Source organism: Coptis chinensis, chromosome 7, assembly GCF_015680905.1.
Source record: "Coptis chinensis isolate HL-2020 chromosome 7, ASM1568090v1, whole genome shotgun sequence".
NCBI lineage: Eukaryota > Viridiplantae > Streptophyta > Magnoliopsida > Ranunculales > Ranunculaceae > Coptis > Coptis chinensis.
The window spans coordinates 36,807,684-36,879,772 of record NC_141462.1 but is presented as its reverse complement, the minus strand read 5'-3'; the positions used below and the strand labels follow the sequence as shown (position 1 = coordinate 36,879,772).

Below are 72,089 nucleotides of genomic sequence, written 5' to 3'. Positions count from 1 at the left end.
CTTTTTAAATATTTGAAATTTCAAATATGATTTTATAACAACATATAACCATCCTAAATATGTACAAATAAGTTAGTTAATGTTTTTGAGCATTAGAAAGTAGTTCATATTAAAAGTATGACCACATTCAAAGTAAATATAGATGATTTTGTGGATATTTTATGCGATATTTGTTGATATTGTATCACAATATATTGTGATATATCCATGATATTTGCAATTAGCAATACCCACACAGAGTCGGGCGATATTTTATGATATTTGTCGATATATCTCAATATATTCACGATATTTGCAGATGCCCCAATGTAATATATCCCCACATAGGGGGATATATCCTTGATACATATCCATAAATCAGAGGTCGATATTTTGCCCTATTATGATATTTTGTACTATGGTTCCGATAACCTCTTCTAATATTTGTTTAAAACTGCAAAAAAACTCTTGCAGTGAAGGCCCAAGTCCTGGCCCAATCCTGTACCTCAGGACATTTTTTATGATTTCCTGCTAATAATGAGTTTCATGTTTCCCCAAGATACCAGGCCAAATAGAAACAAGGACTCGGAGTCTCGGATCACCTCCTAGAAGACATTCAAGAATAAATGAAGAATAAGAAAAAAAACTAATAGCAACCTTGTATAACCAGAGCTCAAGGTAAGCAAATAATTAATCACCTCTCAGAACATAAGGGACCTTTTGCATGATCGAGAGATTCAAAATTTAGACCAAGTGCTGCTTCTGAGCCTTGATGGTTACTTTCATGCCAAACAACAAGAATGAGATTACCATCCTCCAAAAAAAAAAAATCAACTCACCAAAACCACCCAATAAAATATAATTCAAGTTGATTACTAAAGAGGATTTCACGAGATTTGATGGTTCAAATCAATTAAAGAAAAATCATATTAATTACCAATGACATCATATTGACAAGAAACAAAGGAAAAACATGATTAGACCATATAAGACTTCAGAAGATTATGTTCCAAACAATTATGGGAAATCCTGGAGGGTTTTATATGATGTAAAGTTGATAGCTAATAATGATTCAATCTTCCTAAGATCTAGCATAAGAAACTCACATTAACCACCACATTCATGAGCTTAGCCTTAAAGTATTAAAAAGAGTCATCATGTGATTTGAGAGCTAAAGGTTGAAACCAGTAATAGAATACATATGATGCAAGAGGCAGAAAGAGAAGTTGAAATACATGAATGCAAAGATGATGGTTGATTCCGAATCTCAAATAGTAAAAAATCTAAAAATTACATGCATGTTTTATTCTAGATAAAATTTTGACGGAAAAGGTCACAATTTAATTTAAAAACTAAATTACATCAAAGTCTTCAACATAGATTAGAGGATAGCACAGTATGTTTTAAGTCATTTCCTAAAAGAAAAAACTGATAGTGTCATATATAGGACGTGCTTTTCTGTCTTCTCTCCTAAATTGTTAGGTAAGACTAAAGAGGCATTGACTCGGGTGCAGCTGACCTAACCAAGGTTGAGGTAAAACTCTTACGTTCAAACTATTCACCCCCCCAACTCCTATTCTTCCATTTTGGCGTTTAAAAAATGTTTTGAAGATCAGCAAATCTAGACTATCTTTATATTAAACCCAAATTTCGCTCAAGTCTATTGGTATGAATTGGAATGAGAGAATAATTATTTTCCTATTCACATTTCTTCATCCTCTTCCAAATGATACGAAATGAGGGACTTAGGTGTTCCCTTCTCTATTTTTTCTCATGCCCACTTCTTTTTCTTCTATGTCAGCTTTCTCTTCTCCTTTGATGAAATATCTTATAAGAATTAAAAGGAAGAAACCTTGGCAGTACTTAAGTAAAGTAAATATGTTCAAATTTAGAGCTTAAATTAGAATGCGTAATAAAAGTATAAAGTGTGTGAGAATAAGCCCTCCAAGAAACTACGGAACGAATGTCTACTTAAAATATATATCTTAAGGTCCCGTGTATGATCCACGCGGCCAGGCTCACCGCATTATTCTATAGCCTTTTCTCTTTAATAAGGAATCACTATTCTCTTGTCGTAGTTGTCTTTTCTATATAGTACTAATTCAATATTATCTATTCATCAATATTTCAGTATTAGGGTAAGATAGAGTAGGGAATGTCAAGTAGCAAATCTCATTATAGAGCCACTGGAAGTAGAAGAATTTATCAAACTAAAGACGTTCTTGGGAATGACTACGTTCTAAAATCTCAATTTAAGGGAGACTGTTGGAATTACTAAATTGAGATTTAGTACTCGTTGTTAGATCTCAAATTAAGAGAGGATGTTAGAATTACTAATTTGTGATATAGCTAATTTGGTTAAATTAGAGTTGGAGATTAATTAATTAATTAGAAAGTTGTGTAATTAGCAAGTATGAGTTGCTATTAGGAAACCAAGTTGATATTGGCAATACACTTAAGATTAGAATTGGGTTGGTATTAGAAATTTCTAATTAGTAGCTTATGCAGAGTGATATAACAAGTAACACTCAATACTCACAACAATGAATAGAACAATCTTTATTCTAATTAATAATTTCAAATAAAACAAAAGTCTTCTCTAAAACCCTAACTGACTTTATATAGGCTGCCTAAAATACATGCAAGAAAGAAATAAAGGACTCTTGCTTTGTGACGTCCACGAAGCCCAAACAAAATCTACTGAAAAAAAAAACAACTAGTACTTAAGATTATAGGGGCACCTGCCCTTCAATTGCACATGAAGTAGGGGCGCACATAATTAGTTCCCAAATGTGCATTTTATTATCCTTATATTGCTGCATTACATTCCCTCTTACGCTTAACGAAAAGACAACTCATAGTTTTTATTGCCTTTTTCATATTAATGAGTATTTTAGACCACTTATCATAAAAGTTGCGTCTTAGCACCAAAAGGAGCCTTAATCACGCTTATTATGAAGACCAGTAGCTGCTATGGAAAAGTGCTGAAAAAGTCAAAGTCAAAAGTCAAAGCCCTCAAATCAGAAGACCAGAGATGCATGGAGGCCCTTATCTCTAAATATGATGACTTTCTCCCTAAACCTACCTTGGTCAAGAAGAAATTAAACCAAAAAGCAAAAGCAAAAGTGAAGTGTGAGGTGTCTAGTTTGTGATAGAAAAGGGCAAATCTGTAAAAAGCAAAAGTAGGGGTATATAAGCTAAAAGCAAGGGAGAGAGAAATCATCCATTGTCTTAGGATCCAAACCATTTGGTTTGTTTAATTTCTTGTCTTGTTTTTCAATTCATATTTTTACTTTCTTGTTATTTTATTTTATTTCAATCAATCTTGTTTACTTTTTCTTTGTTTCAAGCTTCAATCTATTTTCCTTTGTTCTTATTTTAATGTTTTAATCAATCTTTACTTCATGTTTTCAAGTCATTTCAATACAACAATCAAGCTTTTAAGTTTTTCTTAGCTTAGAACCATTCTAATATATACAAGAGTCTACCTTTCTTCTTCACATCTCCCTCACTCAAACTCTAAACAATTTAGAATGAACCTCACTCTTAAACAAACTTTTTGAAGTATACTCACCACAATCTAAAGCTTCAGCACACCCTCCTTTTGCCCACATCCAGCTTTGACATAACTCAGGTTGCATCATTTCTCCGTCTTGGGAGAAATTCGACCTCGAATTTGACTTGTCGTCATATGAAGAACTATCACAATAAGGAAGAAGGTGTTTCACATTGAAAACATCCTAAGTATGGATGTGACTGGGCAACTGTAACTTGTAAGCATTGGAGTTGATCTTGCCAATCACCTCTAAGGGACCAATTTTGCAAGGACCCAACTTGTTATATTCACTAGCAGGAATCCGATCCTTAGTAAGCTAGACCAACCCAACAAAATCTCCAACCTCAAAGCTCACATGTCATCGATGACGATCAACAAATAACTTGTACTTGGCATTAGAGTCAAGCAAGTTCAGTTTAGTAAGTGCATGAACATCCTGAATATGCTTAATGAAATCCTCGACTTGACCATGAATGCGGTTGAGATCCAGAACACGAGGATTAAACCCGTAAACAATCTGAATTGAAAAGGACTATAACCTTGAGCTTCGATTCACTAACAGTTAAAGGCAAACTCGGCTTGAGGCAACTTCGATTGTGCTCCCACCGCCTAGTGTTCCGACTTGTCAAACCGTGGAAGAAGATTCCCCAAAGAACGATTCACCACCTCAATGCGCCATTTGTATAACATAATTTGAACAAAGAGCTTCACACATTGAAAAGACCGCGAACTTGTTATGCATGTGTGAATGTGGATTCAGTAAGCAATAGGTCACCCTTCTTCCCCCGGCAGTGTTTAGTCAAAATCAGCATTGACAAAGTTCAAAAGTTCTTGAAGCTCCGTCAGTGCTCCAAAGACTAATCGCTTTTTTAGTGTCAACATAAAGTTTTGTTATCATCTACGATCAGTGATTTATGCCTTTATCCATCCTTAAATCTCTATGTAGCGGGCGGCAATCTCAAAGATCATGACACTCCACTTCCATAGGACTTCTAGTAGCTATTGGAATTACTAAATTGAGATTTAGTACTGGTTGCTATATCTCAAATTAAGGGAGGGCTGCTAGAATTACTAACTTGAGATCTAGCTAATTTGGTTAAATTAGAGTTAGAGATTAATTAATTAATTAGAAAGTTGTGTGATTAGCTAGCAAGTATGAGTTGCTATTAGAAAACCAAGTTGATATTGGCAATACAAGTAAGATTAGAATTGAGTTGGTATTAGAAATTTCTAATTAGTAGGAATTAGTAATTAGAGAAATTATATATATGTGTGAGTGTCTAGATATTAGCAAGAAGAAGTGAGAGAATAATAAGAGAGATGCATTGTTGAAAAGAGATCGATGTATCGGTATGAAGTGGTAACTTGTTAGTTTTGTTGTTCATGAAGTTTAATATAAGTGGTTGAATTGAGATAATAAAGTTCATTTAATTCAAATTTGTCTTCTACGCCAGATATTCAATTTTGTGTATTTGAATCAAAGTATTAGATTCTACACCACACTACTAAAAAAAAAAGGTTGTTGTGTCGGTTCGTAAAAACTGGTTGTGTTCGGGTATAAGAAAAACCTACACAATAAACGTTCTTGTGTCGGTTTGTATTAGGAAATGTGTTTCTTGTGTCATTTTACTGAAAACGGACACAACAAAACTTTCAATTCTGTCACTTTTATAGAAACCAACAGTACAAATCAAGTTGTTGTGGTGGGGCTTCGATAAAAATCTGAGTTAGTTTTAAGTAGTGGTTCATTAGACCCGACACATCAAAATTTAAGAGTGAAATGTTTAAATTAAGAACAAAATATTTCAAAGTCTCTCCCTCTCTCTTCTTTCTCACGAGAAAAAGAAAGAAAAACTCTTCAAAATTCAAACCTCTCTCTCTTCGTCTTTGCCACCGACGCTATTGGAATTTACAACTCCCACATCCACCCCACTCAAACTCGTTAAAACCATAGTTCTCCTCAAACCGCCTCCACCTATGTTGTTTTCGAAATCATACTAAGGTAATAACTCGTATTTTCTTCTTCTTAGTATTTTTCAGTTATGATTTCTTCTTCCTATTTTTCTCAGAAAGCCTGATTTCTTTAAAGAAAATGAGATTGGGTTTTATTCATCCCCAACTACACTCTAGATTCTACCATTAACTCAAAGATGTCTTATTTTTTACATAGGGATTCTCGATTAGAAGTTACTGATGTTTCTCTCCGACTTAATCACCCACATAAACGTTTTGGGGATTTATGAAGAAGCTTGGTTAGCAGGTAATTATTTTTATCCATTTTTCCTTTGAATGGTTTTGATGCATTTGGATATTCTTGTGTTTGATTAATTGCCAAAATGGCTTATTTTTGTGAAATATATTGGGATTTCTATGTTTATTTGTTTTTTTTAATATTAATATTATGATAATCTTTAGGCTTTTGTTATGAATCTATTTGTTAAATGTTGTAGTTTTTTCTTTGTGATGGGTAAAGATTTTGGTAGTAAATGTATGGCCTCATTGCTGAGAAACTCCTTGTAAGATAAGTTGAATTGCAAAAATAGCCATAGTGTATATTGTGCATTCGACTTATAGTAGCACCATGTGTCTTGTTGTTCAGTGAACCTCAATCATTGATTCTTATTTGGAAGACCCAATCAAATTTGATAGCATGAAAACTATTGGAAGTTATTTAACTTTTTCATCTTGTTGTTACTACGATTATTACTTACAAAAAATACGTTGTTACTACGATTGCTTAGGAGTGATAATTAACGTACTCTTCTCCTTTGGATATTCTGTGTACTACTTTATATTAAGCAATTGCCCTTTTGTGTTACTATCTTTGTAGCTAAGGATTAGATACTAGACTAAGACTAGCTACTAAGCGTTGGCCCATTTAGTTGCATGCATGAGACCCCATTTAATTGTAAGAATTCTTCAGTAGGTTAGTTATATATTGGAGCTTAAAATTTGAGTTCGATCAAGTTGAATTGTTATGGGTTCTTGAACTATGAACTTTCATTAGATTAGCTTTGGGATCTGGTTTAAATTTACTTGAACCTTAGGATATATTTATTTCTTCTTCTATGAATGTGACTTCTTTGTGTTTGCCGAAGAGATATATATGTGTCTTTTACGTGGAGTCTTGTTGTACTTGGAAAAACAGAAGTTGGTGGTGAGTACCCAAGTAATTATGCTTTAAAGGTATGATCCTTATGTACTTTAGTTTTAAAAGAAATACATTAGTGATTGTTCAACAAAATGTGCATAGCAAAGCTACGTACAATAAGTTATCACTAGCCAAATCAGAAAGTATATGACACTATAAATGGCGTTGGCCTAAAAGCGTCTTTGTTACATGAAAGTCTTGACCCATACACATGCGTCTTTGTTAAGAATTTTATGGTTCATTTATTAACGGTGCACATGAGTAGTAGTTTCAAATCGCGTTTGTAAGTGGATATTGTATTAGATAATGTCATATATTATCATTTAATTGTGTTTGTAGTAGTTTCAAGTTTTCAAACTTAGCTAATAATTTGCCAACAATCTTGTTGTTTAGCTCACACCTATATAGGATGAGACCAAGCACTCAAGCAGGTAGATGTTTCTATTGAATTTGCTTATGCAAGGGTGTCAATGCATATGTCCAGGCCTTATGATATTTGAGGAGGAGCTGGCTATTATTAAGGTGGTCTCATGTTTATCGGTTTTGTTATTCATTCTTCCGAAAAGGTCGTCAAGGTTATGGGAGAGAGAGATACAAGGGGACACCACTTAGCTTCTTCCTTTGTACAAGTGGGTAAATTCAAAGTAAGCTTAAAGGCTTGAATGGTCGGTACTGTTCGAAGATGATATGGTGAGGTAAATTAAACAAAAGACGGTCGTTCACACATGAGATGATAGATGTGAAAGCGGTGATAATTCGGAAGCTTTAGATAATTGCTTTTGTTTGGGTTCACATGAATTATCATTATTTGATCAAGAATAACTAGACTAGAAGCACAATAATAGTTCTAGCCATTTTAATTCAAGGATCCAAGCAGTGTTATCAAAGTCGCATACGATTCTCGACTTGAATCATACGACTTTAAATCGAGTCATAATCAAAAAGATCGAATCGCACCCGATAAATCGTTAATGACAGAATCGTTACAAAATCGGGATTCAAATCGCCAAAAATCGTAGGAATCGGAAATAATAACGATTCCTTCGATTAAAAACAAAGAACAGTACAGATCAAGAACATAAGAAAAAAGAAAATATAAAATATAAAGAAATCAGAGAACTTACAGGTAAGTTTTCATACACTTCTTCTTCTTCTTCTACTTCTACTTCTAATTCTTCTTCTTCTTCTTCTTCTTCTATTATCCTTTCTTTTCTTTTTTTTTCGATCCCGAACTCTCCTCCTCAATCTTTATTTTTTGTTGAGTAAAGCCACTTAAAGGTATTATATTGGCTATATGGACCTGGTTAGGTCCAAGTGTCCAACCCAACCTAATAAGACTTGGGTCAGGTCCATATAACTTTAGCCCATATCTATTCCAAAAATTATACCAATTTCAACGAAATTTCAGTTTTTTTTCAGAAATTTTGACCATTATGCCTTCAATTTCAATGGCATTTCAGTCTTTTTAGAGTATTATAAGTGTGGAAAGGAGATTTGGGGATTTCTCTTAGGGTTTCTACTTTCTTATACTCCAAATCTTTCAACATTTCTCTTAAGGTGAAAAGGTAAAGTTCACAGTTTCTTTTCCTACTATATTTCTTTACTACTTTAGTTTTCTATTTAAACATGGCTAAGGAAAAAAAAAACCCCCAAGATGATGTTACATGGAAACATTGCACTAAGGTGGGTGATGGGAAAAAGGCAAAGCTTAAGTGCAACTATTGTAGGAAATTAAGAGTACTCCGGATGTGTTTTTAGAATTAAACATCATTTAGCTTGTACTCATGAAAATGTTGTTGCATGTGCTAAAGTTGAAAGTAGCGAAAAAGAGTTTTTCTTTAAGTTGTTAGAGGAAAATAAGATGAAAAAACAATTGTTAGGTGATGAGTATGATGGTGGAGATGAAGAAGGGGGTGCGGAACTTGTGAGGAGAAAATGAAACTTGCTTTAGATGTTTTTGCTCAAAGGTTTCAACCATCAAGAAAGAAATCAAGTGGTACTACAACTACCTTGAATTCTATTTGGAAGAAGCAAGATAGAGATGATCTTTGTGTGGATGTAGCTAGGATGTTGTATGCTAATGCTCTTCCATTCCATTTGGTCAATGATAAACGTAAAAATGAAGTTTTACCTACGAATAAATGATGAATTTCAAACGCAAGTAAAACTAAAACTAATCAAAGACAGTGTTTATCAAAGATTTCTACTATCGAATCTATCGAAATAGAGTGGAGTAAAATATTCGTTCCACTCCTAGTTCTTTAGCATTCAAAGTTTTCTATGACTATGAGTCTATCCAAAGTTAATGAGAGTTTTACGAAGGGAATTATACTACGATGTCAATTCAAATACTAAACAAGATACGAATAACGAAAATGACGAAAATGCTAATGTTTGAATCTAGATAAAGAATTAGGGGGGATCGATTCCACCTTAACTCGACTTAATTCACTAACGAAGAATCGTAGTAATCCGAATTGAACTGCTTTCGCATAACAATTGGTTCTTCCTAATCTCTAGTTGTTCATGGTAATCTCTACCAACTAACATCTAGCATGTGAAACAATCAAACCCATTCTCATGATGAACTAATTATTTTCTAGAATGGAATGGAAATTACGACTACTCTACGCTAACACAAATCAAGCTTCATCAAGACTTCTTCAACCCCCTCTAATGGAGGTCTAGCCTAGAATCATTATGCTATCATTTCCAATCGAAATTAAACTAGACATCATATAAAGATTCTAACTTTACTAATTCAACTAATCAATAATTCAATTCTAAATTAACAACTAAGAAATAAAATTGATTCTAATGAATTTAATAATTGAACTAGATTATGATTAACTAATTATGAAATAAAGACAACTAATTTAAGAATTTAACAATACTAAACTTAAAACAAGACTTTAATCAATAACTAAATTAGAATGAAATTGAATACTTTATTATAAACTAATATTTGATTCTAATTTACAAAAGCTTAAAACTCTTTAATAGGTTTCTTGAGTAGGAGAATAGGAGTAACATAACGCTACTCTATCTCCATGATCGAAAGTGCACCGCATTACCCTTTTAGCATTTAAATCTAGAATCAGCAATCTTATCTCCATTTTTCCCTCTCTTTCCTTCCTTTTCGTGAAACTTTGAACTCAACTACCATCTGCAGCTCGAGCTCGAAAGTTATGGATTCATCATCATCTCCTCCTCCACAATTCTTCTCCCCACCTTTCTTATGGAGCTCTTTTCATTCAAGCCAGCTTCTTAGATCGAGTCAACGCTACCATTTATCAGGCGACTTATAAGTTATCAGGGAATCTGAGATTCCGCTTTTAACATTTATCACTTTCGCTTTTACAGTCCTGGTAGACAAACGTTCCATCCATCTCGATTTTGTAACGCAATGACCAAGTATAGTCCCATTCAATTAAGAGGAATGACGATGTCAAGCCTAATTCCTATTTCTTATCTTGTCTTGGAAGGTCATTTTGCTACGGGCAGATGGAAGTTGCCAAGAGTTTCGTCACCATGGCGGAGTGATCCTCTTCCTATTGATCAAAAGCGCCACGTACCGGTTTAGAATTCTATTCTAAGGGCACCCCCCAAAGATCTCGCAAAGTGATTAGGGGCTTTCAAAGAAATAATTGAACTCTTCAAGCAGCTTTTCAAAGTTGGTTTTATTGATGCTTGATGACATACCTTGATTGCTTAAAAGAGTATTCCACAAAGCTTTAAAAGGCTTTGAAAAAGTCCCACCCCTTTAATAAAAGCTTATGGCCTAAGAAATTCTTTTAAATTTTAGATGTTGTAAAATTTCAACTCACACGCATTACAAACTAAAAGAGGTTACCCCGACTAGTTTTTTTCAATCACACATGTCTTATATTGTCTTTCTCTTATGCCTCGTCGACTATTTTCGCTTTTACAAATGTGCTTCTTTTTCGATGTTCATTATCTCCATGGCGGTTTTAAAGTTTTACATGAAGTCGTTACCGCAAAGTTTTCCTAGTCGATTTAGCGATGCTTGAATTAGATCGGGTTTTTGTTAGTGTGGAGGGGGATTTAATAGAGGAGTATAGTTTGCCTAGATACATGCACAACAATAATCTTTTAGATATAGATTATGCACACCGCTTTATTTCTTTTTTTGTTTTTCGTTGGTATTGCAACAATTTGAATTAGTTGAATGTCTTATTTTTGACTCCTATTTATTTTGTAGCAATGCCTCGAACAAAGAATCTGAATGTGAAGAATGCAAAGAAAAAGTGTTTTCACGGGTAAAAAGAAGTAAGATTAGGGGTAGAAGTCTGGTCGCTACGAGGGCCTCGAAAAAGAGAGGAATGAGAACAACCACTTCGCATCAGTTCAGAGGGATCGGAAAGCGGATGATCCCAGAATGTTGTAAGTGGTGGTAGAAGTTAGGAAATCAAAAGAGCCGGAAAGGGGATGAGATGAGTGATGTAGATGTAGATGTAGATGTAGATTTAGATTTAGATTTAGATGTAGATGATGTAGATGACAATGACGTAAAATATGGATCATTAGGAAAAAGTAGTTCTAAGTCATGCCGATAGTGAAGAAGAGGGTGTTGATGATGCGTAAGAGGAGACTCCATTTAGGAGGAAGAGGAGGAGGAGGAGGAGGAGGAGGATGACGAGGGAAGTCCATATAATTGCATCAGTGAATATTGTGAGAAAGTCTAACAATGACTTGGAGTTTCAAGAGAGGTGTTTATAGAGGTGGCCCTTGTGTGTCACATCCATTTGTATGACTATGCAAATTACGGCTCGCGATGTTTGGGAGGGGCAGGTAATATTATCATATAGTGTATATTAGTATTTAAATTTTGTATTACTTAAACTTGTGCATACATTAATACTAAGTTTTTGTTATTTTAGGCGGGCGAGGGGTGTTGAAGTGCCATGGGCACCTAAACAAGTTGGTACAATGGGATATCGAGGAGAGTGTTGTTGATTCTCTAATTTTCATGTGGAGCTTCAAAGGACCGGCTTATGTGCTCCGGTCTTAGGTGTATATAGGCATCGGGATCCCGTGTTGGTCTCTGCGTTTGTGGGAGGTGGCATCCGAGACCAACACGTTTCATATGTCGTGGGGCGAGATGACAATCACGTTGGACGATGTTTCCCAACTCTTGGGAGTTCGATCGAGGCAAAGCAATGGATCGGGGACACCGATTTGACCTTGGAACAGAACAAAAAGACTCCTCCACAAAAATCTTGGCATACCCATGGATAAGATAGATCACGGAGATGAAATCCAATAAGTTCACTTCCAAAGTTAGGATGGATTTCTTGATGAAGCGATTTCTTTGGGAAGGTAAATGATGAAGATTTTCGTGATGAAAATGGGGTTGTTGTGAAAAGGCGCCAACCCAAAAAGAGGTGCGCTTTTCTTTGTGAGAGCTTATCTGTTATTTTTCTTTGGATGTACCGCCTTCACCGACATCGCCTGGAACCAGGCAGGTTCCGCTTGTTGTTCCGAGATTGCTTTTGAAATTTGCCAAGATCGGGGAGACTACGCGTGGGGTGCAGCCTTATTGGTTTTACTTGTATGCAGGGTCTTGGGACCGCCACAAGTGCCAAGGTGAAGGGTGTTTCGGGCTATTTCACTCTCCTACGTGTATTAGTTTTTTTGTTTTTCTTTTCAATGTCAATTTTATCTATCTATTACAATATTAACTTCGTGTCTATATTATTGTAGGCATGGATTTATGAGTACTTCAGTTGTTGGCCATACCCAAATGAGGACTATCATTTGAGCATGTCCCGTGCTAATAGGTATTGATTACTCGGGTCTTTTATGCTAGCACTGTGACTACATTGAAGTATACCCGAGCCACCATTGATAATATGACTTGTACCGATGTAAGCATTTTTGTATGTAAATAGTTTTATTTATTAATTAATATTATTAGTATGTGATTAATGATTAATTTCCTCGATCATATGCTATTTGCCCGAGGTTGAATGGTATCCCTATGTTGAAGTCCCGAGCTACACGGCCGGTGGATGAAATAGCATTTTTCGAGGGATTTATATGCTTTCTTGATAATGTCGAGCGAAAGACAATGTCATGAGGGTTGGCGTCGTCGGTTAGGTCATATGCGGTTTGTACCCTCGGATCCCCCAAAACCAAAGACCTCGACGACGAACTACTTCCGGACGCGGGTATGATGTGAAATTTAATATTGCGTCTTCCTACTGGAGTAATTGGCAAAATCACTTGATTCAACTTGAACAACGAGGACCCATTCCGTCTTATCCATGGGAGTGTGTTAGTAGATACATGAGTTGGTACGAAAACAATAGTCATATTCGAATGATAAACGCTGATCATCTTAGTCACTACTCCCTACAGAGTCTTCCATATCATAATCTGGTGAGTTAATATCTTACAACGTTAATTTTTGTTTTGTTTTGTTTTGGTATTTTATAAATGTAAATGTATATACTAATGTAGTTTTGTGTTTTAATTTTGACAGACCCCTCCGCCGATGAAATTTCTCGCTCTTTCAATCAAGGCACGCGAATTGGGTGGATCTAGCGATTCCAGAGGATGCAATTTAACGAGTTCATGGAGGCATACAATTTGACCCGTGCAAGTTCATTGGCCGGACGATATCGTGAAGGAGCGTAGGATTTAGGTATGTTGAGTTTGGTTAGTTTAGGGTTTAGTGGTTAGTTTGGTTAGTTTACCTCTCCTTTTATCTTGTGTTGGGGACGAAAGTGTTGGAAATGGAAATGGTTTGTTTGTGTTAGTTGAGATGATGCGGGGGAGTGTTTATGGCATTTGAGATGATCTTTGGTTTTGTTTTACTTTTCAGTTTGTGTTAGTTGAGATGATGGGGAGTGTTTATTGGCATTTGAGATGATGTGGGTTTTGCTTTACTTTTCAGCCAGTGTTAGTTGAGATGATGCAGGAGTGTTTATTGGCATTTGTCTTTCTTTGTTCTTTTGAGAGTTGATCATGACTTAAGTTCAAGAGTTTTCCAATCAATGAGGTTTCTAGATTTGGTGTTGAATTTGACATATGTGGTAGTATTTATACTGATTCATGTGTTTTTATTGGGGGGTAATTAGGCAAATGGTGGTGGCGGAAGATGGTGAACATGAGGAAGCAAGTGGAGAGGTTAGTTTTTCTGTCAGACCTTAATAAAGCAGTTTGATTTAACTTTGCTTGACTGATCTGTTTATTCAATTTTTTTGTTTTGCAGGAAGGAGATAAAGTCAGAAAGTTAGATTGGAAATCTCTTTGTAGTCAAAAAATGTTATGTTAGGACTCTTTTGTAAGTGCAAGTTGTTGATATGTAGCAACTTAGCTTTATGTTCAGTAATTCAGACAATGTAATTCAGACATGGTGTCACATTGTTGAAATATGAAATGATAGTGATCTTGCTTTGGACTTGTCATTCTTTTTCATGTTCACCTAAGATCCTAGGGTTTCATGTATTTCATGTCACATGGCCTTTGGTTATGTTTACGCTATTAGCGGGTGCATTGATTTTAATAGACGCGTCTGCCGTGTCGGTAGAGTAAACAGGTTATACTACTTACCGTGGTCTGCTGGCGTATGTGCTTTGCTTGGATCTCGGTTTATATCCATTCAATGGCTCTTCTTGTGCTCTCCGACACCAATTTGGCGATTTTAATTTGTCACATCGAAGTATCTCTATTAATAATCTAATGCAGAACATTGTCCCAATGTTATCTCTAATGTCCCAATGTTATCTCTATTAGTATCTCTAATGCGAACAAAAAAATCCCAATGTTAACAACAAAAATCCCAATGTTATTTACCAAAACACAAAAATCTAATGCGAAGACGCAATGTTTTTGCCAAAACACAAAAGATCTGCTTTTTTGCCTCTTGAGCGGTGTGGTCACACCATTTTGGGACTAAGGCCAAAACGGTGTGGCCATATCGTTTGGATTTGAACTTGCAAAAAAATGGCGGTCTGTTTGGACTTTGTCCCAAAATGGCATGGCGGTGTCTGTTTGGACTTAGTCCCAAACAGCATGGCCACACCGTTTGAGTCTAAGGCCAAACGGTGTGGCCATGCCGTTTGGACTTTGAACTTGCAAAAAAAATGGCTTGTCTGTTTGGACTTTGTCCCAAACGGCATGGCCACACCGTTTGGCCTTAGTACCAAACGGCATGACCACACCGTTGGGACAAAGTCCAAAAAAACATGACCACACCGCTTTGCAAGTTCAAAGTCCAAACGGCATGGCCATTTTTTTTTCAAAGTTCCAAACCGCATGGCCATCGTTTGGACTTTGAACTTACAAAAAATGGTGTCTGTTTGGACTTTGTCCCAAAAAGCGGCATAGAAACCGTTTGGACTTAGTCCCAAACGGCATGGCCACCGTTTGGGACAAAGTCCAAAACAGACACGCCATTTTTGCAAGTTCAAAGTCCAAACGGCATGGCCACACCGTTTGGCCTTAGTTCCAAACGGCATGGCCACACCGTTTGAGACTAAGGCCAAACGGTGTGGCCATGCCCTATGGACTTTGAACTTGCAAAAAAAAATGGCGTGTCTGTTTGAACTTTGTCCCAAGCGGCATGGCCACACCGTTTGGTACTAATCCAAAGCGGTTATGCCGTTTTGGGACTAAGTCCAAACGGTGTGGCCACGCCGTTTGGGACAAAGTCAAAACAGACACCATTTTTTTTTTGCAAGTTCAAAGTCCAAACGCATGGCCACACCGTTTGTTTAGTTCCAAACGGCATGGCCACACCGTTTGAGGCTCAAACGGTGTGGCCATGCCGTTGGACTTTGAACTTGCAAAAAAAAATGGCGTGTCTGTTTGGACTTTGTCCCAAACGGCATGGCCACACCGTTTGGACTAAGTCCCAAACGGCATGGTCCAAACAGACACGCCATTTTTTTTATCCAAATTCAGTAGTATCCAAACGATATGGCCGTACTAAGTCCATATCGTTGATGTTGATGTTTTGGCAATTTATCAGTTTGGTTTGTTTGTGTTGATGTTGATTGATGATCATATGAGTTGAGGTAAATTTGTTGTTGAAAACGCGTTGGCACTATAATCGGGTGGTATAGTATCTGCATCAATACATCATATCAACTTACGGAACAAAATTGCAAGTGGGCACGCCAGGTAACAACAAGTAACATTTATAATAAGCACATCAAAATGCTTTATGCAATCTCAAATATTATTGTTCTCAGATTACAACATTTAAGCACATCGTAATGAATTAGCAACAAGTATAGCACCTGCAAGCACCTAGCTTTGGCTTGTTCAAGCCTTTCACTCCAAGTTTCAAAATTTCTCTTCAACTTCTCCACCTTCTTTCAACACTTCGCTTCTTCTCGCTCTTTTCACGACAATTTCTCCGTTGTAGCTAATAACTCAATTTTGACGACTTTCTTGAATGGTGCATAGTCAAGGTGGCGGTGATCTTGTGGCATCTTGTGGAATCAGAAGCCGGAAACAAACCGCAGAGAATGATGAAAAGATCAAGATCGACCGATGCAAAGTCGAGGGGCGGAAACGAACGGATGAGTAGGCGTGATTTTTACCTAAAGCAAAGCTTTTGCCTCAGATTCTCCATTTCTCCTTGAGCCATACTTATCTTTTCTACAACATCAATGAGATTAGAACTCAGTCTAATTAAACTCCCCAAATATAACCTAAACCGGCAATATTGAACTTTGAAAATAAAAGGGAGAAAGAAGTTATCAAAAAGCACCGGTCTATCATTATGATGTTTCCTATCTAGAGCCTAGCTAGCGTGACAACATTAGATACTATCCAATGGACATAATGATGCAATGGAACACAACCCTCGACATAGTTCAACTTAACAACACTTGATAAAACTCTAACAAGGCTGCCATATCTAAACCACTCTTAACAAGTCCGGACATCAATGAAGTCCATGACGCCAGCAGAGAAAAAATATCATTAGAACTAGTGAACATTTAGAATCAAAGAGTTTTGAATAAAGCTATACTTACACAATCGGCCAGTGACATTATTATTTTTCTCCGGGATAATTTCTCGAGTCATGGTTAGCAATCGTCCCACATCCGTGACACTTTCTTCCGAATTGTTTAGGGCTATCTCTTTGGGGATTTCCATCTATCTCGCTTTCTTCTTCCCCCTCCCTTTTGTTTGAGAAATGTTGGGATTCAAAATCAATAGCTGAAATAAAGACCTAATTAAAATAAATATTTATATCAAATTAAACACCGAATTAAACACTAAATTTATATCAAATTAAACATTCAAATAAAACCACGCGGATGTATTAACCGAAGGTATCGAAGGCTCTACGAATCGAGGCTCTCGAACTTCTTCGTCTCCTTTGTAGGAAGTCTCATTAAACTTTGAAATTTCAATAGCCATTTCACCAATCTTTTCAATAAAATATGAATAACCCTCAAAAGTATCGCGACGATCGTAAGCCACTTGAGAAGCAACCTTGATAGAATGAGCCACTCTCAAAGGTTCATTTGAGACATTCCGACCACAAATCCAATATCAAACTCCGCTCTATAAGTTGTTAGACTTTTGCATCCACCGCGTCAATCTAAAATGGTTTGGAATCTCTTCAATCTCAGAAAGCGATATAAAACCTTTAAGATATGACCACAAAGCAAATCCATAAACTGAAAGTACTTGCATTCGCAGTCTTAAGTCTCCCTCTAAGGTTCCTCTATCGAAACTCACTCTCCAAACATAATTCTTCAGCGGGTCTCTCCATTTCACCATGTAGCTCCGGTTCCATAATTGGCCAATTTGTTCCCCATCAATTTTGTACTCCATCTTTGCCTTTTCTAGTTGCTCTTTAAATTTATTGAATATTGAGATCGTATAGACCTTCGCGGCATGCATAAGGATGAAAGCATCGTTAGGCACAATCCGTGAACTATGCTCGGTGCGGTAATTAGAATCTCTTTCTTTCCTAGCAAGCAAAGCCAAAGACTTCTCATTACCATGTACAAACTGCATAAGCGTAGTCGTCGAATTGACAAACTGGTCATAATGAGCATTCATTGATTCACTTCGACCGGTCGGTGCATACCAAAGAAAAAAGGTGCCACTGAGATAACAAGGAACCCATTTCTCCCGCATTGAATATATCTCTGTCAACCAAGGATTTTCAGACAACTCATACTTCTCAATGATTGTACACCATCTTCTTTCAAAATCAACAATCCTATACTAAAAGAAATAGTGTTCTTCAACTTCGGTTACCAATGTCTCAAATTTGGTAAATGACATCTTCTCTTGAATTTCTGCATAATATGCCAAAGACGAGAACGATGACGAAGTATTAGGAAACACTTTGGCAATGGTGCCGCCATCGCTTCTATCCCGGTCGTTGATGATTGCGGTTGGCGACGACCACCCATGGTCGCAAGCCAGCCTTAAATAGCCATATAAATGTATCTTACGTCTCATCAAGCAACAATGCGCAACCAAACTGAATTGATCGATAATGATGGTTGACTCGGTAAAAGGGGCAAAAGGCATGGAATATGCATTGGTACGATATGTGGTATCAAAAGACACAACATCCCCCAAATATTCATATCGGCATCGAGACCTCCCATGAACCCGAGAAAAAAGTTCACCGCAGTCCCATTTTCATCTAAATCAATAACATAATAGAACCGGGATCCTCAAAGACTCTTCTCAAGATAAAAAATATTGCAAAGACGGCTAAATTGCATCACCTTCTTTAGGCATCTTTCGGGTCAAACCATAATAATGGTTCCAACAATCTTTCGTGTAAACCCAACTTCCTCTCCATGGAAAACAGATGCCACTTTCCCAACAGATAAACCGTTATCACTAAATATCTCGGTCAAGCACTTTGTCGCCTGCATATGTTTGTTAGTTTTCATGCAAATTTCTTCGATGGGGTCACCGGACGCGTGACTATGGTCATTATGAACAACGACGACCTCATATATCTCTTCATGCATTCTTTTCTTAATATATCTAATTCTAGCTTGGCAACCACACCGGATAGTTGATGTATTTCTTGATCGGACTTCATCTCTTGTTAACCCCTTCGTGGAGCAAACCCGATTAAACAACCACTAACCAAATCCACCGATTTTGTTGCTTGGAAGTCGTCCGAACACAAGTCTCAAATCCCTCTTGTTGACCATACTCTTTGTAATAAGTATTTGCCTCATCAACACTTGTAAAAGTCATTCCTATATAAGGAGCAACTAATGTTTGCGTTGCCTTGAGCGGGGGCTTTAGTAGGGCGAAGACCCAACCACGCCTTCTTCGATATTGATTGATGTCTCGTCTCCATTTCTATAAATCGAAAAAATTAAAAATATAAATAACTTAAACAGTAAAAAATCCCAATGTACATAAACAGTGTAAATAACTGAAATATCAAAACTCTGACAGAGTTCAAAACTCTGACAGAGTTAACCAAATATGCTACTTCACCGAACTCGCCGAATTCAAAACTCGCGAGTTCACCGAATATCTAGTTCACCAACTCGTCGAGTTCACCGAACTCTGACAAAGTTCAAAACTCTAACAAAGTTCACCGAATATGTTAGTTCACCGAACTCTGACAGAGTTCAAAACTCTGATAGAGTTCACCGAACTCTAACAGAGTTCAAAACTCTGAAAGAGTTCAAAACTCTGATAGAGTTCACCGAACTCTGACAGAGTTCAAAACTCTGACAGAATACGGCATGAAGAATACGACAGAGTTCAAAACTCTGACAGAGTTCACCGAATATGCTACTTCACCGAACTCTGACAGAGTTCAAAACTCTGACAGAATACGGCATGAAGAATACGACAGAGTTCACCGAACTCTGAAAGAGTTCAAAACTCTGACAGAATACGACAGAGTTCAAAACTCTGACAGAGTGCACCGAATATGCTACTTCAACGAACTTTGACAGAGTTCAAAACTCTGAAAGAGTTCAAAACTCTGATAGAGTTCACCGAACTCTGACAGAGTTCAAAACTCTGACAGAATACGACATGAAGAATACGACAGAGTTCACCGAACTCTAAAAGAGTTCAAAACTCTAACAGAGTTCACCGAACTCTGACAGAATACGGCATGAAGAATACGACAGAGTTCACCGAACTCTGAAAGAGTTCAAAACTCTGACAGAGTTCACCGAACTCTGACAGAATACGATGAAGAATACGACAGAGTTCACCGAATATGCTACTTCGGTGAACTCTGTTAGTGAACTCTGACAGAGTTCACCGAATATGCTACTTCACCGAACTCTGACAGAGTTCAAAACTCTGATAAAGTTCACCGAACTCTGACAGAGTTCAAAACTCTGACAGAATACGGCATGAAGAATACGACAGAGTTCACCGAACTCTGAAAGAGTTCAAAACTCGACGTATCACGGCACGAAGTTTACCGAATATGCTACTTCAATGAACTCGATAATTCAAAACTCTAAAAGAGTTCAAAAGTTCACCGAACTCCGACAGAGTTCAAAACTCGACGTATCACGGCATGAAGAATACGACAGAGTTCACCGAACTCGAAAGAGTTCAAAACTTCGACGAGTTCAAAACTCGGACGAGAATCACGCAAGATAAAGAATACGACCGCAGTTCAAAACTTCGCCGAATCACGGCATGAAGAATACGACAGAGTTCACCGAACTCTGATAGAATACGACATGAAGAATACGACAGAGTTCACCGAACTCTGAAAGAGTTCAAAACTCTGACAGAATACGACATGAAGAATACGACAGAGTTCACCGAACTCTGACAGAGTTCACCAAACATGCTAGTTCACCGAACTCTGACAGAGTTCAAAACTCTGACAGAATACGGCATGAAGAATACGACAGAGTTTACCGAAATTGTCGCCGTCTTTAAACGAGGGTATTAATCATAACTATAATCATAGCAACCTAAATTAAATCAAAATTCAAGTTTTTATGGTATAATGACAATCCAAGTGTCAATTAAAACGTTCCAATAGGCAAGCACCATAACCAAAAGTGCACTATAGTTGAAGTGCCAAATGATACTGGCCGAGGAGAAGAAGAAACCAAATGAAGAAACCGAATTGCCAAATGATGAGAATAAGAAGCCGAGAGAGCCGTAGAGAGAGAGAACCCAATTTCGGGTTTATTTTTTTTAGATTTTTTTTTTTTTTCTTTTTTGAGAAGATGATGAGGAAAATACATTTTACCCTCATTGAGATCTTCGATCTTGAGGACGGATCCGACGGCTCTAGAGAAAGAGTGAGATAAGGGTGTCACTATAAGAGTGGCACCCTAGACAAACCGATATATATATATATATATATATATATATATATATATATATATATATATATATATATATATATATATATATATATATATAGGTTTGTAATCAAATTACGTCTCTGATTTCCTAGTGTGAGTGTGAGTAGAAGTGAGAGTCTAAAAGGACAGGCTTGTCTTTTCCACTTTGATTACCTCTTTGAGAAGTTTCTGTCCGTTTAAGGGGTTATTTGTTTTTTTTGGGTTAAGTTAACATGTGTTATAAGAGGGTCTTATAAGATGTCTTATAAAGTGGTTTGTTTTTCATTTTAAGTTCCTCTTATAAGCCCTTGTAAAAATAGAAAAAACAAATACATGACATCTTATAGATAGTTATTTGACAAATATAATCCTAATTTACATAACATTTAATTTGAATAGATTAATTTGAAACAAGTGTATAGTTTGATTTTCGATTTCAAATCAATTTTGATAATTAGAATATTGATTTTAGAAAACTACCTTAATTGGTGGTTGTGGTATTGGTCTTAATAGCATGGTGGTGGTGGTAGTGGAGATGATGATATTGATCTTAATAACACGGTTGTAGTGGTAGTAGTATAAGTGGTGGATGTCTTAATAGTACGGTAGTGGTGATAATCTTAATAGTACGGTGATAATAGTGGTGGTGGTGGTGGAGGTGATGATATTAGTCTTAATAACACAATAGTAGTGATGGTGGTGGTGGTGGTAGTAGTAGTAGTAATAGAAGTGATGGTGGTTTTAATAGCACGGTGGTGGTGGTGGTGGTGGTGATAGTCTTAATAGTGCAGTGATAGTGGTGGTGGAGGTGATGATGGTGGTGGTAGTGGTGGTGGTGGCTAGGGCAATAGAGTTATTTGGAGAGGAAGATAATGAAAATGGAAGAAAAGAAAAATGAGGCTAGGGGTATATGGTCGGGGTGTTTGAGTCATTTTTCAAGTTATAAAACTTATAGAATTGAAGTAGATCTAATTTTTAAGAGGCAAAAACAAATGACCCCTTATTGTTTTAAAAGATAAGAATTCCCTATGGAGGGAAAATTTCCCGGTCGGCGGTTTTTCCCCAATTTTCTGAGCAATCGGAAATCATAGAGAACATGGAAAGTGATACTCTACCAGTGAGCGAGGTGGTTCACCAAAAAGGAGTCACCTTTAACTACTGTCCTTGGGGATTCCTTGATGGGTCTCATGGAATAATGAACTTGCTGAGGTAGTAGTTGTTGAAGCCAATACTAATACGTGTACGCAAAAGCAACAGAAAAAATCATATGCAAACGCGGCGAGAATATCAAAACCGACCTTTGGAAGAGAGGTGGACAACCCTTTTGCCTTCTCCGGGACAGCAAGGTGAGTACCCCAGGCAGCCACCATTACTATTCAGGCGGCTGAGGTTGATAAGGGCTTAGAGTTGTGTAAACTAGCATTGGTTGGTAGATTGGATCTAACAAAAACCAATATGAAAGAGGTGAAAGAACTACCCCTCTTGGGAGAGGGTATATCATGTTTAGGTTTACTGATGACAACGATTATCGATCATCGAATTTGGGGTCAAGGAACATTCATGTTCAATGACCAAGTCCTTCGATGGACACCAAACTTCAACACAAACAAAGAGAACCATTCAAATGCTTTAGTTTGGATTAAATTCCCAGGTCTGAGTTTGGAATATTGGGAGATTAAAACCGAATACTGCGAAACGTACTCTTGGCTATTTTGCTAGCGTACTCGTAGATTTTTTTGCTATATATTCCTAATACATACATTAGTAGTTTAGTACAGATATGGTGCACCAACAATTAACTTCCCAAAAGTTATAACCATTAACATAATAAACTCATCTTACACAAAAATTGAAATAAGAAAACATAATTATATTGCTAATCAAACTAGAAAACACCTTAAAGTGCTTAAACAATGGACTGAATTATATCACACATTACTCAGTCGGATTCTGTTTCTACATCTACAAACGTTACATCCGGACCCCACCTCCATTTTTTGTTCTTTTGAATATGAACTTCAAGTTGACCACTCACCACTTCATGACCCTCCTCCACCATCCTAAGAACATCAACGCGGTGTCTCCATCCTGAGGCATACTTGAACGGTATAGGAACTCTAGCCCTACCAACAACTTTGTAACCATGTGACGTCCCAATAGGCTCAGAAGGGTTACTATACTGAATTATCTCTATATTCAAATATCGATATATACGCATCCATGGCGCTAACATAATACTACTACTCCAATAAAACCCAAACCCATGATGAGTATATTCTAACTCAAACGGTTCACTTGAATCAGCGCATGCAAGTACCCAATACCTATAATTACACGACGAGATTTCTTGTTTTGGTAACTTTTTAATAAAGTCATCAACACAATATACACGAACATCAACACTTACATCAAACTCTCCACTGAGATATTCGTTCTTGTCTACGATAATTTTCTTGTTTTTCCGTTTTGGGTAGGGACTCACTATTTTTTTTGCATAGTAACTATCTAAATCTTCATTGCTATCGTCTCTGCTTCTAAAACTATCCATCTTTCTAAAACCTTAAATTTGGCAAAACAAAGATTTGGATATATGTATATATATATCTAAAAGAGTTCTAATTCGGGTCGTATTCTACTTGCGTGCGAAGCCCAGCCCAGCCCAGCCCAAACTCTCACTACTCCTTCCCTCCTTCATTCTCACATTCTCCCTAATCTTTATCATCTTCTTCAATGGACTCCCTAAACACTCCTCCTTCTCTTCGAGTTCTAACACGCCCTCCTTCTTCTCCATCAATAACAACACTTCCACCTCATTTTTCAGAAGGTGTAGTAGTTATAGGCTTTATAGGAAAAAACGAAGAAGAAGTAACTCAATTAATGAACAGAGTCCTTGATGATAATGTGTTTGGGTCAGGGGAATTAGATAAAAGGTTTAGTATTGAGAAAGGAGACGGGGTGAAGGATTGGTTTAAGTTTAGGAAAATTTGTTATTTTTATGAAGAAGAAAAAGGTTTAGTCTTTTTACTATTTGTGCCTACGTGGAATTTGTGTATGGATGAGGACAAGGAGAAGTTGGATTTGGTTGTGGATGAATATGAGTTTGGGGATTTACAAGGCGTGCTTCTTATGTTCTCTGTAAGTTTTATTTAATTAATTATGTTCTTTAGTTTTTTATACATGGAATATAATTGGAAATGTTTGTCAATTTGGTTTTGATGCAATACATTGAAATAATATATGATGATTGAGAGAGTGAGAGTATGAATTAAACAGTTGAATCCTTCGCAATTAGAGGTCGTTGTTTGTTACTGCTTATATGTGGTTTTTTGTGGTGTATGATGAGATAGATAGATGCCTAGACGAAGTTATGCAAAGTTTATAGTTGAAGTATGAGGGTTTGGATATGTAGACTAGGCACTTTGGATTCCGGACAATTCATACGTGATTATTTATATTCTATAAAGTAGATAACGAGTCCTTGCTAATTACTTCAAAATTTTGGAGTAAATATTTTCTGAGATGAGATTCATTACTGGTGTCAGTATTGGCATTCTAAAAGGAAGGATTAATAGCTAAGGTCATCATGTGCACTAAGAAATAGGTACATTTATGGATTCTTAGTTTGGATAATTTATGTCTTTTGAGACTTGTAGGTGTTTTTTTTGCCCAACACAATGCTTATATTTAATCTAAAAATACATAGTTGCATTGCAGGTTTGCCATGTAATCATATTTCTTCAGGGGGGAAGTCACTTTGACACGCAAGTATTAAAAAAGTTTCGATTACTACAGGATGCAAAGAATGCTTTGGTTCCATTTGTCCAAGCCCAAATTAAACCATCACAGATCTCCAAGTCGTCGTCTTCTTCATCCTTGACACAACCACCTGTTGTACCAACCTCCTTTAAGAATCCTTCTCCTGGTAGACTTGGTGGTAATGGTGTCACAAGTCGCCATTCTTCAGCTATTTCACTGATGTCGGGTTCGGGTTCCCATTCATCATTGTTTCCAGGGCAGTGCACACCTGTTCTTCTTTTTGTTTTTCTTGACAACCTCTCTGAGACTACAAACTCTGGCTCCAACATAGAGGATTCTGCAGAAACTATATCAATGAACCAATCGTCTAATATAAGCGGCTTACCTAGGTCCAGTTTGCAAATAAAAGGGTCGAGCTCTGTTGTTATGTTATCCCGCCCGTTAAGTAAATCTGAAGGTGGTCTCAGGAAGAAACTACAGTCATCACTTGAAGCACAAATCCGTTTTCTGATTAAGAAGTGTCGCACACTAGCAGGTTCTGAGGGCAGTCATGCAGGCTCAAGAGGTGGGGGAAATGTAAGTTCAGCACCTTTGTTTTCACTTGAAGCTTCTAGGGCTGTTGCCTTGTTAGATCGTTCAGCCAACCAGAAAGGCCAGTCACTGGATTTTGCCGCTGGTCTTGTAGAAGAGGTTCTAAAGTCAAAGGCAACATCAGATGTTCTTTTACTTGAGAGCAATGTACAGGGTGCTAACAAAGATGATATTCAATATATTAAAGAGTTCATTTATAGACAGTCTGATACTTTAAGAGGGAGAGGTGGTATGGTGGGTAATGCAAATAGTGGCTCAGCTGCTGGTGGTGGTATGGTAGCTGTTGCTGCCGCTGCTGCTGCCGCTGCCTCTGCCTCAACCATTAAGCCAGTTTCGACTCCTGAACTTCCGAGTATGGAAAATTGGCTGTCCTGTAGTCATACTATTCTAGATGCATTGCTTTCTGCAAGACATGGGTATCTGGATAAAAGTGAAATTATTAAAAGGAGACCTCTTAGGCGAAACTCTGTAGCAACACAAGTTGAAAGAAGTGCTCTTGGGGGAATAGATCCTGTGGAAGCTGCTTTATGCTGGTTGGAAAGCAATAAGGGCCTGAATATGAAATTCTCGACCTCATGGTGTCTGAGAGCCCTCCCAGCTGCTAAGGAAGTTTATCTGAAAGAACTTCCTTCTTGTTACCCAACTTCCCTGCATGAGGCACAATTAGAGAAGGCTTTGCATGCTTTCCACACAATGGTTAAGGGCCCTGCTGTGCAAATTTTCAGAATGAAGTTGGAAGATGAGTGCACATCAATCTGGACATCTGGGAGGCAACTCTGTGATGCAGTTAGTTTGACAGGAAAACCTTGCATGCACCAGAGACACACTGTCGAGGGTGCTGAGGTCAGGCCACATTCAAGTGGATTTGTCTTTCTTCACGCTTGTGCATGTGGCCGTTCACGACGGCTTCGCGATGATCCTTTTGATTATGATACAGCAAATTGTACTTCCAACCATTTCCCAGATTGTGATGATCTCCTTCCATCACTCCAACTACCAAGAGTAAGCCATGCAGGACCTATTCAACCTTCCTCATGGAGTCTGATTCGAGTGGGGGCTGCAAAGTATTATCAGCCTTCTAAAGGTTTGCTTCAGAGTGGATTCTGCCCCACAGAGAAATATCTTTTTAAGTGGTCAATTTTTCTTGGGATAAGGAAAAGAAATAGTTTGGCAGAAGGTGGAGCCCAAAACGTATCTGTTATAAGGTCCAACATGGATTCCAAGGTTGAGTCAGTTACAAATGGAGAAATAAACAAAACTAGCTCGTCACAATTGTTTCAAGGTGAAGGAAGGAGTATAGGAGTGGACAACAAGAAAAAGAACTCGGAGAATGTTTCTTTAGATGATAAAAAAATCAGTTTTGGGAGGGGTCTTCCTCATTTTTCAATGAGAAGGCCATTTGCTGAGGTTGTCGCTGGATCAATCGCTACAGATACAGCATTTCCCCCTTTGCAGCACATTCCACATCCTGTGATGAATCCTGAAAAGGTTATGAAACCAAAATTTGTAAAAGATAAACGTGAGGAGCATGTTCCTGTAGTCAGTAACTGCCAAGAATCTAAAAAATGTGAAGAGACCTCTGCTCAAGATGGCTCACATGGGATCCGAGATAATAGATACTCTGAGGATGAACCAGTGTTACAAATAGGGAGCTACATCCCAGCGACTAAGAATACAGGTGAAAAGATGCAATCAAATCCTTCTTTGAAGCATGTGATAGTATATGTTGGTTTTGAGCATGAATGTTCTCATGGCCATCGCTTTTTACTAAATTCAGAACATTTAAATAAGTTAGGCTCCTTTTACTCGTTGCCTGAAGATTCCTGTATCCCTTTAGCGATGGAAACTCTAGAAAATAAAGTTTCAGATGCTTCCAACTTGATTAAGAGCGGTACTCATGAAAAACTTTATCCACATTCAAATGGAAGGATCACTCATACCCATAATATGAAGACGTCAAGTAGGTCAAAGCCTGGTACTAATCCCATCCAACATGGGGACAGAAGCCTCATGTTTCCTGGATCAGAAAATGGTCAAAATCAGTCCTTGGTCTCTAAATCTGCTGGTGACTTAAGAGAGGGCCTTCAATATGCTTCACTTGATGACGGTGGGTGTGCATTTTCCCTTTTGAATAGAAACTTACCTGTATACATGAATTGCCCACACTGCAAGAACTCTAAGAAGGACCAGGAAAAGATCAAGTTTGCAAATACAGTTTCACAGCTTCAAAGAATTTTTCTGGTACATATCCTTTTCTTCTACTTTACTTTATTTTCTTTGGGTTTTGTGGTGAACTGTACGTGGATTACTTTGTTGGTTTACTGATAACTGGAATATGATTGGGGGAAAAAGATGAAAAGAAAAAAAAGTGAATTACGACCCTGAAATTTGATTTTTCGTAGCTGATCTGTTTTTTTTTTATCAGTAAAATTCAATTTCATTCATTCAATTTTGAACCAATATACATACACATATTACAAATTACATAAGTGATCGTAGGTAGCAAGAAGCTATTAGATCCTACATATATACCCATACAACCTCAAAGTACAAGAGAGTCCCAATTGCAAATAAAATCATAGTAACTTGGAGACACACTTTGTCGCTGATCTGATACTCTTGAATTTGACATCCATTAATTCTATGATTATTGTTGGTGAGATTCAGTCAGTTTTTTCACCATCAGCTGTGCTTATTACATCTATTTTATGGTGGTCTGATGCTGGACAAATTTGGAAAGCATGCATTTGTACTAGTACCTCTTGAGCAATATTACTGCCATCTGATTAGGTTTACCTGTACTCCATTTGTGCATATCTCAAGTATCTTTGTCTCCTTTGGAAGTAATATTTCATTATGTTATAGCTTGGTTTTTAAAATGTCATTATTCCAGTTCCCTGTTCGCCATTGATACATTATCTGCATGACAGTACACTCAGAAATATTTGTTAAGATCAGAACTGCTTATAAATTCTTCTTTTCTTTCTTTTCTAGGAAATTTATATTCTACAACTTCCATTCCTTTGTTCTTTTAGTTTCTGAGGTGTAATTTTTGGACTATCTCTGCAGGTTACACCTCCTTTTCCAACTGTTATAGCAACATGCCCTATTGTACAATTTCAGGTATTCATATATTACTGTACAATTTTAAATATTGCTCCCGAGCCGATACTCTTGCCACTTGATTGTGTGATTTATGTAGTATGGTGAGAAAAAATGTTCAGTTAATGAGAAATAATTGGAAAGTAAAAACCAAAAGGTGAGGTGCCAAATAGCATCTATGTGACACAAGTTTCCGAATAGGTAGGCACCACTAGGTTCGTTTCTTATGTGCTTAACACCTCAACACAAGCAAAATGGGTGCAATAACCTTTACAAATTATAACAACGAAGAGTCTGATGTCTGAGTTTTTTCCAGATTTGAATACTTTCTAAGTTTGGGCAATAGCAGCTGTAGTAAGCAGCTCTAAAAGAGAATGTGATGATTGTTGTTGGTTGCACATGCACCACGTTTACTAACTGGTCTATATGCCACATTAGTTAGTCCAAATGGTTGGATGCTAGCTGTTATTGCATTTTTTGAAATGCTTACTGTTGTCTGGTTACTTAAGTGGGATATCTCATCCTACAAAGTGGATGTTATGATTATATATCCACTTTATATATATATATATATATATATATATATATAAACAACTCACTGGTTCAAAAAATAATAGGTTAATCCCTCATCAACAAGTGCAGATGGTCACCTATATATAAAGACGAATTACAACCACAGTATTGAACTTGGTTTGGATATCAATATAGTCATCCAGAAAGCCACAAGAAACAGGCTGAAAGAAAATCAGAGACACTTACTTTCAAGACAGCGAAAAACCAATTTTCGGCTAAGATAAACAAATAACTATAGTTTTCAGCTGTTTTCTCCCCACCTTTTTTTATTGAAATAAAAGAAAAGGAGAGGCGGAGAAGGTGGAAAGAAGAACTGAAGAGGACCTACCTAGAGCTCTGGTACGAAGTTAAAACTGTAGGGTAGGGTTTGTGAGAGAGAGGAGAGGAGAAGAGAAAAGAAAAGAGACACTTTGGGGAAAATGTTTGACAGCTTAAGCAACTAAGGTTGTGGGCCATATATTTATATCGTACTTAAATTAAGAGCATTCGTGATATAAGTTGGTCAGAATAATTGCAATACAAATACCAGGCTTTTACAAAAATTCAGAGGAACTAATAACTCTAAAAACATATTCGTGTAATTGCTTGCATATATTATAGATGTATGAAAATGTATGGTCCTGCTTATTTTTGGGGACGCCGACGTCCTGAAAGTGGTAGATTAATCTATTGTGATTCCAACCCATTCTGATTGTAGGAGTCATGCCTTCCTCCAACTGTTATGGACCGCGAACGACAATCACAGTTCAGCATTGGATGTCAAGTGATTTTACCACCAGATAGCTTCCTCTCACTTAGACTTCCATTCGTCTATGGAGTGCAGGATGATAAAAGTTCACATCCTCTTAAATCCCTTGAAGATCAACCAGAATTGACTGCCTGGATTATGAAAGGCACAACACTGCAGGTTATATCCAAGGAAAGCAGTCATTACGAGGAGCACAATAACTACAAAATTTGAAAAGCAAAGTTGCAGAAATATGATTTTTCCATATGGAGTGAATCGAGCTGTGCAGGCCATGCTGCCCCTTCTTTTCATCCTCAGGTAAAGATTTTAGCATGACATTTATCATTAAATTTGTGAATAACTTTTAAGGAAATCGTACTTGTTGTTAATTATGTCCATATACTATGTGAATTGTCTTCTATGAGTCCGTCTGTTTAATTTTGTTTTGCTAAACATAATTTTCGGCTTATGGCATAGATAGGAATGGAGAAATATAGCACGAATTCTGAAGAGCTTCAGAAAGGATATAAGAATTTGTTTTCATGGAAAAGTTAATAATTTCAGTGTTAGTTGATAGATCCTTGGTTGTTGTTCTGTTAGTTATTGTTGAATGTTTTCAGTCTGTCATTGTGACATGGTTAAGATAGCTAGCCATTGCAATTGATGGCTGATTTTCTTAGAGATGATCTCCCCACTAAGAAGATCTTTCACACACAATAATCTGCTCATTTGAATTTGTCTAACCTTATCGATAATTGATGCAAAAATGAAAATTGTGGACTGTAAATGTCACACCCCGATTTTTCGTAGAATCTGAATCGATAACAAATAGATATTTACTCTATTTCCATGTCATCCAAATCTTACAAATCCCGAGGCGTGAACCGAGATCATACCTTTCTGATATACATGCATTTAATTACAGCAAAAAAACAAATATTGGAATAAGAATACTTGCATAAATCCAAAATGAATAACCTCCAAATTACAATCATCCTGATATGTCGAGGAACGTCAAACCGAAATAAAGATAAACGAGACCGTCTTAACTTATTAACTCAAAATCCAACATACAATCAAAAATGTAGAATCTCTAAAGAAAAACACCTCCTAAGCAAAGCCAGCTACTCCAACTGTAGCTCCACGGTTTTCCAACTCAAACAGCTGCTACTGTTGCGGTTCCTGTGAAGGGTCTAGGTTCCATAAGGAACATACCCCCGAATGCAAAGCAAACTGGGGTCAGCATTAAAAATGCTGGTGTGAGTGCCCTAAATGCAATGCTTATGATAGTTCATAACAATACACATTATCACCATGAAGTTACGTATACCACGTCTACATCATTCGGCTACGTTAGAGACATCAATCCCTTGTCACCAACTGACAAGAGAAACTTAGTTTCTCTTAACGTGCAATCCATGTAGCACATACCAATATAATATATAAAATTTAATATAACATTGTAACCAACTATCTAAATAATAACTTTAAGAAATATATAGTACCTTAGCGCCTAACAGTCTAGAGTGGGCTTCATCCCTGCAATAAGGATTAGGTAGCCCACCTTCCTACAAAACAGAGTTAATTCAATGATAACAATAAAATATAAAAATAATGCCTCAAGTATTATATAAATTATTAATACACTTTTTAATTAAGACCCCCTCACCCTATGATTTATTAAATTATCTTAAACATCTTTTATATTTCCTAAAGGACCATTTCCCATTTCTGCACTTTGAACACGTGAAATACCAATATCATATAAATTCACATAACCAAGGTTTACGTCACATCTCTTAGTGAGGCAAATGACATTTAGTTCTTCCCCTAAAAGATAGAACCTTGCCATAAATTTTAATCCCGCATTTACGTCACATCTCACAAAAATGGAATGCGTCATAAAATATCATATGAATCCACATATCTAAGGTTTACGTCACATCTCTTAGTGAGACAAAAGGCATTTAGTTCTTCCCCTAAAAGATGGAACTTTTAATTCCGTATTTACGTCACATCTCATAATGATGGAATGCGTCATAAAACATATCAAAACCCGTATTTACGTCACATCTAACAATGATGGAATGCGTTAAAACATCAAATATATCCAACCCGCATTCACATCACATCTCCTAGAGATGGAATGCGTAATCATCATATCATGAGTATGAGAAATGTCCATCTTATTCTAATATTGCCATAATTTTTCTAATGATTTCACATCCATATAGTATATATGTTATACAAAACAAAATAAATTTCCACGATCAACAATACTTTCCAAGCAATATTTCTTATAACACACTCCCAAAAGCGACAGTTTGCACAAGCTCAATCAATTACCATGTTTATATTCAAATAAACCAAGGTTACACTTTTTATGTAAATATACTAATTTCAGGCAGTAGCAAATCATGCACAATGATCATAAACAACAATTCATTCAATAGATTAACCATTTTTCATTCATTCACAACTTTATCCAAAATCAATAGTCTCATATTTCAATGCCTCGACTGACATCCCACCGTCGGATTGCCTTGCAATATTAATGGGTATGACTACTGTGTGTTTTAAATATGCAGATCAAATTTGAGGAAGATCCAATATGTGGTCATTCTTCATCTATGCCTAAACTTATGACTGCGTAGTGCAATTTTCTGGCGTAGTATATACTACGACCAGTCATGCTTATGCGTGCCTCGACAGAAACTCCACCGTTGATCTGTCTAAAATTTATATATGTTAGAGTTCAATGTATCAGGTAACTAAGGATTAAATTTGAGAAACATCCGAGTACGAGAAGGTCTCCATCTGAACAGAATTAAAAGACTGCGCAGACAAGTTTTGTGGAATGATGTTTACTGTTAACTGTTCATCTTCTTCACAAAATTCTATACAATTCATTAATGGCTTTATACTCCCAATATACAATCCATATGATCACACATAACAAACAACATATCCTATTTCTATGGAAACAAAAAAAAGAAAGAAATATAACTCACCTTATTAAATCTACAAGATGTAAACAACTATGAATATCAATAGTGCGGTGAGCCCAATACTTTGCATTCCCCTTTTCTCTTTTCTTCTTCTCTTTTATTTTCTTCTTCATTTTTTTCAGTAGGGTTTTTCTTTTGTTTTGAAAACGTGGGAGAGAAAGAAAAAGTTAGCTATGTGAGTTATCCTTGATAACTATCCCACGTTTCTCTCCTAGTTTTGCTAAACCAAAATTTCTATTTTCTATATTTTCGAAATTTCCAAAAATTATATCAATAAATAATAATACCACAATTAATTAGATAAATAAAAACGGGGTTTTACAGTAAAATTATCAGCTGATTTTTTGTGTGGAAGTTCTCCAAGGTTAGGAGATCATATCCACGAAATAAGTCACCCATAAATTCATTGTGTGCAGGGATGGATCTAGATAGGAACCAATAGGGGAGCTGCCCGCTCTTATCTGCTGAAACTTGTGTGGGTAGGTATGTCAAGGACTTTGAGAATGCCAGTGAAGTAGAATTTGACCCCCTGCACATCTTACATAATAATCCAAGGCTGAGCGTTTGGTTCAGTCAACCTTTTAAACAGGAGATAATGAATTTGATACTTACCTCTTTAAGCCTGCTCAAGTATCTTTGGTTTGTGTGAGCTTGTTTTGACTTCCAGAAAAGTACAGAAAATACGGGGATGCTTCACTTTGCTCTAAATCCAGGCATCTGTTAGATTAACTTTCATTTATCAACTATTAGAACCAATTTTTATTAGCTATTGAAACTAAAGGCGTTTAGTATATTCAATAAATTATGAAGATGCTGGGTAAAGTTTATTGGCATCGTAGACTGGGTGTTGTGTGTTCCCCCCTGAACACAAATGTTGGTTCCGCCATTTTTGGGCTGGGGATCCATTTGGGATGTTTGACTCAAAGTCGGACTCTGACTCACATACTATGTTCAACAAAAGATTTTTTTTTTTTTTTTTTTTTTTTTTTTTTTTTTCGCCAATGGCTTCAGCAAAAGAAAACATGTTCTTTGGGAGAGACTAATGCTTCACCAACCGAGTCACATATCTCTACATAACGATCTCCCACAAAATGGTTACAAGATATAACTTATACAAATCTTTCCATTTTGAAATGTGATACATTTGAGATGTAGCGTATCTGATTTGTTAAACCTCCAGAAGCATCTCTGACTCTGCATTAGATTTCAATTAACTGTAGAATATATGACAAGGATCAAATAACTTTATTGAATCATCCAGAAAGCTCCAAATCCTGAATTTGTGTTCAAGCAAAGGATACTCAACGCCTAAATATGCTCAATTTCCTAAAGCAATTAAAATTAGTAAATGAAAGAAAACTGATCCAAAAATGTTTAAGTGGAAACTTGACTTGGAAAACACCTTATTGCTTAAAATGTCTGATGTAATTGCAAGACAACCAGTCCCTTGGAATATTTTAGACATCATTTTCATATATTATTTGTACATTCAGTCCATCACCATGAGACCGCTGTTTACTGTTCCTGTGAGCCATCAGGAGTTGACTATACTTATCAAATGGGGTTTTTAGAGATAATATTGTCAGGGTTACATAGCTTCATTACTAGATAAGAATTTCTGAATATTTGGTTTCGTGTCGTGTTGAAGTTCGAGGCAGATCCTCCAGTCCATCTTAAAATTTGCAGCAATAATATTGGAATGTTATTATTGCATTACAAGATGTAGCTTTCTTATCTGTTGGAATGTGCATTTCCTCCATTGAAACTGTTATTTGTGCTCTCGCATTAGCCTTTGCTATCACTTCCTTTTATGTGACTTCCTTATGCTCGTGGAAGAGTTTTGAAAAGAAAGTCTTTCATTGAACTGATATCTTGTACTGCCTGTACTGTGAGCCTTGCCTTTTATCTTTTTGTACAAGTAGAGCTTCCTTGTTGCTGTTGAATACCTTTTGTATGCACTGAACGTGATCTGCATTGAGTTGTTTTGTTCCCATCGCTACTTTGCATCTTTTCTGTATTAGGTACTGATTTATATTTTGTAAAATTATTCCTGTTACTCAGCATGCAGCAATTTGAGCATATGGGAGAGGCAAAAAGTGTTTTGGAGTGGAAGGGCAAATCAATATACAAAACCTGTCAGTAAGTCCGGTGCAATTCAGTTCAGCACAACTATGGATCAAAAGTGGTCCGAACTAAGACTAATGCTATACAGGCCGGATGGGTGGTAAGAACATAAACTCTCTTTACGAAATTACTTTCTTTATTCTACTTTGTTTTATTCTCTGGAAATACAAAGCAAGTTTGTAGACATGTTGACAGGATAATTTATATTGTTTAGCAATTTTTCTTTACTTGGTGGGGTTGTATAATTTTTCATTATCTTCTATATATGATTAACTTGTTAGTCTAGATATTAAAAGTTTTGGATTTAACCGGTACGTAGTAAATTTTCTATTATTCTTTATTCTCTTAGCAGTTAATTCATGAATTTCCTTTTTGTTTTTGTTTTTTTAAAACACATATCTAATGATTTGTTTAATGATTCTTGCACTCGATTATTTACCTATTGGCAAGTAAGTTAAGATGTCTTAGTATTAAGTCCTAATCAGATTTGGTTATTATTTTGCAAAGCTTATTTATGTGATGGTTAATTTTGGACAGCAAAGTGGACCTAACAGAGGTTCCTACAACCTTTGTTACCCTGGTTTTGTGCAAACTGATAGTTCCCCGCCCCATGGTGAAATTCTTGAACTGATTTCCTAGTACGATGGAGATCAACATCAAAAGAAACCTGCTATTTTTCTAGTAAGTGAATTTGTGCCATTTTTATCGTAGAAGAGCATCACAAAAGTGCATTACCGATGACTCAATTCATTCCATGGAATTGCACCCTTTGGGTTCCCATATATGTCTTTTTGGTTTTAATCCAATGTTGTAAAGGAAATTACTAAGGTTTAGTGTTGTCATTCTATATGGCTACTTACGTAGCTGTTAGTTGTTTTGTTATGTTAGGATCCGAGTACCAAAGATTGGTGGTTAATTAACGCTGGGCTGTATATATGGGTTATGGTTATTGGCCAAGGGAGTTACTACCTAGTTTTCAAGGTGTTTTTCTCGTTGCCTGGGCAGGCACAGTAAAGGCTGGAGAAAATGAAACAAGTCCACGAATGGGGAGTGGGCATTTTGATGGTAACTTTAAGCATACTAGTTACATTGAAGAACTTCAAAGGTTTCTTTGACGAAAGAGATAGTAAGAACATGGTCGCTAACACTTATTGCCGTTTTTTTTGGTAAAAGTATGTATATTGGATTGTTAGAGATACTCAAATTGGTAGCTATTTGTTGTTTGCTTTTCTTAACTGATCGGATGATTAATGTAGAAATGATGAGATGATGCAATCCTGTTGCTCATGAAGAATGATGATAGAAAATAAAAAAGTGTAATCTTGAGATGCACTTCTTCATCTTCATCTGTAACATTTTCAGATTCATGATAACCCAGAGACGATATAAAGCCCAATGTTCGTATCCATGAAAGCATGAACTGAAATGGCAACGTTTTAACCCCAGGAACAAATGCCACGAGCTAACTCAATATCTCAATAAAGAAAGTTAGCCATTTCCCGACTTTTGTCTGTCTTACCTTCCTGTTAGGTGGCAGAAAGCAATAGGGATGGTATAATTAACTTGCGCCATAACTGAGTAGGTACATTCTTGACGCAGCTCACCTAGCTTCTTACAACGAAAGAGGAAAAAGCTTTATTAGTCTAAATGTAGTTGGCCCCTTATCAAATTCAAAAGCAGGAAACACAATGGAGTTACAAACAAGGTCCACAACGTGCAGTACATGTGAATGTTCAAGTAAGAGACAGTCCCAAAGATTTTCTATTCCTAATCTTTTGTTGTTCTATTTTTGTTCTTATTCTCATCATTTAAGGAAGAAATGTTGGTCACACACTTGACCTTATCTAAATTTCTCGATTAGGACTGGAACTACGAACTTATATGTTGCAGCTGAGATGAAATGGTGAATGGTTGACACTTGAAAGGAATGTGTAGTGAAAAATAAAGTTGCCAAATGTAGAGAGGGTTCTTAACTGAGATCAGGAAAATAATTTTTCAATGTAGCGAAAATGATGAGTACCTGACATGATATTTGGCCTGGATTAGGATCCATTAAGTTTTTCAAGAAATTGGGACGTCCCATTTTCGAGTGGAAACACCCTCAAAACCATTTTTTTTTTAATCACTCTCAAGGACAATTTTTGGGTGAAAATAACTCTAAAAACTAATTTTCGAGTAAAATAACCCGTAAAGACAAATTGCCCGAATTTGAAATAAGTATTTTCTGATTTTACATTTTCTGTCATTTTGTTATGAACAATGAGTGTTCATACCTTATGTTGATATATGAACAATGATTGTTCATTCCCAAATTGGTGAACGTACCTAATATAATATATTAATACATGAACAATGATTGTTCATACTCTAATATGTGTTTTTATTGATCATACATATGGATTATGTTGAGGTATGAACATTGATTGTTCATACCCCATATAGGTATGAACATTGATTATTTATACCTCAAATAGATATGAACAATGTAAATAGGTATGAACAATAATCATTGTTCATACCTCAACATGAGTTATGAATATAATGATTGTTCATACTCCAATATGTGTTTTTACTGATCATACATTATGTTGATGTATGAACAGTGATTGTTCATACTCCAATATGTGTTCTTATTGATCATGCATTATGTTGAGGTATGAACAATGATTGTTTATATAAACAATGAGTGCTCATACCCCAAATAAATATAAACAATGAGTGTTCATAACTCATGTTAATGTATGAGCAATTCAAATAGGTATGAACAATAAAGTATGAACAATGATTGTTCATACTCCAATAAGTATTCTTATTGATCATACATTATGTTGAGGTATGAACAGTGATTGTTTATGCTCCAAATAGGTATGAATAATGATTGTTTATACGAACAGTGAATGAATAATGATTATTCATATTATTATTCATATGAACGGTGAATGAACAATCATTATTCATACTATATACACATGGTTGTTCGGTTAGGCCAGACCGTTTATTATTTCACATCAGGAATATATTTGATTTTTCATCTATTTGAGCTGTTTTTAATTTCGCATCAAAAGTATATTTGACTTTATATTTATCGGGTTTTTGTGAGTAATTAAAAAAAAATGGTTTTGAGAATTACTTTTTTCCCGATCTGTCCTAGTGAGTCCATTTCCTGTAAAAAAAATTTGGGTAAAGATAAGTACTCGTCCTTATCTACGTCCACTGAGCAGTCCAGCTACAAAACAATAATGCAGTGCGGTCGTGCCTTCTTTAATTTGTTCCATTCTGTCAATTTTTTTGTGTGTAATTATTATCTTTTTTCTTTTAACATTGCTTTGATGTATCTATGTTAAATTCGAAAATGAACAGTGCTGTTTTGCGACATGCAACATCTCCCATCTGACCTTGGTGTAAAGCTAAATTTCTAATGTGAGTTGGGCCTTGTGTCGAGGAGTACATGGAACCGAACACATTTGACCATCATTCACAGCATAATTAAATTGGCCACGGATTTAAACCCTACATGTAGTAGTTGCATCTTCTTTTTCTTCTTCTTTTGGTACCAAAATTGCTATTACTTATTAAGATCATAAAAAAAAAAATATTGATTACTTCCAACTTTTCAGGCATGGCGTTTTCCTAGAAAAAGAAACAAATAAAAAGCTGGTTCTTAGCAAAGTCAGTACTCATCAGTACCAGAAAGCATCAGAATGTAATGAAGTTTAATTATTTGTCATCAAAACGCTATCATTCCATTAGAATTATTTTACATGATTACATGTAAAATGATTAAAATAGCATTAGAATGATTACAGACCTAGAGCTTATTAGTTCATATTCCAATCTAAATATTCAAACGATAGTATTACAATGTTCAAACAATTATAACGTTCATATTCCAATTTTATGTTTCCAAAGTACTGTATTATTCGATATAGAGTCCCAACAAAGCTGTCACATCTAAGCGTACAAATATTACGTGTTCCCAACAAGAAAACGACACGTGTCATCCCTACAGCATTTTGGAGGTGGTAGCATTATTGAACCTTAGCACAAATGAAAATTACAGCCATGGTTCACGTTTCTTTAATTAATTTTTCCTACAATCATTATAACCGGTAAACGGGCACACTCACATAATAATTCTTCCACTATATAAACACATACAGAGATGTGAAGATGAGACTTGAAACGGATATATAGTGAGTGAGCTCAATAGATCAAATATAATCAATCAACCATGCCGATTAACCAAATCGCAGTAGGTAGGTACCAAGACGAGGTAACTCACCCAGGTGCGTTGAAGGCAGCTTTAGCTGAGTTCATATCCACACTCATTTTTGTCTTTGCTGGACAAGGTTCTGGCATGGCTTATAGTAAGCTCACAGATGGCGGAGCTTCTACTATTGATAGCCTTATCGCAGCCTCTTTAGCTCATGGTTTCGCTCTTTTTGTTGCTGTTTCTGTTGGGGCTAACATCTCTGGTGGACATGTTAACCCTGCGGTCACCTTCGGCGCTTTCCTAGGCGGTAACATTTCCTTACTCCGAGGAATACTTTACTGGATTGCTCAGTTACTTGGCTCAGTTGTTGCTTGCTTGCTCCTAAAATTTGCCACTCATGGAATGGTAAGTTAGTTATGAATTTAGTTAATAGACAGTTATGACTTATCACTTATGAGAGTGTTGTTTACATACTCTTGGTTGTATTTTTGTAGACTACATCTGGTTTTGCTTTGTCATCTGGAGTGACGGTTTGGAACGGGTTTGTGTTCGAGATCGTGATGACATTTGGACTTGTTTACACCGTTTACGCTACAGCCCTTGATCCTAAGAACGGTAGTTTGGGAACGATTGCACCGCTCGCAATCGGGCTCATCGTAGCCGCTAATATTCTAGTTGGTGGGGCATTTTCAGGTGCATCAATGAACCCGGCAGTTGCATTTGGACCTGCTGTTGTCAGTTGGAGCTGGGAAAGCCATTGGGTTTACTGGGCTGGTCCTTTGATTGGTGGTGGGCTTGCTGGTATTGTTTATGAGCTCTTCTTCATTAGTGGTAATACTCATGAGCAATTGCCCACCACAGACTACTAAGGTCAAGTGTCGACGGATCATGTATGGAACATGGAGTGGTTTCATTTTGCTTCTTGTATTTATTTTTAATTTTGAGGTTTATGTTGCGTACTTGTGGAGGATCATGATCATGTTCGTTGTTTGGAAAGAATGAATGATGTCCATTGTATTGCTTTGTTTCATAATCATGAGTTTGGACGAAGCACTGTGCGGTCTCCTCTCCTAATTTCTGATTACTGTTGCTAAGAAAGCTAGTGTCCGTATCCACCATAATAATTAATCTTCTGTCGTCCCTGAAATCCCTTCGGACTATGTTAGGTTTGGAGCAACTGTGGCCTGTTCTTGTCTATTGGTTTAAGAATATATAGAGAGAATCTTATAGTTTAATAACGAGAACACTAACGTATGTAATGACTCGTATGGGGATAATCACAATCCTTAGCTAGCTCAATTCCAAATGCAATTAGCTAAATTATGAACTAGAAGTCTATAGTTCGACTAGAAGTTCAAATTATCGAATAAAAAAAAAACTAGAAGTTTAGAACATTATAGTATGGGCATATATATCACCAGTGGGCCTATGGTGTATACTCAAAATGAATACGTCTTAATGGTCCTTTTTTTTTTGAGGTAGTCGTCTTAATGGTCTTATTCTTTTCCTTTTTTTGATAAACTCAAAATGAATATGTGATTAAGATTTAAGAATACCACACTAAGATTTTTAATTTGAGGGAGTTTACTATACTTTCAAGTCTATGGCTAACGTAACTATACTTTCAAGTCTAACAATAAGAATCGTGTTTAATGGACAAATGTTGGAGATACAAATGACACTAATTTTATTAAGTCGCAAATTATAACACACAATTAACACTCACAAGAGGCTAACATAGAAACTCATGTCTAACAAACACTTGGTTAGACACCTCACTTCACTTCTCTTGGTTACACAAGCAAATGCTAAGATAGCTATTTACTCATGTAACATTCTAGAGAATTGTACAAACACCACTTATTAATTCTCTAGAATTATTCTAGCATTTTTCTAGACAATTCTTTCATTCTCTAGATTACTCTAAAGGGCCGTTTGGCAACTATTATTAGTAGAAAATAATTATGTTTTTAAAATCAATTCTAACGTAACTATTTTTGAGATAATTTTTTATGGAATAAATGATATCAAACAATCAAATACAAATGAACTAAACCAAAAATGGAAACAGAAATTGTCAAAAACCAAAAAGAATTAAAATATGGTAACTCGTTTATAGAGAAAAACTCTATAAATTTTGTTTTTTTATTTTTTAAATTATTTTTTTTAATATTTTAATAAATTATCTTATTTTGAGAATGAAATAATGGTTTCTAAAAAATTTTACCAAACAATTTTTTTAAGCCTAAAAACAATTATAGAGCTCATAATAGATTATATGTCATAAAATGAATTATTATAATCGTTGTCAAACGTCCCTGAAAGTCAAACTAAAACTAATTATAACACAAGCTTCTAGCAAAATTCTAAACCCCAAGCTTTAAATAGCTTCTAGCAGACTAGCACCTTCTTTGTGTTGACTGTCCTAATTAAACTTTAATTCTATTTTATAGATTTTTATTTTGGTAAAGATGGTCTTAATTCTATTTTACAGATAGGTCATGCCAAATCTTACTTATTTATCGGTAATACTTAACTCTAAACATTTGGCGCACAACTCTCAGAAATGACCTAATCTCTAAGATCACAAATGACTCCCATATTTGAAAGGTAAAATGTCATTGGTAGTAATTAGGAGTATGATTTGGGCAAACACGTACTCATTTAATCATGTTAAGTATCCTCTTACTCATTTAGTCCTTACAGGGAGTTACTGGGTTACAAGCTTACAAACACGAAAACAAAACTGTATATCCAATTATACAAGTACAAAACGAAAGTAAATCTGAAACATAATATCAATTGCCAAGTCTTTATTTTACCTAAAACCGTGTTTGTTTTTTTGTTAGGGTTCTTATCAATTCGAATAAAGTTTCTTATCTACAAATTCTCCACAGTGAATTAGTGTACATAATATTGTTCTTTAACTTCTTTGTTTATTGTTTCCTTGACTCTTGTCTCTTGTCCGGTTTTCTCTAGAATTTAAATATCATGTTAACAGTATTTCAAATTCTCATCCTATAAATGCTAACCACGTTTTCATTTTTTTTCATCACAAATCAAGGCTAATTTCAATGTAACACTATGAAAAGTGATTAAAAGAGGGGACCAGCAGTCCAGCATGAACCTTTTTTTTTTCACCTTGGCGGTATTGATCAATCACATCACCGACCAACATTATTTCGTTCTATTTTCAAGGCCAAATTGCTTACTGCCCTTCTACGTTGCAAGTCTCCAAATATCTGAGAGATAAAAGGGATTATTTAGTTCCTAGAGCTAATGGTTGAGAGTATACATGAGATGATACCCTTAGAAATTTAGAACCCGGCCTAATGTATACATATCGTCACAATTTGTAAAGAAATAAGTTATATGGTCTGTGTTTTTTTTTCCTTTTGACTTTTAACACTCTTGGCTTTTATTTGCCTTGATGAAAAGTCACTGGTCGTAGTGTTTCAAACAAAAGTACGCATGCTTTTAATAATTCTATCAATGACTTAGGATACGTAGGTTTTAGAGGTGTAGAGTTTAGATGGTCTAGCAATAGGTCTTTTGATAATAATATACTTGACTTGATCGTGCACTTGCTTCTGCTGATGTGCAAGCATTGTTCCAAAAGTCGATCTTCCAAGTTCGACATGGAGTGAGGATATACTGGACCCAACATCGATTTAGTCAATTTATTACCTTCTTATCTTCGCCATTTAATGTACCAATTCATGATGTATCGTCCAAGATTCCAAGAGATATCTCATTGCATAGTTCCAGGGATGTCCATGCCAGCCAAACAAAGCCAACCACGTATACACAGCAGGAACCAAAAACGATTCTGTGCATTTGATAGCTGATGGACATGACCGGTATAGAGCAAGTTGATAATGGTGGGTCTAAAATTCCAAGGATGATGTAAGAAGACAACTATGCTTGAGGTCGACGTTCCATTTGTTTCACGTGGTGAGATGGTAAAGTATGTCTGGCACGTGATGGTGACAGTGTATAAAACATGGTTCTGGGCTGGTGGGCCTTGCATAGGCCATGGACGGTGGTTTTGGCTCGATGTTTTTCCCTGACCTTGATTCAAGCTACACCAAGTCGGCAGCATTCAGCATTAGTGAATAGTGACTGAGCAGTACTTGCTCATATGCTTCTTCTTTACACACATTACCATCATAAGATAAACAGTGCTTGGTGGGGCACTGGGGTGATTTGCTTCGGGAGTATGTTTGTAGGAGGTTCTATCATTTTCAACGTTTGTTGTTCGCCCTATAGTTAAGAAAAACACATTGAGATAGAAAAGCTTTAGTTTAGCTTCTAGGACTCGTTTCGAATTAAACAGAATTCTGATGGGTAATTATCGATGGAATTGATGTTAATCTATTCAAGTTCTGAACTCCAAGACCATATTTTACTACTACTAGTTACGAAAAAATATATTTTACTACGACTACTACTCTACTACAGTTTCTTTTTCCTGTTGTTTTGCATGAAAACAAAATTCAGAATTTGCCAAATCTTTACAAGTCATTTTCCCTTGTTATTTCCACAACACAAGAATTTGTGGCATCTCTATCCAGATTTAAATGCAAGTGCATGCTTTTTTAGGGACTACTCAGTAGTACAAGCATCATTCAGAAAGGATGTGGGGTTTCCGTCCTACACTCCTACAATAGATACATTATTTACCCAAAGGATCTCGAAAAAATGCGATGAATGTTGGTGAAATAATTGGTTTCAAGGAGACAGGTATTGACCACAATTGTTACTATCAGTACGTAAAGAAAAAACCTAAGGTGAAAAGTAAATATAGAAGTATAAACCACTCTTCAACATTTTCACATTAGGACTACAGAAGCAAAACCATGTCTATTCATTCATCATGACAAAACGAGGTTGCTTTCGCATGTTACTAAGTTCGAGGCCTAATCTTGGAGTAGGGAGAAGGAAAGATTAAAACTCAAAAGTTCTGGATCGGATGGTCCTATGAGTTCAGAGAAAGATCCAGCTTTCAGAGAACAGTTCCTCTACATATAGGACACATAGTTAGATACTGCTACACCAGAGAAAGAATTACAAGTAACATTTCGAAATTATTATCCTTCTTTTTCTTTTTTCTGTTCAACAACATTATAAAATACTTACATGTAAAATATATTTAGGACGCCATTCATTGTGGAACTATTTTAGATAGTAGAGACAAAATGTGGGGTGCTATACAACTTATAATGTTGATAATACAGCAGGTCTGGTCCACATTGCTCACGAATCTAATGTTTTTATCTTCAAAAGCGGCTTTCAGACCAGGGAAGCACCATCAGATCATCTGGACATTTGAGAATATAACTCTCTATGTTTACAATTCTACTGAAATACTCCAGGAGTAGGTGAACTAGAATAAAAATGCAATAGTTATAAGTGCATAGCAATACTTGATCACGAAGCAACCTAGATGAGAGAAAAGTACCTTCCAGGTTCCAAGTCCAGGACCACCTTATGCTGTGGAGATTGCAAGGTAACTTCAACGAAAAATCTGAGTAAAAGCAAGTGATGATTCCAGAGGTACTACTCTTTGTCCATATATGATCCTGGGGAACTATGGGAGGTATCAATCAAATGCTCGAGGTTCAACGAAAACTGATGTAGTCCTTGGAGGCACAGTGAAGCTCCCACTAGAAGCATCATAATTCGATTCCATAACAAGCTTATCACTTGACATCAACTGCACCAAGAATTAAAATCGGGAAAGATTGGTTTCCTTTCAGCGGCATGTCTAATACCAGGACTAGTTCTATGAATCAATCAGCACAGTACGAGGCTGACCTGTACAGGATGCAGTACAAGGTTTCTTGCTTGCAATGCATGGCTTGTAAACAAGACCTCATTCTGGAGGGGATTAAAGGCAACAACAATATAGGAGTAGCTGTTGGAAACATAGCAATAGCAATCAATTATCCACTAATATGTGGTTATATAAAGGAAATTGATAGTATCACTGTTTAGGACAAACATTTAGCAAAACAACTTCGGTTGGAAAAGACAGGTGCACAGGGACAAATATGTCATGTCATTCACCGAGAAAAGACAACCTTTGCAGCTACTGGGTTTATCAATACCTGCACGCAAATAGAGAATGCTCTTGAACTATGTTTACTTACAGTGGATCAAGTTGAACTAAGCCCGGCATGCCTTCATGTCCATCTTCAATGCTCATCACAATGATCCCAGGTATCCTAGAGGGACCAACATTGTGAAATCGTACTCTTTTCTGAAGACAATGCCAAAGAAAATAAATTAGAAAGAAAGTATCAGGAAAACACCCTTAGTTTACTATTTTTGATTCCATAAGATCATTAATTATGTTGAATTATATTTCCAATTAGTGTTAATAACTTTCTCAACTATGTTAAGCATTTGACAGTACACATCTTCAACTTCTCTTAATCAAGCTTTTCGACTTGTGGCAATATCAATCATCATAAAGCATAAACTTTGAAGGTAAACGAGTTCTATTTTATCCAAGAAGTGCTCGTGTAATATCTCCAAATAATATAGAGCAAACAAAATATGTGCATGTCCTTCCTCTATGCTTACTTTGGTCCAAAGTCATTCTTGCTTGACAAACACGAGCAAAATGGTGCCAGTAAAAGCAGCCCACCAATCAAATTACTTCAAAATCAGAGAATAAATGCGTCTAGTCTCAATTGCGGGCAGTCAAACAAGCTGAGTTATAATCAGGTTTAGACCCCCAACTCCTTACTCTACCTGTTACATTGAGTTATATACCGTTGTCTACGCTCTTCATCAACACAGGCACTATCTGATCCATGAAGAATTTCTTCTGAAATTCGATCATGAAGTTTACCGTATCTCAATACCCACGCAAATGTTAGTGATCACCAAGTTCAATGGTTCAGTTTTTTTAAGGAGTACACATTTCATCTGCAACATAGACAGGCAAAGAAAACAAGGGTGCAGATGCAGGATGTTGAAGTGCTCATTCTTTAGTAACACTTGTATCACTCTTTTTGTTTTTAATGAGTTGCGTGCCTTATAGTTTGCAGACCCTTTCTTTAGCCATATATTTCCAGCATGGCATGCCAATCAGATGATTTGGCTTAGTATCTCGTACAATATGGTTTTTGTTCCAAGGTACTCGATTGTTCATTCCTAGTACTCCTTTTCATGACAAACTTCTTTGCGAATATCATGTTGGTTCTTTAGCCAGGCATGCGGCTTATTTAGTACACTTCGAACCTTAACGGAACGGTATTTTTGGCCACTCTGCTGAAGGATGCAAATGATTCTATTCGGGAATTGTTATACTTGCCAGACAGCAAAGGGCCGACATATAATGCAGGGTGGCGATTTTGGGGCTTTAATTTTGGCGGGAGACGGGGTTGGGTGGTGGATTGTTGAGGGAAAGTACTGAGAGTTGGCATCCCCTTGACTCTTCCCCCTCTTCATCGTGTTTCAGCTCTGCCAAACTCTCAAAATTCAACTGGTCTTCCTCCTCATCGTCTTCATAAGTCATAACCATCCAAAGCTCCACTTTCAGCTGTCACGAGTCCTTCTCTTTCGAACCCGATCTTCTCCTTGTCTCTTTCATCCACTAATTAAAGTATCATTCCTTTACTCCTTTTCAGATTCACTCCTCACCTTGTGCTTAAGTCGAGGAACTTTTCTTCTTCCTCTGCCTTAATTTCATTTCTGTGGTTGTGGATCGACTTTCCGAAATGGTAACACTTCAACCCTAGGAGAATTTTTTAAATTGCTAACCTCTTCACTACGGGATTGCACAAGCATCATATTCAGTAACTTCAGTCCAAACTTGTTTGTCCCAGACCATGTAATGCTATCCACAATCAACATAGACTATGTAGTGTTGTCAAATCTTTCCTTATCTGCATTTGTGCAGATGCTGCAATAGAGCTACATACCTTTCCTTATTTGCATTTGCGCACCTTGTGTAACACAGCTGCATATCTTAACTTATATGCACTTGTGCACATGTTGGAACCATAGTTCAGGATTTCGGAATTTCCGGAATTTTGAAAGTTCCAAAAACTAGAATTCCAACATATTTCGAATAAAATTCAAAATTGAAGTTTTTTTACCCTGATATTGTTATTTCAATTTCTTCAACAACCGAAATATTGACGGAATCCCAAGATTCTGTTCGAAATCACTTACTATGGTTGGAACGTTATATATTCTAAGTTTCTAACCTTTTTTGTATATGTGCACCCACGGTCTTTTTGTATTATAGATAGCTCAATGATAACGAATTCACCAGTACACAACACAGAACTTTCATTCAGGATATCGTCACTTGAAATTATAAACAATTAATAAAAACTTTCAAAGAATCAGAGATTTCACTAAACCCTAAAAAACAAAAACTTTAATCTCCAAACTCGAAAAACAAAAATGGAATATACCGGACCTTGTTTCTGGTAATTGGTTTGATTGCTAATCAAGAACAATGATTACGGCCCAAGGACAAAGCCCAATTATAATTTCGCCATAAGTCTACCTTGATTTTTAATTTCGCCATAAGTCCAAAACCGGGCTGACGTTATCATTTTTCACTTATAAATTAGGCTCAAGGACAAAATGGGCTGACTTCATCATATGTAAATTTGTAGTTACATATGAAAATTTAAATTTACACAGTTTTCTTTTCATATAGTATTTTACATATAAAAATTTAAATTTACATATGATGATGTCAACCCGGTTTTGGAATTATGGCGAAATTAAACTTGAAGTGAACTTGGGGCGAATTTTTTTGGAAAATTCAGCCCAATTACTTGAATCAAGAAACCACGCCTAACAAGGATTTAAAGACTTGGTAAGTAAAACAACTTACTTGCCAACTATGTAATATGGACACACCATATTTCAAAAATTATCCGTGCCGGATACATATCCACGTGTTCGTGTCAGATACGTATCGAACACATATTGTATGTGATATACCTCAATTTTTGATATTTCGCCGTGTCAGACACTTCATATCCGTGTCCGATACGGCGACACCTATCCGTGTCAATATAACTTAGTTTGCCAATAAATAAGTAAAAATATTCCTAATTATTCTAGCTGGATACACAATCCATGTGTACGGAAAATGATAATGACATGCACATCAAGTTCATTTTTATTTTTCAACAATTAATAAACAGCTTAGGATAACATGAGCTATACAATTTTGAGCAGTCATTTAGGTAATAAATGTACCAAAAGTGAATCAGGTAGCTTCTACTTCAGAATATATTTCAGAAAATATATAGCGTTGACTGTCAGTCTTGCACAAAAGTGTGCTCTTTTTCTTGTTAAAAGCGCATTCCTGCCATGTGCATGAGGCTAGAAGCATCAAGCACAATCTGACAGTGGGGACATCTTAGATAAGAGTTACCTACAAAGATCTGACTGGATAGGAATGCCTGACCAACAACTTCAGGCCATTCACTAAACTTGGGCCTGTTTTCAAGCCAACAATTTAAAACGATTGGATTCGCCCCAATACATTAGTTTAAATAAAACCTTACGCCGAACACTCAAAACGATTCACTTATTATTTCTTGTAGAAAAGAATCACTAGTGTTTGTTAGAGCTCCAAGGGACCTTTTCAGGATGTTTTTATTATGTTAAGTGCTACCATTTTAATTATATAAATGATGAGAGAAGGCTGAAACTAATTAAGGCCGTATAGTCTTTTCTCTCTTCTTCTTCTCTTATTCAATAGCTAAAATATATTTTAATGTGTTAATCCATGAACTGCATAACTGGATCTGAAAAGAATGCAGTGAAGCAAACATCAGGTCTCAAGCATGCAAGATTGATCTGCCTGGGGCTAGGTACATTGGTTCTCAGCCTTCATTGGCATGGATAGGAGTTAAGATTAAAACCTTTGTTAATCAGACTCTAAACTTGAAAATTGTCCATTTTCTTTACACAGAAGGAAGAGACAAATTATATTGGATATTGGGATATAGGTTACCTGAATAGCGTTTGACGTCCGCAAACGAAAAAGTGGTGAAGAGTATCTAATTCTCAACACGTTCAAGAAATTTTCTACAGCGCCAAGTATATGATCTTTATGAGGCTTAAATGATGGATCAGCCAATCGCGGTTTAATCCTGACAGAAAATCAAATTAGGTTACAAAATTAAAGATCATTTTGTCATGAAAATAGCATGGAGATACTTGAACTTGCGAAAACACAGGAAAAATTGTCAGCAAAGTGATGATGGAAATTAGTATTGGATTCCTCCAAAAGGAAACGGATCCAGATTTAAGGTCATGCTGTGACAGAGTAAATGAAATACAGGGAAGTTACATCAAAGAGATAGCTGCTTACAGCGGCCAATTCTTCTCATTTTTCCCCTTTGGAGGAAGGCCAACACCCCAATTGTTCGAATTGTAGCTGAAGTCCAGCCTAAACAATGGAAAGAACCAAGTTATCAGATGCAATATGCAATAAAGTCTCCACCATTATGTGATAAATGAAAGAAAAATGACCCTTATGAAACTTAAGTAGCCGATAAAAAAAATTTGTGATGTGGTAATCAGCAGATCAAGAAGGCATAAAACATCAAATGCTTAGAGATAAAGAGAAATGATTGACCTGTTGAACCAGTCACCAGAGTTGTATGAATCACGATCTAGCGATTTTGAGCGTAGCATCTCATCACCACAATGAAAAAATGGTATTCCCTAAAAGCAGGAAAATTATCCTTTACTAATAGATTGAATAGGAAAGGAAAATCAGCACAATGATTAAACACAAATAAAATTATTATGGTTCAGAATAATAGAAGGTCCATCTGAAAGGGAGATAATCTAGATTGTTCAGTAATGTTAGTATACCAATTACACTTATCATGACAGTGCCAAAACTTTTTGAGGCCAACTTCGTTGTAGTCACCCCACATGTGAGAGGGCATGTTGAGATATATAGTCCCACATTGAAATTTACAGCCCAGCCAAATAATTAAAACTTCCTGAGGCAGCTATACTCTAGCCAATTGGTTTTCAGTTGAATGCCCCAAAATTTAACCTTAAGGACTACATAAATAAGCCCAAACAGTTACAGGGGCTAATTCCATATAAACCCTTTGCCTTGTCCTATATGTACAACGTACAGAAACATGGGCTTTGTGCCAAATTTTGTAATCTCTCAAAGGACCAATAACACATAAAACATACCAGCGCTAATTTTTTTCTACACATATTACACATGTTTTCAAGACAATAGCTTCAATTTCCAACTTCGTAATGGGAACTTTATATGTATCACATGAACTCCATAAGGACACCAACCTATCAGTAATCAATGCAAGAAACAAGATGCAACCTGTGAAAGTGATACAATACTTGTGGCTAACTGGTTCAACCTGCATCTGTCATCTACCGAAATGTCCATTTGGGTCTGCAAGAATACACGAGTGCTCTCACAGAAGACTACAAATGCCCGTAGTTTAAAAACATAAATAAAGGAAGTGGGAAAAAGGAAGATTAAACAGAGACCCCGTAGAAGCTAGATAAGCGTACCTTCAAACTGATGATATCGAATAGTGTCTCGTTATCATGGGCTGATACATAATTAATCTGAAGAGTACAAAGATGTTGACTGCAAAAAATCAAGAGAAGCATAGATAGAAGTATTTTGACCATATCATATATAGAATCTGAATCTTATAAAGACTAAAGAAGCATTGAGAAATGAAGAACAAACCATTAGGAAATAAATCAAATGTTGACTTAGACAAAAGTGAAACCGACCATAATACGCTCACACTTACTGTTTCCATCGGGCATGAAGAATACGCAACTGGTGACCCTCCATAAGTTAAAACTTCAAGTCCCTTCACCTGACAGAAATGATCCAGGAGGCCAAAATATATGCCATATATTACTTATTTGTTTTTTGGTCAAATGATGACTCAGGGGAGATGTTTCAAAAAGCAAGAGGTGGGTGTACTAATGCTGGTAAGTTATTTTAATTCATTTTCGATCGGTCAGAATTATCATTACCCCAAGCACATTAACCAAGAAAGCAAACAAAATGTTATCAGTCGCAGACCAAGTAATTTGTAAGAATAATATTCCACTCAGAAGGTCCATGAATTAAAAGACTTCTAGAAAAAGAGTGTTGCTCGAAGGCGCCTTTTCTTGTTGGGTCATGGTTGTTCATTATTTATTGGCATATAAAAGGAACATACTTAGTTACTTTGAAATCACTTTAAGTATTTGACTGAACAACCATTTGGAAGATAAGGAGGAAAGAGAAAACTGAAGAAATGCCAGTGCAACAATGTTATGTCCAGATAACACCATCAAATGATTATGTCGCATATACCAATACATTTTGACAGGCAGGTGCCCTAGGCTTACATGAACTCATAAAGTCAACAAGGAAACATAAGCCTTTATCTAAGGTTTGTTTTGCTGCTTTCAGTGGCTGACAGTATAAGTTAAAATTAATCAATTCTGTGAAAGCATATACTTTACCTCTTCCCCCTGAAAATTGGTTAGAACAAAGTCCCTCAAATTTCCAGCCATCCCAACCTGAATTATAATTAATTAGAGCTTCCTCCAGCAGGAAATTCCAACAAAGATCAAATACTCATAATAGATTATCAAAGCAGAGTTCAGGAAATGCAGAGCAAATATATGAATGGATCGATTCAAAACAGATAAACTAACAAAGGCATGCTGGTGGATCACAATAGACTTCTTTTACGAGAGAAATGAGCATAAAAGTTCCGTATACGATATGAAGCACATGAGCTTATAAGTTACAAGTTTGCTGCCACATGCCTAATAGTACATTCACAAGGCCACCATCAGGAAATGACAGATGAAGAAGGGACATTATTTTCACCCAAGAAACATAAAAAAGAGTCATTCACATATTGTCATTCATATCCTGCACTATCACTCATCCATTTATTTAGGGAAATATCCTTCATAGAAAAGATAACATTAAGAACAGTCAACTAGTTTTGTTTGCTTTGTGCATACTATAATATGACACATTTTATTCCAACGGATTGTTAGAAGCATTTACCAAACATTTAAAATTCCAACAGTCAACCATTGAGAACAGTCAACTTTCATTGTTTGCTTTGATCATAAATTATAAATATACTAAAATATTGTGCATATCATAATATAACACATATTATTCCAACAGATTGTAAGAAGCAATTTCCCTCAAGTAGAAGAATAACCACCATAAGAAACAAATACTGTAAGAATATATGGATGATTTGGTTATATCCTTAGAATATTCTAGGATATTAGGAATATTGTGGTGATCTTATTTAAGATCAATGAGGATCATTTCCATATTCATAAATTGTATTCTTCTATATAAACTCTGCAAAGAGTCAATGTACACAATAACTTAAAACTCAATAAAATTCATCTTCTTATCAATTTCTTCATGGTATCCAAATCATCCATATACTCTTACAAATACAATGGAAAGATACAATATGGGAAGAATAACTATCAACAGAAAACCCACAATGACTCCCGAGTCCCAACTGCTATTTAAGTATTGAATTAGTACTGCCAATCAGTATTAACCTAAGAAAATTTTAAATTTAGTCTTAATAAATGGTTTATGACATTGTAAGGATAAACTCAAACAGTCCATTTCTTCCTCTTCTTTTTTTATTCCATGACCCATGACCTCATTGTTGCAATGAATTTTCAGCGGCCGAATTCAGCACATGGAAACTATGTAAAGAAAATGCACCTGGATGTGGTCCTGTGATTCGGCCAGCATATTGTCCACAACAGTCTTAGCACCATGTTCATGTCCATTAGGCTGTAGTAAGAAATCATTAATTAAGCTCTTATATAATAACTGTAATATGCGTCCTTATTTATACGATCTGTACACCAAAACAGTATACCTTCGGAGGTAAAAATATTAACTGATCTGCAAGTGGCATTAAGATACTGACATAGTGAAATGGTAATTGTAGTATACAAATTTTCATCGTTTATTTACAGGAAGTTTATTCTCTGTCATTGTATTTCAGATATAAGAATAATCATGACATGAATCGTAATAAGGTCCACTAATAGGCATTGATGTTTTGGTACACTTGTGAGTCTTGTGTAATTAGAAACATAGCATGTGATAGAACCGATCTACCTCGATTACTAAGAGTAAATGAGTAATTGACTCTTGGATTTATTGTGCTAGTGTATTTGGAGATGCATTGAACTGGAACAGTATGAAATATATACTTAATCGTTGTGCATGAATAGGCTTTTTACTCCTGAGCAAATAATGACCTCAACTTTATAATTTGGTATACCTTACATACCAATGAGTGGAGTTTCATAGACCAATAACTTCGTGTCTAGGTTTGCAACGTTTAAGTTGTGAGAATGTGCATTTGCAAGATGGAATCCTCACTCCCCATCAGGAGAGACAAATAGTCCCTCAACGTACTTGGATAAAGTTTATCAGAGATGTAAAACCCCGAGACGCATTTTGAACCTATGTACAATACTTAATTCAAGCTAAAACTTTAAAAAGTTTTCTAATTTGTACTACTAGTGACAATAAGAAGTGTGAAACTCAAGGTTAGAGATGCAAGACCGTAGTGAAGATTTTATATGCCAAGATTTGTTTACGAATATCCCAGGAGATGGTTCCATGAAATGTGGGATAATGTAAGGGTTTCTATATAATTGTTGACAACCACGTGCTCTAAAAGCTCGAGCTTGTAGAGGGAGGCTACAACAATGTATACAAAGGGTCCAACACATGGTAGGCAAATACCATACCACAAACAGGGAGTGGCCTCTGTTAACACTCCCACAAATATGGAGTGGACTAGTTAACACTCAACCTCAATGGGATCGCAGGTGTTACACATCTGACAAGAAAAATTATCTTTCATTCTTGGAATATAGTTGTGATTATATACATAATTGCAACTAATTAATCTAAGTCAGTGACTTAGATTAATTGGAGGCTTCGAGCCAAGATAGGAATTCCCATGGTCCCTAACCCTAGGCTCTTAAGCTAACTGAATGTAGAGACCCGTTAGCCTCCATCACAGCATACAAAATTGTGAACACAGACCCATAGTTAGAAAGAGTGAAGACAGACAGCGTTTCTGGAGTGTCTCCTACATGACGCAAAGACTTGAAGCTTTGCAGAACTAGAGTTAAAGATCAAGAAAATGAAGCAAAGCCGCCTAGATCTTCATCACTACTACAACCTAGGCTTTGTAATTGTAAAATCAGTTGAAGTGCTAAACCCTAACCCTTTCTTTAGTTTCTGATTTGTTTATCCCTGCATCTCCATATTTTCCTCACAATAAGGTGTTCACTGCATCAGTCGAGATCATATTAATTGGATTAAAAAAAAAGAAAAATAAATAATAATAATAATAATAATAATAAGTCAGCAGTGCTGTTAGATGATATTATATTATTATTAAGGCTACTAACAACATTTTCATATTCTCCATTACATTTTAATTTGACATACAGATAAAGGTAGTGTGTTTAAAGAGAACAAAATATTTAAAGAAAGTATTACCTGATATGATAATCCTGTCAGGAAACCTTGTTGAAGTGGATGACCAAACGGAGATCCGCCAAGTATTGCATCTCGTATTCGATCATTAAAGCTGAAAGAAATTCAGAAATAATTAAACTGTACTTAAAGATATCACAACAATGTAAGCTCTAAAGTTACAACTTAGTGACTTACAACACTGTAACCTAGATCTTTGGTTGAAATAAATCACCCAGATTTGTCAAGTCAGACAGCAATGCTTGACAGAATTAATGCATCTAGCACATTGGACTAAACTGAGGCACTATCTGTTGTACCACCCAAATCTAAGAGGGTAACTTAAACAACTCGTGATGCATTCTACAATTCAAACACTTTATCTGAGCACCAAATTGGTTTCTATATTTTTAGGAATTTTTAGAATTACGTTTAATTGCTATTTTAGAGTCGTGAGGCATTCTTGAATAACAATTTCTTGATTTGAGCACCAAATTGGTTTTTATGTTTTTGAATAACAATACCATCTAACCTGGAAAACACACACACACAGGAAACAAAGAAAGTCACAGCACTAAAGTATGCAATTACACAAGAAAACTTGACATCTCAACCCTCTAAAGATAGCAACCCTCCTTGCCAAAATAAACAAGGTTTCTTTGATTCCTCTATTATCTTGTGTGTCTCCTTTGAGTTGAGCTCAAAGATCCTTCGGTTCCGTCCATTCCAGATAACCAAATACTGGCTTTCGAAAGGTGGTCCGAGAGCCATTAAAACATTGCTAAAAGATAATGTGTGATTAGGTGTTTACCAAGTGCATCCTTATTGTTGTCTGGTGATTCCCATGGTTTGTTGAAGGATGCATAAAATACTTTCCATATCCGTCTTGCTAACTGGCACTGATGTTGTCTGGTGGTCCGCTCTCACCCACAATATTGCATATGGCACACTCGCCAGCATAATTCATCTACGGTTTGAAAGAATATAAGCCATCCAACCATAGAACACAACCTTCAAAGGAATGGAAGTGAACCATGTCCTCCTATGAGGGAAACTACTGATGATCTAGAGTGGTTCCAACACTTTCTCGGCTTGTTTTCTGCTAGCAACCAATACAAATACGCATGGAGAACTTTTTAGAATCACCACAAAACCATTTCTCTCCTCCACCTGTCCAAAATTTTCACCTTCTTGGTAAATGAGTGTCAGGAAATTGACAAAATATATCCACCTCCAAATCATTTAGACTCCTCCTTATAGTCAACTCCCGCACCCTACGATTCTCCTCTCTTACCACACAATCCCAAATCAAATACAATCCTGTAAATTGTTCACAAAGTGGCCTACCACAAAGTCTCAAGGTTTAAGTATATAAGTGTTACATAGTAGCTAAACCTTAGCAAGTTGCAAATGGTAGATAATTACAATCCCCACTACACAACTCAACTCTCGTGGGTTCTTATTTAAAGGGTAGTAAGGCCTTTTTCCAAACTTAATAGTTGATCAATAAAGTTTGTATTTTGTGCGAGAGAATAGACTTCTCTTGTGTGTATGTGCATTTGATTAATTGATAACTTGCACGGTGACTACAAGGAAGAATTCCTCATCTCCTTCTCTGAGATTGTGAGTTTCCAGTCCGGTTGTCACACACAGCAACTGTAGTGGTTCATAAAAAACCAGTTCTTGATTTTTTTGGCGCCGCATTCATATCAATTATTTGCACACAAGTGGATCAGCTCGACAAGAGAAACTCTTGTTCTTTAGGTAGTGTTTTAGAATCAATATTTCAAGAAAAGATAAGGAACTTCTTGTACCTTAAAATTACAATTGAAAAAATCGCAACAACAAAGTTAAAGTGAATACATAGTCAAGATCAAAAGTCAACATGCTATAACCAATTTTGAGCTTCTAAAACTAGCAAAATAATGACAGTATATAGAACAAGACTACCTCCCAATCCCAGTCCCATGAAGATTGCTTTGTGATGCATTTATCCCACGTCCATTATTCGCAACTTCACCAAAATCCCATCCTTCTCCGTATCTAAGACGGAAATAATTTTTTCAAGTCAAATTGAATGTGAGCATATAACTAAAGGCAGGGGAGAAATAATGCAGAAGATGAATGAATGGCTTGCAAGTGGCACCTATTAACTAATGACTAATATAACTAATGCCATTAAAAGAAGAACCTTACATATATATCATAGAACCGTCAACACCATGGATTTCCTTTGATAGGCCCTGAAGAGTATTCTTTGCTTTCACCTGTAACCCCAAAGCCGGCCCACACCCAAAAAGAGGAGAAAATGAAAATGGGAAAAGGAGTCACATCAACAACCGACTCATATTAAGAAATAATTACACCTTTAAATGGACTGTAGCACCTCAAATCATTGCCCATAGAAGACTGTAGCAAACTCTAGTAGAAAATTAGGGGAACAGGAAGAGACTCTACTGGTTATTATGGACCTCATAAAATGTGAAGGTAGTGTTCCTAGAGATCAATTCTAGTGATGCAAGAACAAGAGTATCTCAGAGCAGAAACAAGCATGAGGTCTACTGGTGATGCACAACTATGAAGCACCGATACGTCCCTAAGGGTGAAGTATCCGTGTTCGACACGTGTCGGACACGCAATTTGGAGTATCCGATTTTATAATTAATTTTTTAATTTCCGATACGCGGGGGACACACGGAGGATACGCGGGGGACAATAATTTCACGCATACAAGAATTTTTTTTGGAACTTCAACAAAAAAAAAACAAGTGAAATAAAATCCAAGTTAAGAAGAGATGCAAGAGAAGAAAGATGAAGTGAATCCAAGTTATACATGTAAGTTGCTGCTTAATGTGTTTGAATTGATTATTTTATGAAGTAGAATTGCCATTTTAATTTGAATTTGGTGAAAAATGCTCAATTATATATATATATATATATATATATATATATATATATATATATATATATAATATATGTCCATATATATATATATCAAAAGCGGTCCATATGTTTTTGAAAAATGTCATGTCCACATATCCGTGTCGTGTCGTATCCGTGTCGCATATCGGTATCAGTGCTTCCTAGATGCACAACACTGTTTCTGGGTACAAATGATGGATGTATCATAAGTCAACCTTAAAAATATTAGTCAAAGAGAAATGCATACCATGGTCCTCTTCATTATATGACCCATAAGGTCAAACCGAAACCCATCGACCTGATAACAAAACAATAGTGCTAAAGTAATTACTAATCAGAACATTTTTTTTCCATGTGATATTTTTTCTATGACTAACAAATAAGTCAGATAAGAATGATATGCATAATTTAATTGGAGTAAAATTCCTGATTCTATTCGTTTATGTTAGACTGTTAGTATGTTAGACTTCACATCTAGTTGTTTGCATGAAATCACTGTTCTAAAAGTGGTAGGTATAAAGTGGGTGGTAGGAGAGCGCCAAGGCCACCAAGCACTTCGCGCTCTGATATTTACTTAAATTTATTAATACACTAACACAAGATATAAAGAATCAGTCTCCACTTCTTACAAATGCCATAAAATTTCTCCAACCAAAAAAATTTCATGATTCAAACTTCAAACACAAACAGAACACTTCTTAAAAAGGCAAAACAGCTACAAGAGTTCTCCAACCAAACAATTCTTATCATTCAAATGCAATCAAAAAATATGAATTAGAGGTTCAGACTTTTCAGATTTTCATTTTCTAGTTATTTTTTTTAACACTTTTAGGAATTTTGTTAGATTTTTCTGATCAACCTAGCCATCCTCCTAGTCACCCGACCAAATTGATTTCGTAAGCGGTTAGAGGTCTAGCTGAGTACCTGAGGCGTGGCTAGGCCAATGTTTAGAATAGTGCATGCAATTATTACACCAAGAGGATGAATTAAGGCTAGCAATATTTAAACACATCATTTCTGAAAGCAAAAGCACATCTTAAGGGAAGACCACGCAAGATTAGGAACTCTTTTCATATACACAACAAATTAGGTCACCCTAATTTTAGCCGTTTCTTCCACCTCTATTGATGCAATCACAATTGCAATAAAACGAATTGAACGAATTCTCAACAAAACTTGATTCAATCCAATCCAAAAACTAAATTGGACAAAGGCCTACAAATTCTTATATAGGAAAACAACTTCAAAAACAAGTAAAACTTCCTAAATTTGGAATTTAAAATAACCCAAAAATACCCTTATAACCTCAAATTAGTAACTTAACCCAATTCTAATACCCCCTAATCATATAGAAATCAATATGAACTCAATTGAGGGCGTTGAACCCTAGATTACATCATCTATCCTCCACAAACACCGCCCCACCTCCACCAACAAGAAGAATAAATGGTGATAATGATGTCGGCGTGGACGTGTGGTTGTGGTGGTGAACGTAGAAAAGGGGACAAGGGTGCCCCTACAAATATGCTTGGGATATGGAGGTATCTCTACATAACATAAATTAAATATAAATTTAAATGGACACATGAGGTTGTGCATGATAAAAATATGCAATGGGTGACGCCAATGTGAAGATAGTATTTAGCATCTATATTATTCTACCAAACATACAAAAGCACAGATTTTCTTTACAAAGAACGACTGTAATTTAGATAAATGACTACCTTGTCTTTTGTACTATCTACTAAGCTTTACTCATTTACATGTGTAATACAAGGGAAGAGTTCAAAATGGTCACCTTATACTCGACCGCCCAGCAAAGAAGATCATCAAGAATTAAACGCTCTACCATAAAATGTTCGCTGGCAGTATTATTGACACATGTACTATGCTCAATAGAACCATCGGTGCTTCTTCTTAAATAGTAACCTGGAACAATCTACATAAAAGGAAAGGTATATTGTCTCAATAGGAGAAAAAAACTAACCGCGTAAAAGATAGCGATAAGAAAGAAAAAAACATCCCATGGAAGACTTATCAGCTAAACCATGGAACATAAGAACTCGATCTTTACCTTGTCAAGCACAGAGTTGTCGTCATGTGGCCCATTTCCATGCAAATGATTATAGACAACATCCAGCACCACACGAAGGCCGATGCGATTAAGTGACTGAATGAAAGACCAAGACATTGAGCATGTGACACTTCGGAAAGTAATTAAAGAAAAAAGGCCAGTAAAGCATGTCAGCACCTGAACCATCTTTCGAAACTCAAGCGAACGGGAAGTTCCGTTAGAGTTGCTTGAATAGCTTCCTTTTGGGACCCCCCAAAGAACCGGATTATATCTTTTTGCAAGAATAGAAGATAAGATGCAATAGATGCAATTTCAATTAGCATATTGAATAAATAAATAAACATCTCTTCTATACACTCAAAAGAACTCAGGTCTGAGATATTTTACCCCCAATTATACCCATCATCATCTTGGATGGCTGTGACTTGTGCTTGCTGCTCATCTGAATCAGGAGGTAATCTTGCCAGTCTATCAGCATCTGTACAAGGTTTTGTTGAGAAAATTAGTGGAAAAATGAGATTAACTATGACTGAGATTGCTAGGTCCTGTTCCTGAAAACTGATAAATGCAACAGTTATAAATCACAGACCGGTTTATCTTTATTGTTGAAACGGAAAACAGGTAGTCCTAGCATGCATGAATCACTAAATTGGAAAGTAAGAAAAAGAAAATTGTTTCACCTAAATTCTTCCATTTCTGTTTTTCGTCATCAACACCGGCAAATTGAAAGGTTGGAAGAAGATGTACATGAGTGAGACCAGCATTGCTTAATTTCTTGAGATGAAGTAAGCCTGCCGAGTCCTGCAAGCGGAATGTGTTCCTTGTTAGCAACTCTGTATAAAGTTACGTACTATTCCATCACAATGGCACATGTTTTTGTAGAGCACTGTGTCTAGGTATGCAAATATGAAGCAGCGCATGTAAAGTAGATAGTCTCCAACATTACAGAAGCAAGTCAGGCATGTTGATTCATCGAACAGGTATTACCTGGTAGGTAAAAGCAAGATAACCACCACACAAATCAGGATTCACAGTCTGATCATTGGCACTGCAATTGCGGTAGCTGAAGATCAATAATACGATAGAAAACAAACCAAACAGCAGTGAAATTAGCTGAGAAGTATATGTTGTTTTCAGAACCGAGTTTGTGAATATCCACCTATTTCAAGTCACAGTGAAAATTTGAATTCTGTATGTGACGTATTTGAGACTTACAATTTATGGCCTTACCAAGAGAATAAGAGAAACATAAATATCTCGTTGACAAGTGAATTAAGAAAAATACAAGTGGAAAATAGAATGACCTGAAATCTCTTATGTGCAACTCATAGATACTAATGTCAGAGAAAGAAGAAAGCTCGGGCTTCTCATTGGCCAAGTCATCCCACCTCTCTGGTTTTAAATTCTTGCAATCCAGATTGATCAACAGTGTCCGCCTCCCATCTGAAGAAAGCCTATTTCAACAAGATCAATAAATGAGACACTTGCAAATATCCAAATATGCATAAAAAAAAATTTGAATAAAATCTAAAGGTCCACATGTATACTATGGAGGCTTTAAAGTGTCTAAACTGCAGAAACACCTATTTCAGCTTTTTTCAAGAGATGTTCCCTAAAAGAAAAGGCAACAAGCATACCCTCTAGCATATGGATCAGTTGCCATGCAATTTTCAATTTTCAAAGTGCTAGGATGGTAAACAGATACTGCATATTGATAGTAACAGCCTTCCCAACTTCTTGGTCCATCAAAACTCCAAACACCATTTACCTCCTCAAGCTGGACAGTTTCTAAGGGATCCCCACTGGATGGAGCCCCATAGATGCAAGCACTTACCGCCTGAGTTTGCAAAAAAAAAAAAAGAAGAAAGAAGTGATTTAAAGTTTGAGAAGATAATGAGAGGGAGGAGAAAGAGATGGTAATGACAGTACAGCAGATGGCATGACTTTGGAAAGAATGACAATTTACTTGAGCAGTAGGAGCCCAAAGGTACAGGGACACAGTGTCTGTAGAGAAAACAGCACCAAGTGGGCCTCCATATGAATACAGGTCATCTAGGATGCCAGGTAACTGCAAGCAAGTGATGTCGCTGCATTCCCCATTAGCTACAAAAAAGTAATCCTAGTGGTTAAGTGTCAGATAGGCATCAATACTAGATTTACACTAATCTCGTAAATATAAGGAGGTGTTATAATATGCCTTTACTACTAATTCAATCATGAAAAGATAAACACTTCCCCTGTCTAATATAAGTAAACAAATTGCATATATTAATTAGGAAACAACCAGTCAACTTTACTCGTGTTTTAATAAAACTCAATTTGTTCCCATTACTTTTAAGAATTACGTCATTCTATGACTAATGCATTATGGTAGCGAGACGCTACAAGGCCACCAAACGCACACCCAAACTACACAATCATATCCCAATTACAAAAAAAATTGTAGACATAGTATGCTCCTTGGAAGCATGAAGATACGCATGCCCAGTCAAACAGGGGGGTTTCCTTGGTTTTTTGAGGTACTAAATATAGGTGAAGAAATTGTCAATGATCCAGATACACGATATACACCTACTTCTGATTGACATTTCTTGCATAAAGGAGTAAAATTGGGAGCGAGCAGAAACAAAATGTTAGCATAAAAGGGTGAAAAAACGTAAAATAAGCGCAATCCCAATCGTGCTACCACATTGCTCCTGACATATACTGAAAAAGAAATCTCCTAAATATCGTACATTCTAAATATTCCAAAAGAAATACTTAAAACAATATATATTTATTAGTTATTACCATTGAAAAGACCAACTGCTAATTGACATTTGAGTAGGCTCTTAACATCGACATCATCCGGAACATGAAAAACTCTATAATCTCGAATATGAGGAAACTTTTCAACTACCTGCAACAATCCATAAATCAACTTTCCCAGCCAAAAAAGTCAAATAAAATAAAAAAAAAAAAAAAAAAAAACTTACACTTGCTGGAAGCTGATCCTTAACTGGTTCCAGCTTAATTTCCAAATCATAACCTATTTATAATTTCCAAATAAATTAATGAAAACAAAGACACAAAAGGTCAATATTTAAAAAAGATTGAAACTAACCTTGAATGCAATTGTTGTTAACAAGTAAGTCAGCTGTTTGACTAGAAAAAAGAAAGCAAGAAGCATTATTTCCAACGTCAACATTCCATGCAATCAATGATTTAGTAACCCAGTATGCTTTTGAGTAAAACAAGGTGCCCTCAAACTGAACAAGTTGTTGTTCGGGTTCTGCCAGCGTGGAAGAGTGGCAGTGGGAGTTGTAGGAGATTTTGATATTGTTGGAGGAGAGAAATGGAATTATTGAGGAACGAGAAAGTGAGTGTTTGGAATAAGTGTAGTGAGCGGAAAGGTTTTTGGTTTTGAGAGGAGGTGTGGAAGGAATGGTGGAAAGAAGGGAAGTGAACGAGGACAAGGAATTTATAAGAGACATTGAAAGGCTTTCCACTTTTTGTAGTGCAAACTGCAAAGTGTTCTGACTGTGACTGTACTATTTTTTTGTTTGCTTTTTTTGGGTTACATGGTTCAGTTATGGTACGTGGCACCAATTAAACTTATTAAGTGTATAATTGATGAGGGCTGGGCCATTGGGTCTTGATAGAGATGAGCCACTTGGGTTTGATTGTGACTTTAACCATGTCCATTACCTACTTCTACGGCCTTTGGACATGTAATGAGCATGTACCCGTTGGAGGCCTACTAATAAGGGGCCCAAACAAATAATTAGGTTAAACAGTAGGCTAAGCAGTTAAAATCGTGATTAATCATGCGATAATTTTTGGACCGGTTTCTCAGTTATTACTCACTTAGTGATATATTTGCTCATATCGACCGAGATTATCGATTTCTCGGACGAATTAGAAAAAAACACCCGCCGATATCATCGGAATCACACTAGGATTGGGAAAAATCATAATCGAAGTAGTAATTGAATACGCAAAATATAACCACTGAAGTACTGAACCACTTCTATGAATTTGTTCAAGGGCTTGTGTCTTCATTTCGTCTCTCACATCTTCAACTATGAAAGTATGAAGTGATCAAGTAAACAGGTTGAACGTGAATGCTTAAAACTTTAGGGGTATTGAGAGAAAGAGAGAGAGACTGTTCGGCGAAAATGGATCTTGCTTTGAGGGGGAAGTCATGGAGGAAGATGGTCATTATGTTTGAAATGAAGTTTTGCTATATTGTGCAACTGTGTTGTGCACTTGTGCATAATTATTCTATAAGTTTGGGTACTGTTGTACTGGATATCAAATGTTTACATAAAAAAGCAAATAGGAAAAGCCCATCTCTCTGGTAATAGGCAGTCTTCTATTTTTATTTTTTCTATTTTTGTGCTTTTTTACCTTAGAATAAATACAAAACCGTTGCGACTCAATAATGATGCAAATGAGTGAACTTCAATATAGGAGAGTAAGAGAAATGAATTCTTATTATATGAGTGTTAGATAATGGGATGAGGTTTGCCTTTACATAGATGAGGTAACCTCCTCCAAGATAGGAAATGTATGTTACATTAGGTAGCATCTTCATAGATAACTAATAGACTTCATGGTGCGTGGGTAGCCACATTAAACCTATAGATCATAACACTCCGCGCCCCCTTGGATGTCTACCATTTCTAAATATATTGCCTCATTAAAACCTTGCAGAAAAACCCTATGGGAAAAATCTGTACGAAGGAAAAATAGTACAATTTTTAAGTAAATTTAGATCTGGTGTTTGGACATGCTTAATGTTGTCTCATTAAAACTTTGCAAGAAAAACCCAATGGGAAAAATCTGATCTAAGGAAAAAGAGTACAATGTGTTAGGTCTTTATATCTGATACTGTATTCTCAAGGAATACTCCCCCTGAATTTAACAAAACTGATTTTGTACCCTTCTCATTCCAATATTGAAGACATGCATGTTTTCTGAATGTAGTAGTCGGTAAGGCTTTCGTGAAAAGGTCAACTTGATTGTCACAAGATTGAATCTTTTGGATATCAATGGCACCTTTCTTTTGAAGTTCGTGAGCATAGAAAAGCTTATGTGGAATGTGCTTTGTACGATCACCTTTGATGTAGCCTTATCTCATTTGAGATACACAAGCAGTATTGTCTTCATATATGATTGTTGGTTTGTTTGTGACAGCTGGCAATCCACTTGAGCTTCTTATATGTGTGATAATTGATCTCACCCAGAAGCATTCTCGAGCTGCTTCATGCAATGCTATGATTTCGGTATGATTTGATGAAATAGATAGCCACCATGCTTTGCTTGTTGGATCTCCATGAGAAAGCTGTGTTGCCATTTGTGAAAACATAACCATTTTGAGATAGAGCTTTGTGGGGGTGGTTAGATAGGTATCCTGCATCAGTGTAATCTTGAATTTGTTTCCCATTCGATAAGCTCTTGGAATATAATAATCCTAAGTCTTTAGTGCCCTGGAGATACCGAAAGATGTGTTTGACACCATTCCAATGTCTTTTTGTTGGTTCCTTGCTGAATCTGGATAGTAAATTTACTGCAAAAGAAATGTCAGGTATTGTCTGTTGTGCCAAGTATAACAAAGCACCAATGACACTTTAAGTATATATGGTATTTCTTGACCAATTATTGCTTCACCCTTTTCTCTGGGGCGGAAAGGATCTTGTTTTGAATTTAGAGTCCTTATAACCATTAGAGAACTAAGTGGATGAGATTTATCCATATTGAATTTTTTCAATATCTTCTCAGTATGCGTAGTTTGATGGACTAGTATTCCACTTTCTCTATGTTCTAGTTGTAGTCCTAGACAAAATTTTGTTCTTCCAAAATCTTTCATTTCGAATACATTCTTTAAAGGGATTTGCGACATTGATTACTTCATTATGAGTTCCAACAAAGATAAGATCATCAACATAAACAACAATGATAGCAAAACCTGTGTTTGACTTCTTAATGAATATGCAGGGGCATATAGGATTGATAAGATCCCAAAACTGTAGTTTTAACCCTTTAACAATAATACTTTTAGACCAATTATGCGAATAATAAATAAGAGTTAATGCTGATTACGTGCTTTTATGTATTTCAGGCATTGAAGTCAATTATGTGTAGAAATGTGACACTTTGGCGAGATAAAGGAGCAAGGGTTGGTTGCTAAGAAGTTCTGTGATTAAAGACCAAGATTCAAAGAGAAAAAACCTTTTTAAAGCCCGGTCAAAGCGGAAAAGCCAAAGTCAACGCGGGCAGAAACAGCACATAAAAGTCAGCAGAACTTCCGAAGGTCATATCTTTGGACTCAGACCTCGGAATTGGGCCTATCTTATGTCAAAACGACCGGCTCGGAAAGAGATTTCCAATGGTCTAAGCTTTGACCTAATAAGAGGAGCAAAAGTAGACAAAAAGTCTATTGAAGAGAAACCCGACTGAAAAAGGCCCTGTGGACTGAAGAAATTGGGTTTTGGGCTCGATTTTCTGACCCAAAACATGGCTCCTCAGCCCATGCACGAAAATGTGGATCTGGTCTCCTCCATTTCAACACACAAGACTTAACTCTTAAGCAATAATTAGTTTAGGTAGCAAGTAGCTATTAGAGCATAATTCTAGATCTAGTTTTCACTCCATTAATTAATTAGTTTTTATTTTCATCTTGTTTTAATTTATTATTTGAATCAATTGTTATTTATTTATTAGATTAATAAAGTAATTTAGTTCTTGATAATCTAGTTTCATTTCCATTTAATCATTATAGTTTCAATTCATAGATTTAGTATTTATCATTGTTAGTTTCAATAAAATCTAGCAATTTTAGACTTACATTTGAATTTAAATAAGGAAAGTTAGAATCTTTATACTATGTCTTGTTTAATTTTATTGGGAAATGATAGCATAATGATTCTAGGCTAAACCTCCATTAGAGGGGGTTGAAGAAGACTTGATGAAGCTTGATTTGTGTTAGCGTAGAGTAGTCGTAATTTCTATTCCATTCTAGAAACGATTAGTTCACCATGAGAATGGGTTTGATTGTTTCACATGCTAGATGTTAGTTGGAAGAGATTACCATGAGCAACTAGGGATTAGGAAGAACAAATTGTTATGCGAAAGCAGTTCAATTCGGATTACGACGATTCTTCGTTAGTAAATTAAGTTGAGTTAAGGTGGAATTAATTCCCCCTAATTCCTTATCATAGTATCAATTTAGTATTGTCGTAGTTGAATTATCATAGTTAAGTATTTTAGTATAATTTGCATTGTAGTATAAATTCATAAATCTCTCATTAACTTTGGATAGACCGATAAACTTAGGAAACGTTAATTCTAAAGAATTAGGAGTGGAACGAATCTTTTACTCCAACTTTATTTCGATAGAATCAAGAGTAGAAATCTTTGATAAATAATCGACTAGAATTAGTTCAGTTTTAGTTTTACTTGCATTAGAATTTAATCATTTATGCGTAGGTAAAACTATTCAATTTTACTTTTATCAAATGGCGCCGCTGCCATCTTAGTTCCCTTTAGATTTGTTTTCGTTAGTATAATTAGTCTTTCCCAAGTCCCATTAAACCCACCCACCCTTGTTTGATTCTAACTGTGGTTGTCCGTTTCAGAACTGAAATTTTCCTCACAGGATTACACGGAGCGCGCCTGCGCCTCAGTGGAGCGCCACACGCGCCCAAATCACTGTAAGTTAAATTTCTCGAACGACGATCGCTTCGGGGGCGCCACGCGTTTAAATCATCGGACATCGGTGAAGTACGGGAGGCGTCGTGTTTTCGATGGGGGCGCCACCAGCGCCAATTCACTAGACTTCGAAATGGACTCGAAATAAAAACGCGTGCCCTCCCAAGGCTGAACCAGAGTGCGACTCGTGCCCTACTCTGAACCGGCCCGATTTCTGCAGGTTAGTTCAAATTTCCATTACTTCAAGTTATTCAGTGTTTCTAACTTCGTTATATACACCGAAAGCACGCTGCGATACACGACGCTATTCATATCATAAAGCAAAGGAGGCATTCAGGTACTTCTTTCTTCCACACCTCGCATCTCCTGTTAGAGGTTCATACTAGTATATCAGGATTGTTTGGAGTGTTGTCGTGTTTAGTTAAGATTGATCTTAGCCTTGCATGAGATTAAGGTCAGGCCGAAGAAAAACGCCTAACATAATCAACCGGCAACGTCAACACACACGCCTATCTAGTCTACCAATCACTACACCTCTAACAAGTATTCCACACACCACACCTAAAATAATGGCTGAAGAAAGAGAGTATCCTCTCTCTAACTTTTACAAAGCCTTAAACGATAGCCCAAAATCTTGCATCGTTCTATCATACCCAGTAGGGGATTTCCGAATCCCCCTAAATATATTTAATTTGTTACCCGTTTTTCATGGGTTAGACCATGAAAAACCTTATCAGCACATGTGTAGGATTGACCAAGTCCTTACTACATTCCACCATCCTACGGTTGGTGCTGAACAAATTAAACTGAGGGTGTTTCTTTTCACTTTAGCCGATAAGGCGGCGTCTTGGTTAACTGCCCAAGCGCCTAATTATGTGGACTCGTGGGCTAAACTTGTTCAACTATTTATGAAACACTTTTACCCACCTCTGAAGAGAGATGAAATATTTTCCAAGATTCATTTCTTTCAACAGAATCCTCACGAATCATTTTCAGAGGCTTGGAATCGTTTCACCGATTTTCTTATAGAGTGTCCACACCATAACCTTGTGAAAGACACGTTAGTTCGTGTCTTTTTCAAAGGACTTTTACACCACCATAAAGAAGTCATTGACATAATGAATGAGGGTAATTTCCTAAGTAAAGGAGCCTTAGAGGCTTATAAATTTTTAGAAGATCAAACAAAGCGGAATAATAACTGGGGGGGTAGTGACGATATCTCCTGCAACGCTAGTTCTTTTTCAACAGTTAAGGCTGCCGGTATGTTTGAGATGAAACCCGATCCTGAACTAAAAAATTTAATCGAATCTCTCACTAAAAAAGTAGAGGTTATTGTTGTTCAACAAAAGCTTATCCCTGTCATGAATGTCAACTCTATTCCCTGTAATTTCTGTTTGAGTCCTGGGCATCCCGACTCATATTGTCGTCTAGTTTATGAACATCCATCCGCACAGCTGGACAATGTTTATTCCATTAATAGCGAACTTAACGCACCTTGGAGACAAAACCCCAATTTCGGTTGGCGAAATAATCAACAAGTTACACCTCCAGGGTATAATAATCAAAATGTTAGGCCAGCACTCAATTATAACCAAGCTCCCCAGAGACAAAGACAAGGACAAAGTAATTATAATAATTATAACAATAATAATTATAATGCTAATAGAGGTATCATTCCGGTTAATAATAACTATTACAACCCACCTGTTAATAATCAACGTAAGATAGTTCCAGTCACACCACCTGTGACCACTACACCTACACAACCGGATCGTCTTGATGCATTCATACAGGTTAGCCAACAACTTTTCCAAACCATGGCTCAATCTAACCAACAACTTTTCCAATCCATGGCTCAATCTAACCAACAGGTTTTACAATCCATTAATCATTTAACCCAACAGTTAGCCCAAGAGAAAGCCCAACCAAAAGGCGTGTTTCCAGGTCAAGCGTTACCTAATCCTAAAACACCAAACACAGCCTTTGAGATAATTGGTAATACTAGTAATGAAAATGGAAACATAGGTGAGTTAAATGCTATCACCACTCTCCGTTCTGGCAGAGTGGTTGATAACGCCGTACGTATGCCTGTGGTTACCCCACTAGTGGTCCCTACACTTGATATTCTACTAGATACCGATTTAGAAACTGAAGATCCTACCCCTGTAGAGGTACCATCTAAACCACAACCTAAGAAACAGAAAAGCAAGGTTAAACATCATGTTGATCCATATGCTAAATATAGAGAGAAACCACTACAAGAATATCGAGTATTCGCCACGGTCATGAGCTGTGGCAAAAGACCTTTAGCCACGGCTTATAGGCATTTATTCGGGATCAGAGCTATCGCGCTACTGTGGCTAATCTTTGGCCACGGCTAAAGACTGTGGGTATATCTTCATTTTTTGCCACGGATATAAACCGTTACAAGGGCTGTGGTCAATGTCTCCTTTTGCCACAGCACTAAACCGTAGCCATTCCTCACCGTGCCCAATGTCTTTTGTAGACTGGGATCTATAATTTGGCAACAGGTTTAGGCCGTGGCAAATGTCTTTTGTGGAGTGTATCTAAAATTTCGCCAGTTTATGGCGTGGCAAATGTCTTTTGTTGGATAAAAAATTTGATTCTAGCACCATACAAAATTCATACAATTCGCGCATCACCTGCCGTTCATACAAAATTCTATCATTCCAATCAAACCCACAAGAATCTTAATTATCCACAATTCAATATTTCATACTCAATATGTACTTGGCATAAGGCTTTTTTTTACAACATAGATCCCATTAGGCATCCTAACTTACATAAAAGAACAAATATAACACTCTTTAAAATTTTAAACACTATTTAGAATGACTCTTAAGAAAAATGAAAACATCATCATATATAGTGCCTAAACTCGACAGATGATATTCCTCATTTGTACCTCTTCATGATCCTGCCTTAAAGTAGGCTTTGAAGATATTTCTACAATATTTAAAAGCAATAATTAGAAATGAAAATCATCTAATATAACAAATATCAAATGAAGGAGAAAGTACTAACCATTACATATGGAATGTTGTTCTAATTAATCCCTGCCAAAGTCTACATCGTAATAGTATTCTTTTAAATGCCTAAAGGTCTACACAATAGTATACATTTATCCCATATAATCATGTAAAGGAACTCACCACTTATATAGAATTCGTTCCAAGGATTTCTGAACCTCCAATTGCTGAAAGAAAGTAACATCAGGTACAGTCCTAGGGCAATCAACAACAATCTGAACAGCTAGCCAAACCAAACATCATAGAACACCGCGGGTGTCAATCATCTCATCTTGAACAAAATGTGAAAATAAGTTACGTAACGTTAAACGACAGAGCACTTGGCGGAGCATGCTGATCTCCTCAGTTGAAGTCCATCACCACAAAACCTCAAGTTTCTCAGTTTTCATCTTTCACTTATAGTTGTTGTTTTTCTTAAGATGGTGCAGGGAACAGGCAGTGCAAATCATGATGTGACCATTGCAGTCACACTACTAGTCCTACTGGTTCATTGTGAAATTGCTCATGCAGCAATCTACACAAATTGGAGAGGCTCGTGGCTGGACCTTTAACATGTAGAAGTCGGCCTCTGGGGAAAGAGGTTGAGGGCTGGTGATGTACTTGGTAAGTTTGATCTTTGGTAGCTAAACGATTCAATTTGAGTCTCCCAAAACTTGTAGCACCACCGGCATTATGTTTGTCCCCGCCAAAATATGTGAAATATGTCATAAAACTAATAATATATTTCTTTTGTTGTTTGTCTTCATTAATCAAGACTTTTGATGACATAGTCCCACATAAGTAGTGTGATGGGGATAATAATTGTATAACAAGATGAACCCACAAATTCTCAAGAATAAAGATTACCCTAAAGTATTTCAAAAGATGTTTGATTGTCCAAAACTGTTCTTTTCGAAAAGAGAGTCTTTGCAACCTATCAAGAGCATTTTCCTTTGCTTCTAATAATCGATTAACTTCCTCAATGCTCTCGAAGTCTGAAATGAGAATTTAATTGTTGGAAATCAGAGAACTACCGAAGGTGAATGTGAAGATGTAAAAACAGTTGAACTATTGCTAAGGACCCTTTATAACTTTAGCAAAAGAGACAAACAAACAAAATTTCTCCCAAGAACTAATCAGCTTCCTATCCCATATTTATGCCCAAAAACACAATACCGTTAAAGGAAAATGGCACACTCCACTATCCATATACTGCGTTCAAATTTGAGTATCTAATTTTGGGTTTTCGCAAACGATTGGTGGAGGTGTAAGAGTCCAATTTAATAGGGCTGCGTACATTCACAATGATGCAGCCCACCCATAAAAAAATTATTGTAATCTTGTGATCATTACTTTAAATACATAAAGCTCACTTAGCCGAAAAAAGGTTTTAATATAAGTAAGATATACATGTATATAATTATTGTGTATACCGGAAAGAGGTCAAGATGGTTCCTCTTCTATCCTGTCTATAATGACATACAAAAGCACTAACTAAAAAAAAACGAAAAAAACCCAGTAAGACATCTAGATTCAAAATTGCAGGTCCTCAAAAGAGTAGAGGACTCACCTTCAAAAAATAAACTGGCTGCTATGTGTTCAATTTTCTCCTTATGTTCTGCAGAATTCCTGGTGATCCTTCAAATAGATTGATATATGCTTGTTACTACTACTTAGAGGTTTGAACTCTCTAAATTGATGCAAAAGCACTCAAGGTTCCTTAC

At 36.4% G+C, this 72,089-nt stretch overlaps 3 protein-coding genes across 14 annotated transcripts; 2 read left to right on the top strand and 1 right to left on the bottom strand.

The window, feature by feature from the left end:
- Positions 1-22,209: 22,209 nt before the first annotated feature.
- LOC147487358 (uncharacterized) lies at positions 22,210-36,228 on the top strand. Of its 4 annotated transcripts, none has more exons than XM_086570994.1 (7): positions 22,210-24,136; positions 24,716-27,589; positions 28,418-28,471; positions 29,721-30,068; positions 34,820-34,982; positions 35,420-35,563; positions 35,888-36,228. In XM_086570994.1, exons 1-4 carry the CDS (start codon positions 23,732-23,734, stop codon positions 29,982-29,984), a joined length of 3,597 nt encoding a protein of 1,198 aa, XP_086427120.1. In that variant the 5' UTR covers positions 22,210-23,731; the 3' UTR covers positions 29,985-30,068; positions 34,820-34,982; positions 35,420-35,563; positions 35,888-36,228. The 4 variants fall into 4 exon arrangements, with proteins under 4 accessions (XP_086427120.1, XP_086427119.1, XP_086427118.1 ...); XM_086570993.1 differs by having other exon boundaries at positions 35,771-36,228; XM_086570995.1 differs by adding an exon at positions 24,544-24,602 and having other exon boundaries at positions 23,899-24,136; positions 35,420-36,228.
- A 2,697-nt stretch (positions 36,229-38,925) lies between these two features.
- On the top strand, positions 38,926-40,148 carry LOC147487357 (aquaporin TIP1-1-like). The gene is made up of 2 exons (XM_086571473.1): positions 38,926-39,500; positions 39,590-40,148. The coding sequence occupies exons 1-2, from the start codon at positions 39,114-39,116 to the stop codon at positions 39,962-39,964; spliced, it is 762 nt and encodes a 253-aa protein (XP_086427599.1). The 5' UTR covers positions 38,926-39,113; the 3' UTR covers positions 39,965-40,148.
- A 4,011-nt stretch (positions 40,149-44,159) lies between these two features.
- LDA (limit dextrinase) lies at positions 44,160-63,177 on the bottom strand. 9 transcript variants are annotated; one of them, XR_015200977.1, is made up of 28 exons: positions 62,748-63,176; positions 62,620-62,672; positions 62,435-62,543; positions 61,611-61,747; positions 61,282-61,481; positions 60,949-61,098; positions 60,632-60,707; positions 60,325-60,445; positions 60,032-60,122; positions 59,822-59,915; positions 59,645-59,740; positions 59,369-59,509; positions 57,818-57,868; positions 56,845-56,915; positions 56,599-56,691; positions 54,673-54,763; positions 52,864-52,935; positions 51,609-51,665; positions 50,900-50,968; positions 50,649-50,705; positions 50,452-50,526; positions 49,723-49,811; positions 49,456-49,533; positions 49,096-49,234; positions 45,248-45,357; positions 44,913-45,012; positions 44,557-44,811; positions 44,160-44,481 (listed from the first exon to the last, which is right to left on the bottom strand). XR_015200977.1 is itself a non-coding variant. In XM_086570519.1 (27 exons), the coding sequence occupies exons 1-27, from the start codon at positions 63,115-63,117 to the stop codon at positions 44,698-44,700; spliced, it is 2,904 nt and encodes a 967-aa protein (XP_086426645.1). In that variant the 5' UTR covers positions 63,118-63,176; the 3' UTR covers positions 44,160-44,697. The 9 variants fall into 9 exon arrangements, 2 of the variants coding, with proteins under 2 accessions (XP_086426645.1, XP_086426646.1); XR_015200978.1 differs by having other exon boundaries at positions 44,160-44,415; XR_015200979.1 differs by having other exon boundaries at positions 60,632-60,692; positions 62,748-63,175.
- Between the last annotated feature and the right edge of the window lie 8,912 nt (positions 63,178-72,089).

Excerpts from the sequence above, each read along its gene's own strand:
- LOC147487357 (XM_086571473.1), top strand. The coding sequence starts at position 39,114 with ATGCCGATTAACCAAATCGCAGTAGGTAGGTACCAAGACGAGGTAACT. Across the intron at positions 39,501-39,589 it reads AATTTGCCACTCATGGAATG|ACTACATCTGGTTTTGCTTT; the intron begins GTAAGTTAGTTA and ends GTATTTTTGTAG.
- LOC147487358 (XM_086570994.1), top strand. The coding sequence starts at position 23,732 with ATGGACTCCCTAAACACTCCTCCTTCTCTTCGAGTTCTAACACGCCCT. Across the intron at positions 27,590-28,417 it reads AGCTTCAAAGAATTTTTCTG|GTTACACCTCCTTTTCCAAC; the intron begins GTACATATCCTT and ends CTATCTCTGCAG. Across the intron at positions 28,472-29,720 it reads GCCCTATTGTACAATTTCAG|GAGTCATGCCTTCCTCCAAC; the intron begins GTATTCATATAT and ends TTCTGATTGTAG.
- LDA (XM_086570519.1), bottom strand. The coding sequence starts at position 63,117 with ATGTCTCTTATAAATTCCTTGTCCTCGTTCACTTCCCTTCTTTCCACC. Across the intron at positions 59,741-59,821 it reads AGTTTCGAAAGATGGTTCAG|TCACTTAATCGCATCGGCCT; the intron begins GTGCTGACATGC and ends TCTTTCATTCAG. Across the intron at positions 49,235-49,455 it reads AATGAGAAGAATTGGCCGCT|GATTAAACCGCGATTGGCTG; the intron begins GTAAGCAGCTAT and ends ATTTTCTGTCAG.